The sequence below is a fragment of the Lontra canadensis genome, unplaced genomic scaffold (genome assembly GCF_010015895.1).
Source record: "Lontra canadensis isolate GAN:19392208 unplaced genomic scaffold, GSC_riverotter_1.0 scaffold164, whole genome shotgun sequence".
NCBI lineage: Eukaryota > Metazoa > Chordata > Mammalia > Carnivora > Mustelidae > Lontra > Lontra canadensis.
The window spans coordinates 2,191,736-2,262,093 of record NW_022631158.1 but is presented as its reverse complement, the minus strand read 5'-3'; the positions used below and the strand labels follow the sequence as shown (position 1 = coordinate 2,262,093).

Genomic DNA, 70,358 nt, shown 5'->3' with positions numbered 1-70,358 from the left:
CAGGCTTGCTTTTAAGTAAGTCCCCTGGATGGGGGGGGTGGTGCAGAGTCAGTTTAAGTTTTACTGCATAAACAACAAAATGACTGTTTAACAAGATGGAATCGTTCTGGCTAAATAGGCCCTCATACTTCCCTCCCCATGATCATGGGCTGAACACATGCCAACACCCCCATGATCATGTGCCCTCAGCCTCCTCTCTTGCACATACCACCCCCATTCCAACCTCTCCTTAGAAAACTCTAGGCGTCCATCTTGTGGGCTAAGTGGTCAGTTGTGAAGGCTTGAGCCAGCCACCTCTCCTGGCTTCCAGCCCCCAAAACAAATGTCTCCCTTTCTTTTTTCCAAAATCTCATCTTTTGAGTTATTGACTTCACTTGTGTTGCATTTATTTGACTTTGTTTGTCAATAGTTTTGGCCAACCCAGCCAGGAACTATAATTTTGATCTGTCTAGTGGTGTCAGAATTTCCCATTCAATAAAGAAATGTAGTTATTTCTGTTGCAAAAAATAATTTAGGATAACAGTTAGACAATGAGAGTATTGACAAGTTTCTAGAACCTTTAAACAATTTCTGGAATCCTAAATCAGCAACATATATCCACACACATAAAACCTACGAAGGCTTATCATCACTTCTTTTTTTTTTTAAGATTTTATTTATTTATTTGACACAGCAAGAGAGGGAATACAAGCAGGGAGAGTGGGAGAGGGAGAAGCAGGCTTCCTGCTGAGCAGGGAGCCCCAGGTGGAGCTCAATCCTAAACCGCTGGGATCATGACCCGAGCCAAGGCAGCCACTTTACTGAGCCACCCAGGTGCCCCTCATCACTTTTTATTTTACAGTGTTTCCCATATAATTTAACATACCAAGTACACCCAATCAGTTTAATCTCTCTCCTTCCCAAGGTGATAAATCCTTTGAGGTTTCCAGAGACCCTTTAGGAAATAAAAAGGATTTGATTTAAGAAAGTTGTCCAAATGGCAAAGATTGGAACAGTAGACTAAATAAAACCACAGATCATTATGAAATAATACATAATTATTTAAAGTGACAATAGAAGATCTTAAATCAAATATGGAAAATTACATAGTTATGAGCAAAACTTAAGCTCTTTTAAATTTGAGAAGGCTGGGTTTTCTTAAGTAATCAAAGACCTGATAAAGACAACATGAAGCACAGGAAATTATTTGGTAAGATATCAAATCTTTGCTTTCCAGGTACATTATCCAGAAGGTTAAAAAAGGAGAAACTCACAATCTCTTATCAAGAACAGGCCAATATGGATGGACCTAGAGGATATGCTAAATGAAGTTAATCAAACAAAAATATTATATATTTTCAATTATAAGTAGAATCTAAAAAACAAAATGAACAAAAACAAATGAACAAACAAACAACAAAAACAGATCCATAAATACAGAGAACAAACTGGTGGTTGCCATAGGGGTGGGGGTGGTAGGGTTGGGCAAAATGGGAGAAAGGAAGTGAGAGGTACAGGCTTTCAGCTATGGAATGAATAAATTATGCAGATGAAAGGTACAGCATAGGGAATATAGTCAATGGTGTTGTGATAGTGTTGTATAGTGACTGATGGTATTTAGTTGTGGTGAGCATAGCATAGTATAGAATTGTACAGATCACTCTGTTGTATACCTGAAACTAATACAACATTGTGTGTCAACTATATTTCAATTAAAAAAGAAGACCAATAGTCCAACAAAACTTTGTCCTTCTGAAAGAGGCCTTCAACTACTGCCATTTTGACCTCAAACTTCTTTTTTTTTAATTTAAATTCAATTAATTAACATATAGTGTATGATTAGTTTCAGAAGTAGAGTTCAGTGATTCGTCAGTCTTATATAATACTCAGTACTCACTGAATCATGTGTTTCCTTAATGTCCATCACCCAGTTACCCTATTCCCTTCTCCCCTCCAGCAACTTTCAGTTTGTTTTCCATGATTAGGAGTCTTATGGTTTGTCTCCCTCTCTGATTTTGTCTTGTTTTATTTTTCCCTCCTTTCCCCTGTGATCTTCTGTTTTGTTTGTTAAATTCCACATATTTTAAATGAAATCGTATGATAATTGTCTTTGACTGACTTATTTCACTCAACATAATATCCTCCCAGTTCCATCCATGTCAGTATAAGTGGTAAGTATTCATCCTTTCTGATGGCAGAGTAATTTTCTGTTGTACATATATATACTACATCTTCTTTATCCATTCATCTGTCGATGGACATCTGGGCTCTTTCCATAGTTTGGATATTGTGGACATTGTTGCTGTAAGCATTGGGGTGCATGTGCCACTTCAGATCACTACATTTGTATCTTTGGGGTAGATACCTGGTAGTGCAATTGCGGGTAATAGGGTAACTCTACTATCAACTTTGTGAGGAACCTCCATACTGTTTTCCAGAGTGGCTGCACCAGTTTGCATTCCCACAAACAATATAAGAGAGTTCCCCTTTCTCTGCATCCTCGCCAACATGTAATTTCCTGACTTGTTAATTTTAGCCATCTTACTGTTGTGAGGTGGTATCTCACTGTGGTTTCGATTTGAATTTCCCTGATGCTGAGTTATGTTGAACATTTTCTCATGGGTCTGTTGGCCATTTGTATGTCTTCTTGGGAGAAATGTTTGTTCATGTCTTCTTCCCATTTCTTCATTGGATTATTTGTTCTTTGGGTGTGAGTTTGAGATATTCTTTATAGATTTTGGATACTAGCCCTTTATCTGTTAAGACATTTGCAAATATCTTCTCCCATTCTGTCAGTTGTCTTTTGGTTTTATCCACTGTTTCCTTTGCTGTGCTGAAGTGTTTTATCTTGATGAAATCTCAGTAGCTCATTTTTGCCTTTGTTTCTCTTGCCTTTGGAAATGCGTCTAGAAAGAAGTTGCTGTGGCTGAGGTCGAAGAGGTTGCTGCCTGTGTTCTCCTTAAGGATTTTGATGGATTCTTGTCTCACATTGAGGTCTTTCATCCATTTTGAGTCTATTTTTGTGCGTGGTGTAAGGAAATGGTCCAGTTTCTATCTTCTGTATTTGGCTGTCCAATTTTCCCAACACCATTGGTTGAAGAGACTGTCTTTTTTCCATTGGACATTCTTTTCTGCTTTGTTGAAGATTAGTTGACCATGGGATTGAGGCTCTATTTCTGGGCTCTATTCTGTTCCATTGATCTATGTATCTGTTTTTGTGCTGGTACCACACTGTCTTGATGATTACAGTTTTGTAATACAGCTTGACGTCTGGAATTGTGATGTCACCAGCTTTGGTTTTCTTTTTCAATATTCCTTTGGCTATTTGGGGTCTTTCTGGTTCCATACAAATTTTAGGATTATTTGTTCCAGCTCTGTGAAAAAGATTTATGGTATTTTGATAAGGATTGCATTGAATGTGTAGATTGCAATAGGTAGCATAGACATTTTAACAATGTGTGTTTGTCCAGTCCATGAGCATGGAATGTTTTTTCCATTTCTTTGTGTCTTCCTTTATTTCTTCATGAGTGTTCTATAGTTTTCAGAGTACAGATCCTTTGCTTCTTTGGTTAGGTTTATCCCTAAGTATCTTATGGTTTTGGGTGCAATTGTAAATGGGATTGACTCCTTAATTTCTTTTTCTTCTGTCTTGCTGTTGGTGTATAGAAACACAACTGATTTCTGTGCATTTATTTTATATCCTGCCATTTTGCTGAATTCCTGTAGAGTTCTGGCAATTTTGGGGTAGACCCTTTTGGGTTTCCATGTAGAGTATCATGTCATCTGCATAGAGTAAGAGTTTGACTATTTTTTTTTTTTTTGCCAATTCAGATGCCTGAATTGCCATCTGAATTTATTTCTTTTTGTTGTCTGATTGCTAAGGCTAGGACTTCTAATACTATGTTGAACAACAGTGGTGATAGTGGACATCCCTGCTATGTTCCTGGCCTTAGGGGAAAATCTCTCAGTTTTTCCCCATTGAGAATGATATTCGCTGTGGGTTTTTTGTATATGGCTTTTATGATATTGAGGTATGTTCCCTCCATCCTTACACTGTGAAGAATTTTAATCAAGAAAGGATGCTGTACTTTGTCAAATGTTTTTTCAGCATCTATTGAGAGGATCATATGGTTCTTTTTTCTCTTTTTGATCGTATGGTTCTCATCCTTTCTTTTATTAATGTATGTATTATGTTGATTGATTTGTGAGTGTTGAGCCACCCTTGCATCCCAAGAATAAATCCCACTTGGTAATGGTGAATAATATTTTTTAAAAAAGATTTTATTTATTTGACAGACAGAGATCAGAAGGAAGCAGAGAGGCAGGCAGAGAGAGATAAGAAGGCTCCCTGCTGAGCAGAGAGCCTGATGTGGAGCTCAATCCTAGGACCCTGAGACCAAGACCTGAGCCAAAAGCAGAGGCTTAACCCACTGAGCCACCCAGGCACCACTGAATAATCTTTTTAATGTACTGTTGGATCCTATTGGCAAGTATCCTGGTAAGAATTTTTGTATCCATGTTCATCAGGGATATTGGACTTCAAGCTTTCTAATTGATTAAATTCTTCTTTCAGCATAGCTCAACTTAGGCAAAAGACCCTGTGGGAAAAGCGTGCCTTAATGGGAACCTAAACTACCCTTCAAGCAATAAGGATTGCTTTGAGCCAGCAAGACCCTAGCCATGACTGACCCCAAAATAATGATTTTTTAAAAAAGATTTTATTTATCTATTTGACAGACAGAGATCACAAGTAGGCAGAGAGAGAGAGAGAGAGAGAGAGAGAGAGAGGTGGAAGCAGGCTCCCTTCTGAGCAGGGAGTCTGATGTGGGGCTCAATCCCAAGACCTTGGGATCATGACCTGAGCCAAAGGCAGAGGCTTTAACCCACTGAGCCACCCAGCTGCCCCCCACCCCCCCGCCAAAATAATGATTGACATGACCTTTACTGCCCACTTACATGTATCCACTGACCTTTGTCTCACGTTTTTCTTATATAAACCTGGAAGTATTTTCAGCACTTTGGAGACAGTCTTTGAGGCATTCCTCTAATGTCTTCTCCGTGACAGCCTCTGTGAAATACATTCCTTTCTTGTTTAACCACCGTGACTTATCTCTCTGTCTGGATTTTTTCAGTGGTGAGTGGCCAGACCTGGTCTGTTTGGAACCTCCAGAGCCAGCTACAGAGAAAACCAAATTCTAATTTTGCACCAGTATATTTTTTCAATTAAAATTCTTTAAAATTAAAAAAAAAAACTTAAATAGGTCCATTCCAGTCTTAGCCAGCTTGACATCTAAAATTACTTTCCCAAGATTCCTTTTCCACAAGCATTCTATAACTTTTTGTACCCATTTAAATTTTGTCTGATTTTTTTCTTCTTTCTCATTCTGAGACAATTATTTTACTTTGGGACAAAATTACTCTCTTTTTCCCTTAACAAAAACACATCTCCCTATCTCATACTTATTATCAAAAACATGTCCTATGTTCCTTGCATAGAGATGTTTCCTTTATTATTTCTAGCAGTATTATTTCATATATTAGAATGCATAACCCTCAAAATCATTAATTTTTAGTGAACTAAGAAGTAAATAATTGGGGACTGTTAGATTAGCATTCCTTGAATTAGCAAATTTATAAATATATTTCATAGTTTCTAGCAGTGTATTTTTCTTCATAGTAAATGTTTTCAAAGTGGCACCCAGACACCTTTACTTATTCTGTAAAAGGAAGCCAAAAGTGGATAAACCTATGTTCCATAATTAATATTTCAGTATTTTGTTTTATTTGGAAATGATCTAGATAGTCAACAAATGCCCATTATTTAACATATCTTAGCATAACATTAAAATTGCAAATTACCAAAAAGATTTTGGAAGCTATTTTTTTTTAAGACTCTACACTGAGAACAGAGCCTGATCAGGGGTTTGATGATGGCCTCAATCTCACAGCCCTAAGATCATGACCCTGAGATCATGACCTGAGCTAAAATCAAAGGTCGAAATTTAACTGACTGAGCCACCCAGGCACCCTGGCAACTATTTTTAAGCAGATGTACCATAAAACATCATTATTGTTGAAAAGAAATTTATAAACTTTTATCTTACTTACATCTATTTAATATGCTTGTTCTTAATATTTATGTTCAGATTACTCATGAAAGATTCAAGGGACATTAAACAGCTAACCATCTTTTGAACTTAGCTTTCCTGCTGACAAATTCTATAAGATGATAGATGAGATAAAATGAGCTTATGTGACTTTTAGTAAACCTCAGTAGAATAGAAGTATTATACTTAATGATGCTAAGTCTAAAGACATGCTCATTTTATTAAAGCAATAACATTTTTTAAAAAGATTTTATTTATTTATTTGACAGACAGAGATCACAAGTAGGCAGAGAGGCAGCAGAGAGAGGAGGAAGCAAGCTCCCTGCTGAGCAGAGAGCCCGATGTGGGATTCAATCCCAAGACCCTGAGATCATGACCTGAACCAAAGGCAGAGGCTTTAACCCACTGAGCCACCCAGGTGCCCCTAAAGCAATAAATTTAAACTAGCATTTGCGTACTGGAGATTATCCAAATCATGTGAATTTGTAAAACATTTTTGAAATGTTTTGAAAAACATTATTTTCTAAATTTCTGAGAGTGTACTTGACTTATACAAATGCTTAATTTTCTTTAAACCAATCAGATAGAGCTCTCTTTATAGATTAATTTTGGCAATACCGTCTGGAGATAGGAAAAAAAACACACATTTATAACATGCATACAAATATAGACCTACAGATAGATGCAACCAGAGGTTTCATAACCTTTGTTTTAAAATTTTAGTTATGAGGTTGCTATGATAAAGCTTTGGTAAAACCATGTGACAGCTATGATAAAGCAAAAATTATCATATGATTTCACTCATATGTGGAATTTAAGAGACACTTGGATCCACATTCTTTTTCTGGTAGATTGAATAAGTTAAAGTTAACTGCTCAGATAGTTTAAACTTTTCATTAATATTTGTGAAAACTTTAAAGATTTTTCATTTGCCTAATTTCCAAATAGACTTTCCTTTTTTTTTTTTTTCTGATAAGAATTATATTCTAAATGCAAACTGGTGCAACCACTCTGGAAAAAAGTATGGAGGTTGCTCAAAAACTTAAAAATAGAGCTACCCTATGACTCAGCAAAAGCACTACTAGGTATTTATTCAAAATATACAAACATAGTGATCAGAAGGGGCACCTGCACACCAATGTTTACAGCAGCAATGTCCATAATAGCCAAACTTTAGAAAGAACCCAGATGTCCATTGACAGATGAATAGATAAAGAAGATGTAGGCTATACACAATGAAATACTACTCAGCCATCAACAAGACTGAAATCACACCAGTTGCAATGACGTGGATGGAACCAGAAGGTATTATGCTAAGAGTTATAAGTCAATCAGAGAAAGACAATTATCATATGATTTCACTCATATGTGGAATTTAAGAAATAAAACAGATGAACATAGGGAAAGGGAAGGAAAGATAAAATAGGATGAACATTGAGAGGAAGGGAAACCACAAGAGATGATAAACTCTAGGGAACAAACTGAGGATTGTTGCTGGAGGGGAGGTGGGGGTAGGGAAGGGATAACTGGGTGATGGGCTTTAAGGAGGGCACTTGATATAATGTAATGGTCACTGGGTGTTATATGCAACTGATGAATCACTAAATTCTACCTCTGAAACTAAAAACAAAAACAAAAACAAAACAAAAACAAACAAAAAAGAATTCCCATCTAAAGTTTGCATTTCAAAGAGATAGATGGGATAGGAGTTCATAGAGAAGAGTGGGTAGTATGTTTTTATTTCAAAAGCACAGGGGAAGAGTGCAAGTTCCTCCAAGAAGGACTTCCACTTCCTAAATCCAGAATTTGACAATACCACAAGCCTTCTGAAAAGAATACAGGTGGTTTTGGAAGTGGTAAAAAGGATAGGTGGGCTTTGAATTGCTTGTAGAGTTGCATTTCTGTTCTTGCAAAGAGTCAACTCATAAGACAAAAACAGCTGTTTTTAATTCCTCAAAGAATTGGGTTGCAGCCTGAATGACATTGAAAGGTTGACCCACTCAGCCAACTACATTTTCTTCAGTTGGTTTCTTTATATCAGAGAAAATACCTTCCACTAATTTACAAATCAAAAGAATCCATGTTCTAAATTTATGGTTATTTGTCTTTGGAATGTTTTTCTTCTCTTCTGAGTATATAGTTTCATTTAGCTCAGGAGAGAAGACCTAAAAAAAGTTTCTATTGGGCTCTGAATATCAGCTTCCAATTTGGTCAACTTCTGACCATGGAGCTATTTAAAAAAAAAAAACTTTCAAGGGTGCCCAGGTGGCTCAGTTGGTTAAACAACTGCCTTCAGCTCAGGTCATGATCCTGGAGTTCCAGGATCCAGTCCACATCAGGCTCCCCGCTCAGCAGGGAGTCTGCTTCTCCCTCTGATCCCCCACTTCTCATGTTCTCTCTCTCAAATAAATGAATAAATTTTGGAACCTTGAAGACTTTTGGAAGCTTCTGCATACCAATTGAAATAGCCCATTATGTTTGTTTGAGTTGGAAATCTTACTTTCAAGTGCACTTCTTAAATGAATGATCTTGTCAAACTAGAGTGTTTCCCATTAAAGCCATTGTAATTCTAGCTTGTCTTAGTAAGATTTTGCCATTTTTATAGATACCTACAGCTTCCAGGACTGTGGTTCTTAGACATCAACTAAGCAGGTATACTGGAGAATGACACGCTTGATTCTTTGAAAACAGGATCCCATTTCCTTAGTTAAGCCTTACGTCTCACAGAACCAAATTAGTAACTACAAGGGATGTACCACTGGTTGAGGACTGTGCAGTGCTTTACGTGTACATCACTGTAGCAGCTGAGCTACCCAGGTATCCCAGGAAAAGTGAGTTTTATAGAGCAATAGAAGAGGCAACTAGAAAATAGCTTGATTGGCTAGAAGTTTGGGGATTTTCCTATGAGGTCTGCCGGTCCTATTTTCTAGGATAAGGTAAGCTATCTAAATCTGAGTTGGAAGACTGTGATTGGTGTCTGTAAGGTTTCCTTGACAGGTGTTTCCTGTAAGCGCAAGCTGACTTAGGTTTAGATTTTGTGTCATGGGCCAGGCCACTAGCAGTGGGGTTTCCATTTTGTGGGTCTTAATATACAAGTTAACTTTATCAGTTTCTAATGATATTTTTGAAGTATTGATGTCAGATCATTGGAGTCTTGTCACTGGTCAAGAAATTCACCTAAAAATCAGATAAGAGAACATCTGGGTGGCTCAGTTGGTTGGGCAGCTACCTCAGGTGGTTACAGGTTACAGGTTACAATCCTGGAGTCCTGGGATCCAGTCCCACAAAGGGGTCCCTGCTCGGCAAGGAGTCTGCTTCTCCCTCTGGCCCTCCCCCATCTCGTGTTCTCTCTCTCTCTCTCAAATAAATAAATAGATTTTTTTTAAAAATCAGATAAGAGCTGGAAGTAGATTGGGGTAGGAACACTGAATGGGGCCAGTAGTAAAAGCCTGTAGCTGAGGATTTCTGAAGATTATGGATCTGAGAAGAGATTTTACAGTGTTAGTTCCTTGAGTTTTGCAGCTTGTTTCCTATGAGGGCATTTGGGAAAGAGGCCCCAGGAAGGGGCCCAAAGAAGAGCAATTTATTTTCTAGAGATGTTGAGGGTGAACAAACAATGATGAAGATGATGACAGAAAGCAGGGAAAGGAAATCAGCCTTCCATTGGATACGCATGATGCACCAGGTGTTTTGCTAGTACTTGAATTTTCTTTTCTTTTCCAAAGACCTTGAGTGCATTGATTCTCTACCTGGGGCAATTTTGCCTTTGAGAGGACATTTGTCCATGTCTAGAGACATTTTTATTTTCACAACTAGGGGTGCAACTGGCATCTAGTGGGTGGGGCCAGAGATGTTCCTAATCATTCTACAATGTACAAGATAGTTCCTCACAATGAGAGTTATTTGACCCAAAATGTCAAAAGTACTGAGGCTGAGAAATCCTGCTTGAAGGGTAGGTATGATTACCTTCCTAGACAAGCAATCTGAGCTGGCATTCAAAACTAGACTTATATAGCCTCAAGGCCCATGCTCCTTTACCATGCCATAGTGATAGAAGCAGTGATGGGATTGAAGATGGTAAAGATAAAGAACCAGGGCACAAGTTGGTATTCAGAAGATTGTCTGTTGAAGGAACAAGCAAAAAAATGAATGTGAGAGGTGCTTGGATGGCTCAGTCAGTTGGATGTCCAACTCTTTATTTCGGTTCATGTCATGATCTCAGGGTCTTAACATGAAGCCTCATGTCTGGCTTTGTGCTCAGTGGGGAGTCTTCTTCATCCCCCTCCCTCTGCCCTTCCCCCTCCCCTTGCACACTCACATGCATGAGTGTGCTCTCTCTAATAAATAAATAAATCTTAAAAAAAAAATAAAGGAATGAATGCTGGAATAAGAGGATGAGCATTACCACCCTAGTGCCACCCTGACACACATTCTTGTTCTTGCTCCACAATCCAGGAGTAAGTCAGAGATTATGATAACAAAGAAAATCAATGATGGTGGGTGGCCTCAAGCCTACCATCACCAGTTTCAGGAGCATCTGGGCCTCCAAATGGAGCTAGAAGTCAGAGAAAACTGGCTGCACCTTCTGCTCTGTTGCCTTTTCTAAAGAGATAGGAACAGATAGGAAGTTTCGAGCTGAACTGGATGACTATTCCCCTCCTACTCTCAGAGGTTGAGCCTAGCTGTGTCCCAAAAGAAGAGGAAGTTGTTTCCCAGTTTCTAAAATTTCCGTGAATTTGGAATTGGGCTGAGCCAGACCTGTTCTGGGAAGCTCCGAATCTTCTGGGAGGGAACAGTGAAGAGGAAAAAGGGTGGAAGGGGAGGAGCCTATGATAAAACAACATTTCTTTTCACTTCCTCTTTTGGACTTCAGAGTTTGTCCGTCCTCTTGGGTACAATCTGTCAAGTCTCAAGAGAAGCCTCTGCCTGCCACCCTGGTGCTGCTGGAGCCAACGTGAGCCACAGTTGATGTGGATTCCCTCGTTCCTCCCCATCCCTGCTGCTGCTGGTGACTGGGCTGATTGCATGCCCTGCCATCCTTTGGGGGATATGCTGCTGTGGACAGCTCTGCTATTTCTGGGTGAGTCCGTGTCCTCATGAGGGACAGAGGCAATTGCACTTTCCTAACTCAGCTGCTGCTTCCCTAGGTTGGGCTGAGCTTTGGCGAGGATGAGGGGTAGCATGGGAACCGTTCAGGAAAATGAGGAGGGTGAAGCAGGCTGATGAAGACAAACTCTGACAGACCCACTGGCCTTGGCAAATGATAAAACTGGCAGAGTGTTTGTTGTAGTTTTTAGTGTCTTTTGCCCAGTATCACTGGGCAGCCAGGTCCCTGATGTTCTGCCACCACCTACACCTGAACCTGCTTGGGGAAAGTCTAGTGACGCGGACTTGAGTCACTAATGAGTGGCCAGGGTGTTTTTCTTCCTTAGAAATTTGTGTTTCACAGGGACCAAATCTTAGGTGGAAGGACGAATGCTGTCTTAGATAAAGGGTGGGGAGGAAGCAATAGGACACTTGGGGTGGAGGTAGAAGTAACCATTCTCTGTTAAGCAGCAGCAGCTTATTCTGTTTATGTGTTGGATTTCCCTGGGAAGAGCAAAGAGGGTCCGGGTTATCCAGGGAGCAGGGGTTGAGAGAACACACAACCTGGGAAGTTCTAGAATTGTCAATTGTAGGGCTGGAGAAATCATGCATACTTCCTTGTACACACACATGGGGATAGGTACTGGCTGTGATCAGGGAGAAAGTCAGGGTCCTAGGTCAAGAAGGAGGCCAGGGACTGTTGGTGCCAGTGGGAGGAAGTCTAGGAGGCCAGCTAGGGGAGCCTTATTGCTAGGATTATCTCTCCAAGCTCAATTCCTAGAGTTCCCACCCTTAAATACACCTTACGATGGCCCCAGAGGAAGACATGGAGCCACTCTTGAGTTAGGTGCTATAACTGATAGTAAAATCTGGTCATCTCTGGGAGCCTTCAACCCTCACTGCTAAATGATACTGAGATAAGAAGTGGAGGTGAAGAGGAGAGAGTATTCCTTCATGAGCAGGATGAAATGGACCGAAGTTGATTAACATGTGAAAGGAGCATTGGACTATGTCATTTTTCATGTGAAGAAAAGGAAGCTCAGACCTTGAGAGGTGATAGATATGCTTGTCCATCTCAGCCACCAATGTGCCAGTCGCCTGGGCAAAACTTGATCTTTTCTTCCACTTGCCCTTTCGTTAAGTCACCCAGGACTGGCTCCATTTTCCCCATCCTTATTTGGAGCACTATCTTTAGGTCTTCATACCTCAGTAACCAGGGGGTATAGCTCAGGGGTAGAGCATTCGACTGCATCCCTCAATAACCCAGCTTTGACAACACCTCTGGCCCCATCTCGACTGCTCCTGTCTCCTCTCCTCTGAATCTGTGCCGCACACCAAGGCCATGACGTCTTCAAGTGCAGCTGAGTCACCACACTTAAATGCCTCCAGGGCTGCTCTGTTGCGTACTAACTAAGGCCCCCATTGCCCCCTCTTCACTACGTTCCCATTGCCCCAAGTGGCTCTTCCTCTACAGCCAGGCAATGTGGACACTGCATTTCCTGCTTTCTACAGATTCCACAAACTGCCTTGTTTAAACTTTAAATAAATGCGTGAATACGCCCTGTTCTAGGACTTGGAGATTTACCAATGAACAAGACAGACAGCCTTCCTGACGGTAAAGCACAAGGTCTTTGTCTGCCTTACAATGACTCCATTGAGTGTGTTTTTATGACTGTTGGTTGAGTGTGGAATGAATAAATGGCTGACGACTTTTCTCCACTCTTCTCATCTCTTTCTTGTTGCTCCTCTTCCCCTCCTCTTAGGTTCTACTTCTTTCTACATCATCCGTCTTGCCAATCTGACACACTCTGGTTCTCAGCTATCACTGCTGTGTCAACAACTTCCAGACCTGTATTTCTTGCTTGTGTCAACTACAGTTTTGTGTTTCCACCTGCTGGTTGGACACCCTCACACTGATATACCGGCTCAGAAACAAACTATATTCAAACTCAACTTATATTCCCCTTACAGATGTACTCTTCTTCCTAATATTTCTATTTGTGTGAGCATGAGTAACCTTTTCCCTAGCCATCCACTCACATTACCCTCACTCTCATCAAGGGCCAGCTTCCCCCAATATTGCCTCTTAAATTTCTCATGTGGCACCTGGATGGCTCAGTCGGTAAAGCATCTGCCTTCGGCTCAAGTCATGATCCTGGAGTTCCAGGATCAAGTCAGACTCTCTTCTCAGCAGAGAGTCTGCTTCTGCCTCTCCCTCTGCCCCCCACCCTGCTCAAGTTCTCTCACTCTTTCTCTCTCAAACAAATAAATAAAATCTTAAGAAAAATTTTCCCTCATGTGTATATATTCTTCACGTCCTATTGTCAATACAACTGTGGCCCCTTTTATCTCCCACCTAGACTCATTCAATAAGTGATTTCCCAGAGCACTGGTAAATAAAATTGATATGGCTGCTGCCCCCTTTGACCTTCCATTCTCCTGGGAGATATAAACAACAAATAAATAGATAAATAGGCATAAATAAAATGGATAATAAATTGGAAAGGGCCACAAAGATGTAAACAGTATACTATGATAAGAAGAGTCTTTGTGGGGAAGAAGAGAGGATAATAAACAGGATGATAAGGAAAGCTTTTTCTGAGGAGGTGACACTTGAGCTGGGACTTTGAGCAAGGCAAGGATCTAGCCATTTGAAGAGATAAAGAAAACTGGGTCTAGAGGAGGGATCTGCATACACAAGAGCGGCAAGTGAGAAGAATTTAAAGAGGGCTGGTGTTATGGGAGCTCAATGAGTAGAAAGGAGCGCAGTCCATGTAGAAAACAAAACAAAACAAAACAACCCTGAGAAATCTGGCTATGAAAGGGGGCAGAGAAATAATTTTGGAATTATAAGTAGGATCAAGTGATAAGCTTTTTTTTTTTTTTAATGAAAGATCTGGACTATGCTTATGTTAATGGGAAAAGAACCAGCTGAGGAGAAATTGGTGATGCAGAAGAGCATGGGGATAACAGAGAGAGGGAAATCCTTGTGAGGGTGACAGGGATTGCGAACCAGGGTGGAGATTGATCTTGGAGAGGAGGAGAGAGTCTTTCCTAGGGAACAGCAAGAAAGGAAGTTGGGCAGAGGGGCAGAGAGGTTAGACATTTGAGTTGAGGGAAGGTGTGACATTTCCTGCCCAACTGCTTTTGTTTTCTGTGAAAACATCCACTTTAAGCAAGAAGGGATTGGAGGCAGAAGACAGGAAAGTTCTGGGAGTGAGGAAAAGATGAGTGTCCCTGCTGAGAATAGCAGAGCAAATTTACTAGAAAAACGTGTCAGAATGGCAGTTCAATGTCCTTTTGAAAATGGTGACCCCAAATTTATAGAGATACTGATCAGTCTGCTTGTGTGCTCATTTTAGTGACCCACAGATGAACAAGTAAAGGCATGGACTGTATAGCTGAATTTAACAAGAGACAAGGAAGGGCAAGGGGGTTAAGGGGATTTGCATGGAGGGATTTTTTTTTTTTTTTTGAAGTGATTCTTGTACTGATGAATCATCAAATCTAAACTCTGGACTGATCTTCACTTTCTTACAGCTCCAGTTGCTGGGACACCTGGTAAGTGCTCCACCCACATCCTCTCCCTCCCCCAGCCACACTCTTCCTCTGCTCCCAGCACCCACTTGGAGGTGCCCTGAATGCACCAGTAACCTAGTACTTGAGTGGGGCCAGGAAGCAGATGCCCTGCCCCTCCCTCTCCCTCTCCCCTTTCTCTTTCCCCTCCTCCCAGGGAGCCCAGGATAGGCAGCAGGTGCTTGAATCCTTCTGGTTCTGTTAGGGTGAGACGTCACAGATACTGTCACAGAAAATAGCTCGTCCTCTCTCTCAGTAAAATCAAGACCCCAGACATTTTTAGTCTCAGTTGCACACAAAATCCCATCATCTGCCAAGGTTATCTCCCGTATTGATAAATCCTCCACTTTGCATGTATCCGAGGGCTTCAAGGCCTGGAAAGAAGTAGGAGGAGATACCCCAGATTGCAGCTTGGTGTTGTAAACTCTGCCGGACACTTCTTTCTCTGTGGCAATTAACTCCCTGCCTCCCAGGAATCCCAGGAGGGTGGGGTGCGGTTTTCCCTGAGGCACTGAACCCAGGGCTCCCCAGACTGGCCCTCCAGCCTTTCTCTTTCTTTATCCTTCTGAGGACACAGAGACTCCTCTGTACTTGGGTGTGAGGATAGGTCTATTCTAAGGGGCAAAGACTGACATCAGGCCAGAAGAGAAACCTGATGTCTGACTCATGCTGGATACCTCCACCAGATGCCTTCATCCGGCTCTGGAGAGAGTTTATCTAATGTCCAAAACACCTCTGTTTATAGGGGAAGAAGGTGAGTTCCAGAAAGGTATGTATGTGTAGTATGTGTGTGGGTGCACATGCATGCACGTGCATGCGTGTGTGTGTGTGTGTGTGTGTGAGAGAGAGAGAGAGAGAGAGAGAAACAGAGGAAGGAAGGAAGGGAGGGAGGGAGGAAGGAAGAAAGGAAAGAAGAAATAGGAAGGAAGGAAAGAAAGAAGGAAGAAATGAAGGAACGGATAGGGAGGGAGGGAAAGAGAGAGGGAGGGAGGAGGGAGGGGGGTGGGGAGGGAGGGACGGAGGGAAGGAAGGAAGAAAAAAGAAAAGAAAGAACTGCCTTAGGTGACCCCTGTTGAGGTATACATATATTTCTTGTATTTCTTTTACCCCTTCTTCCTTTCTCTTACCTTGCCCTCTCTTCCTGAGGAAAGGTCAAGCTCCCTGAGTGGACCTGGCTTCCTGTAGGCCCCTGTGGTGGGATGCATGAATAAGAGGAATTACCTATAGTCACACAACAGTATGGGCTTCACTGAAATTTGGGGGCCGCTTCGGCTCTTGGGTCCCCCTTTCCTCCTACTTCTTCCTCTCTCTGCCCTTTAGCAGGTCTCCCAAAGGCTGTGCTGGACCTCGAGCCCCCATGGGTCAATGTGCTCCAGGAGGATCGTGTGACCCTGAAGTGCCAGGGAGCCCACACCGCTGCAGACCACGTCACCCAGTGGTTCCATAATGGGAGCTCCATCCCAACCCTGGTCAACTCCAACTACAGCTTTAAGGCCAAAAAACAGGATAGTGGGGAGTACAGGTGCCAGACCGACCAGACCAGCCTCAGTGACCCTGTGCATCTGGACGTGACTTCCGGTCAGTGGAGGAAGGGCCCAGGGAGGGACTGGGTGAATAAGGAAAGATGAAATCTGCTAACATGGCAGAGGTTTTTAGGGAAGGGGGGTAGCCTGTTTCCTGGGAAGCAGGGCTGTGAGTTGTTGGAAGATGTTTTTGTCCACTCACTTCCCTTTTCATCCGCCCCCTTTGCTTAGTATGTGTGGTGGCAGTGGACAGTCCTAAGAGATTCCTCAGTCCTCAATTTTGCCTCAATCCTGATGGAGCAAGGTTACAAGGCTACAGATAAGCATGTAGGGTATGAGAGAAGCAGAAGGAAATTCTGACTGCCTAAAAACCCATTTTTGTAGCCATCACAAAGCATAGACAGACTACAACTGGGTCTTCAGCCTGGACACCACCAGCCATGGTGATTCATCTGCCCTTGGATTTGATTCCTTGTCTACTCATGGGGGTATTAATGCCTCTCTCCCCAGGTCCTTGTGGGAATCAGCATCTCCCTGCCCTCATGCAACTTTACCTGAAAATTGTGTTGATCTTTTTTTTTTCCTCATTAGAGAGAGGGGGGGAGGGAAGGGCAGAGGGAGAGGGAGAGAATCCCAAGCAGGCTCCACACCCAGCACAGAGCCCGAAACAGGGCTCCATCTCACAACCCTGAGCTCACGGCCTGAGCCGAAACCAAGAGTTGGACACTTAGCCGAATGAGCCACCCAGGTGCCCCCTGGAAGCTGTATTTTAACTATATTTGCATTTCTAGCCCCTGACAAGGGCAGGGTTTAATAAATATTTGTTAAACAAATGAATGATTTTACAAAGCTTCTGGCAAAAAAGTAGAGCCACCATGCGATGACAATGAATATTGTCATCGTCACTCTTCATGGAGGCCCTTTCCCCCCCAGACGCCTACATTTTCCTCAAAAGCACACAGCAGGCCTGTCACCCCCACCCTCTCCAGGCAGGAAGTTACAGGCCCAGAGAGAAGCTCCTGAGGCCCGACATCTGTGTCCCTGCCCCTGCAGGAAGGTAAGGAGGTGAGGGCATCCCACCCCCTGAGACTGAGTGTGTCCCCACGTAGCCAGTGGCATGTGAAGAAGGTGTGGGCATTATTGCTTCTCCGCAAGGCTTCCAGGAGAATTCAGAGGAGTTTTGTTCCCAGATGGGTGGGAAAGCCCTTCGATTACTTGAAGAACCTCTCATGAGTGCCACGGAGAGGAACCTGACCCTGCCTTTAAGATCTGCACCAAGACAAATGTTCTTAAGGAGTGCTAAGTTGCCCCCCCTGCACAGACCAGCCGAAGGCAGATAGTCCCCATTATCCAGGTTATAACCTGGTAGCAGCAGAGACTCCGCAGAAGAAAAACCATTCCCAGCCGTGTAGGTCTTCTGTGATGGGGATTCCCTTGGCGGGGAAGAGAAGTGCCGGAATTGGTTGCTGGTGCTACATGGCAACACTGGTATTTTCGCTGGGTTCTACTTTATTTTTTTCAACGCTTTACACATCTCGGCATCCCCACCTGCCCTAATCCAATCTCGCGAGAGAGGCAGTCTAGGGAACCAGGACGGCTCAGCCTCATCCTGGTGCGTAGTGCCCAGCCAGGGTCTCGGTCCTCCAAGGGGAGGACTGTGCAGTGTGGTAAGGCAGGGATTTGGGTGGAAGGTAGACATGCCTCCCTGACAGGAGGGCTGGGGTTTTCCAGCTCGTGGCACCCAAGGAACAGGGTCTGGTGCCACCCTCCACCCCTCAAATTCCCGCTGTAGCTGCAGCTGACTTCTCTGTGTCGTCACTCACTCCCTTGGTACTGACCATCTCCTCCTGCATCCGTGGCTGTGTCCCCAGCCCGTGCTGAGACTTGGTTGGCCTCGTCACTCTTCTTGCACCCCGCCCCCCTGCCCTCACTCCCTTCTAATTCTTTTTTTTTTCCCCAAGACTTCCTTTATTTATTTGAGAGAGAGGGAGAGCATGAGCTTGGGGGTGGAGGCAGTCACAGGAGGAGAGGGGGAAGCAGGCTCCCCACTGAGCAGGAACCTGACACAGGGTCTCGATTCCAGGACCCCGGGATCATGACCCAAGCCGAAGGCAGACGCTTCACCCAGTGAGCCACCCAGGCGCCCCCCTTCTGATTCTGCTGTTGTCTTCTCCTCTAACTCTCTTTCCAATTCCAGCTCTGCTCCATCCTCCAGCTTTAGGGAAAAGGAACATGTGAGCTGAGGTCAGGAGTACAAATTTCTACCTTAGGCTTTATTCCCTACACAACAAACATACTAAATATTTCGTCTTCCTCAGTCAGAGGATGAACATCGGGAGGGAAAAAAGACAGCAGGCCAATGACCTCAAAGACTCTGCTGAAGTAAAACTCCACATTTACCAAATTACATCAAATAAGCTAATACTTCTTGGAGGTCCATGACCTCTCACTCTCCCGAAAGACTTGTCTCTGCTGTGTCCCTTCACACGTTATCTCCTAGGTCAGACTGCACCCTGGGCTCTCTTCCCGAAAGAGCCTGTTGGGCAGGACAGGGCAGCAGCTGCCTTCTCCCAGGACAGGAAAGAGAAGACAAGCTTATCCTGAACACCTACTGTGTGCCAGAAACTGCTGTAGCTGCGTGGAATTGTTATGTCCATCTTCACAGAGGAGGAACCCAAGACCTAGAAGAGGCCCATGAAGTCAGAGCTCCCCCAAAATGGAGCTACCCTGAGACACCAGGTGTCAAGCTCTTCCCTCCACCCATAGCGTGTCCCACCAGTAAGGATGGCCTCAGAGATCAGTCAAGACCTCCCAGGTCCTAGGGTCCCTTTGTGTCTTTCAGACTGGCTGCTGCTCCAGACCCGACGCCTGGTGTTCCAGATAGGGGACCCCATCGTGCTGAGGTGCCACAGCTGGCAGAACCGGCACCTGTACAAGATCACCTTCTTCCAGGATGGAAAATCCAAGCAGTTCTCCTCCCTGAATTCCACATTCTTCATCCCAGAAGCCAACCTCAGTCACAGCGGTGACTACCACTGCACGGGAATGATAGGCCAGATGCTGCGCCTCTCACAGCTTGTGGCCATCACTGTCCAAGGTGGGAACTCCGTCAGGATGGAGGGAGGAGGACAGTGAGGGGATGGGCAATTGTGGCTAAGGTCGTAGGGGCCTCCTGGGAGATCTGAGAAATGTCAGAGCACACACATGTGGGCACAGAGGCAGAGCGGGGAGGAACGGGGCGCGATGAATATTGGCCCTGGGCAGCAGGAGGGGCTAGAGCTCCGAGTCAGGTCACATGTTATGTCCGTTCACTCCCCAAGACGTGACTTGTCCCCAACAGTTCTAACCCTTGTGGGATTGAGTCTCAGAGCCTCCAACTAGGGGAGGCTTTGGGTCCCCCTCCCTTCTCTCTCTGAACTCAGCCCCCACACACTCAGTAGTCTGCCTTTATTGGATGAACGGAGACACCTGTCGGCAGGGAGGCACAAGTCCAGCTGCCGTGTCGTCCCCACAGATGAGGTTTGGGGAGGACCCAGACAAGGGACAAGGGACAAGGGACCCAGACACAAAGAAGCTCCTGGAGAGAAGCCCTGGAGTACAGGGTGGGATGTGGGAGGCTGCTGCGTGTCCTGAGGTCTGTCTCCCCCAGAGTCCGACCGGAGCGACTCCTCTGTGATGATGATGGTCGTGGCTGCAGTCGCTGGCACAGCTGCAGTGGCCATCCTCGTGGCTGCTGTGGCCTGGTTCCGCCTCAGGCAAAAGCAAACTTCAGGTTCGTGGCTTTTCTGGGTTCCTCTTGCTGTCAGTTCCTACTTGGCCCAGGCTTTAACCCCAACCATAGCCAGGACCCTCCTCTTTGGGCTCAGAGCATCCTTATAGTTCAGACATAGCCCCATATTTTATTCGTCAATTCATTCACTTTTTTTTTTTAAAGTTTTATGTATTTATTCATAAGAGACAGAGAGAGAGAGGCAGAGGCAGGCTCCCTGTGGAACAGGGAGCCTGGGATCACGACCTGAGCCAAAAGCAGGAAGGTAGACGCAGACATAGCAGACTGAGCTAAATAAATTCATGCATTTATTCAACAAGGCTTGAAAAAACTTGCTTATGGGTCCAGCACTGTGTTAGGCAGCCTGGGTGGTAAGAAGTCCAGTCCCTGCTCTCCAGGGGCTCCCAGTGTGGTGGGGAAGACAGGACAAGTAAATCATTAAAGTTAGGTGGGATGAAAGCTGTAGTCAAGTCACCAAGGCTGTGATGGGGCGGGGGCACGAGAGCCCACGTGATGCAGCCCAGGCGAGAGGTTAGAGAAGCTTGCAAGAGGCAGTGGTATATGTAGTGACCAAAACACACGTAGAGGGAGCCGTACTGCCCACCCACCCCCGATTAAATCTCAGCTCCACAGCTCACCAGCTCTGTGACCTTGGATGAGTTCTTCACTATCTCTGTGCCTGTATTGATTCATCTGGAAAATGAAGGCACTAGTAGGACCTACCTCACTGGATGGTATGGGGTTGAGCAGGGCTGAGCACTCAGCCCAGTGTGGGGTACATAACAGCACACGAGAGAGAGCCGCTCTTCTGACAGAGGAGGGAACGTGTTGGAGGGTAGCTGGTAGCCGTCAGCCAGACAGAGAGGCCTGGAAGAGCACTGCTTGGCTGGGGGCCAAGGCACAGAAGGAAGAGCACTGTGGCTGGGACAGGGGCTGGGGGAGGAGTGAGGAGGGGGCGGTAAGGGCTGTGCGGCTGGAAACCAAAACCTGCAAGGCGCAGGGAGGGCAGATGAGGCTGGGCAGACATGTGGTCATGCAGACCACAGAGGCCACATTAGAGAACAGAAACTGTGTCCCAGAGTGGGTGGCAAGACGACGGGAAGGAAGTCCCAGGAAGTCCTCGTTCATGTCTCCTCCTCGCCCCTGCTCCTAGAGCGGTTTGGCGGCAGGGAGACCGGGTCACTGAGCGTCTGTTCACAGACGGGTGCCCTGAAGAACTCCGACTCTTGGAAAGCGGTTCCTTCCCCCTCGTACCACCCTGAAGGAGCTGAGAAGGAGGCGAGGAGCCCTAGAAATGGAATAAGCAAGTTATCACGGTTCATCGCCTGGAAAGCTAGCTTGGCAGGAGAGAAAGTCTAAAGACACCCGGAGATAGAAGAGGAGGAAGAGGAAAAAAGACTCGGAGCCACAGGGGAGGAGAAAAGATGCTCCTTGTACCTCACAAGGCCCTTTGGGTCGGTTCACAGCCGGGCTCCCCACCGAGATGCACAGAGACTCTGAGGGGGAGGGAAAAGAGCTTTTAACAGGGCAGGGCAAGCCTGAGAAAGATACGGCTAAATGGCCTTTCTGACAGTCCCAGGGGTCCCCATGGTTAACTCAATGGCCCTTCTATAGGGTGGGCAGGTCTGGGGCAGGAGAGGAGGAGGAGGAGGAGGAAGAGAAGCATCTCCACGGGGGTGGGGGAGGGGAGGGTCTCTGTTGGTTCTAACCCGTTCCTGGCCCTGGTCCTTGCCTGAGGACTCAGGCCCCACCCTGTACCTCTACTAACCTCCTCTGTGCCCCTCATAGCTCCCCTAGGAAACCCCAAGCACAGGGAAATGGGAAAGTCCCTCCCTGAGGAACCAGGTGAGTGCTATTCCCTGCTTGGGGGCTCAAGGTGCCCTGCCTGGGGCTTCCAGGTGGATTGGAGCCCACAGGAAGTAGCTTGTGTGAGTTCAGCTGGGAGCACAGGAGAGGGAGGGGGCGGTGGAGGAGGGCAGGGGCTCAAATCGCTTGGTCCGTTCTGAGACTAACTCCTGGGCCTGAAGAGGACCTCACTGGGGGTGAAAGGGAGAGGACCACCTGCCGCAGATAGAGAGGGGAGGCTTGTGTCCAAATTTTGGAACCAGGAGTGCTGGGAACGTTTCCAGAACAGGACATCAGAGACGTTTGGGTCCTTCTGTGGGGTTTGGCAGAGCTGGCACAGGCCAGAGGTTAGGAGTGGTGAGACTGAGACACACGGGAGTAAGAGGAAAAGAGAGGGAGACCCAGGGAATGATCCCTGGACAGGTCGAGGAGTCTGTCTCAGGGAGTGATGGGGGAAGAATGAGGCATTACGGGGACATGTGGGCTGGAGAAAGTTCTAGGGGACTGGATGCATTCCCGGGCTTCACTGCTGGGCACAGTTTGGCTCTGGTGCCCACGTGTGTAAGTTTATTAAACATGGGCCTGGCCATTGCTCTGTTACCAGCAGCAGATGGAAACTTGCACGTTCCCCACGATGGCATGCAGTCACCTCCCTGAGGAAATGGGCGGATTGGCCTGATGACCTCAAAGCCCTTCTGGGTCTGACATTCTGAGAGTCCGTGACTCTCCAACCCCTGGCCCAGGTGGGAGCAGGAGTAGCCCAGGTGACCTCCTGCCTGTAGCTAATCGAGAGCGCCAGGGAACCTGGAAATTTCTCGAGGGGCTCCTGGCTAGCAGAAGCAGAGGAAAAAGAGGCCCTCAGGGGCTCTGCGTCAGTGGGCCGGAGTATGACTCAGAGCGGAACCAACAGATTTGAGAGCTTGAGCGCAATGGCACTTGTCCCGCTGTGCTTTGAGCAAGGCCCTTGTGTTCTTAGCCGTGACCAGTGGGATGCAGGCCTGAGCCCGCACCAGGCCAAGCCAGATCTAGAGAAAAGCCCAAACACAGCTGGAACAGCCCCTTGGAGGTTTGGCTCTGTCTCCACCGGCACAAATCCATTTCACCAGCCCTCCCGCCACAGAGAGGCTGGGGGTCTTACGGTTTCCCATCAGTGAGCTAGGTCACTAGGATCGTTGAGAATGCGTTAGAAGGAGAATTCTGGGGGTGCTTTGTCCCAGAATCTGGAGCATGGCAAACAGAGACTGTGTGCAGGGTGGGGGTGAGTGGAGACACTGGAGGCACCGTCTCACACTCCCACCCCCACCCCTGCCTAAGGAATGCTGCTTTGCAGATACTGAGACTACTTTTCACAGTGTGAGTGAGTGAGTGAGTGAGTGAGTGAGTTCATTGGCAAAAAACATGTGGGAATTTGGTGTGTTTTAGCTATTTACCAGGGAAAGTCCTGGTTTGTTGGCTTGCTTCCTTCCCTCCTCCGCTCGCTTTCACTGTTGCGCTTTCTTCCGTTTTAATGTGGCGGAGCCTCACATTCTTCAAAGGCCGCGCCCCCCCAACCCGCTGCATAGGGCCAGTGCTGAACCGCCCTCCAGTCTTCTCTCCCTGAAGACTGTGGCCAGCAAAAAACTGAACTTGACCTCCCGGTGATACTGAACATCCCCCCATCTCTTCCCCAGGATCTCCGGTTCCTAAAGCTGGCGGGTTGGTTTCTAGAAAAAGTCAGCAATTCTCTGAAAAGCATGCAGGGCAGATGAGGGCCTCCCTCTGCCCGTGTGGCCAGGAGCAGAGACTGAGTCTGCGCAGAGAACTCGGTCTGCAGGTCCTTGTTTCTTCGTGTCTGGTTGGGGCCTTCGTTCTGCAGCAGCCACCACCGTGCAGTGGGCTGATCTCTGTTCTAATTTTTTTTTTTTTTAAAGATTGTATTTATTTATTTGAGAGAGAAAGAGAGAGTGAGCATAAGTGGGGGTGGGGGGCAGAGGAAGAGGGAGAAGCAAATTCAGGGCTCCATCCCAGGACCTTGAGATTGTGACCTGAGCAGAAGGTTAACCCTTGACTGACCGAGCTCCCACGCATCCCTGACCTCTGTTCTTTCTGCCCACAGCCTATGTCACTGATACGGAAGAGGCTGCCAAAATTGAGGTGAGCCACCCCAGCCATCTCCTCCTTCCGCCTCCTCCTCTGCTGCCTTCATTCCTGTGAATTACTCCCTTCTGCGTTCCCTAGGCTGAAAATACCATCACCTACTCACTTCTCTTGCACCCGGAGGAAGAAGCAGAGGCAGAGGCAGATTATCAGAACCAAATTTAGCCTCCATTATCTTGCCTGCGGCCCTGGGGGAAAGAGAATCAGAGACACCAGGACGCCTGGCCCAGTTCCCCTGAGGGAGGACAAGAGGACTGCCATGGTTCCAAAGGAAGAGAAGGACCCTTCCAGGGACATCTGTGTGAATCCTGAAGCTTGAAGTCTTAAAAGTTGCAGAGAGTGTGGTCCCAGATGACTGACTGTCCTGGTTCCTTTTGAGTCTCAGCACTTCTTGCCATCAAGACTCTCTTTCTGTACAGACCATGTATTACTTTTACAATAAAATATAGAAAACAACATGCCCTTTACCTTTCAAAGGCTGTACTGGTCGGAGTGTGGACTGATCTGTTTCTTTTCGAGGATAAAAATCTTGGGACGGTCATAGTGGGTAAGGTGGAGGAGAGGGAAGCTTTGGAGTGTACGGTGAGTGTCTTCTTCTTCTTTCTTTCTTTCTTTTTTTTTTTTTTAATAAACATATAATGTATACTTATCCCCAGGGGTACAGGTCTGTGAATCACCAGGTTTACACACTTCACAGCACTCACCATAGCACATACCCTCCCCAATGTCCATAACCCCACCCCCCTCTCCTGACCCTCCTACCCCGAGCAACCCTCAGTTTGTTTTGTGAGATTAAGAGTCACTTATGGTTTGTCTCCCTCCTGATCCCATCTTGTTTCATTTGTTATTTTCCTGCCCCCCCAAGCCCCCCATGTTGCATCTCCACTTCCTCATATCAGGGGGATCATGTGACAGTTGTCTTTCTCAGATTGACTTATTTCGCTAAGCATAATACCCCTTAGTTCCATCCACATCATTGCAAATGGCAAGATTTCATTTCTTTTGATGGCTGCATAATATATATATATATATATATATATATATATATATATATATATATACCACATCTTCTTTATCCATTCATCTGTTGATGGACATCTAGGTTCTTTCCATAGTTTGGCTACTGTAGACATTGCTGCTATAAACATTCGGGTGCACGTGCCCCTTCGGATCACTACATTTGTATCCTTAGGGTAAATACCCAGTAGTCCAATTGCTGGGTCATAGGGTAGCTTTATTTTCAACTTTTTGAGGAACCTCCATGCTGTTTTCCAGAGTGGTCGCACCAGCTTGCATTCCCACCAACAGTGTAGGAGGGTTCCCCTTCCTCCACATCCTCGCCAGCATCTGTCATTTCCTGACTTGTTAATTTTAGCCATTCTGACTGGTGTGAGGTGGTATCTCATTGTGGTTTTGATTTGTATTTCCCTAATGCCGAGAGATGTGGAGCATTTTTTCATGTGTCTGTTGGCCATCTGGATGTCTTCTTTGCAGAAATGTCTGTTCATGTCTTCTGCCCATTTCTTGATTGGATTATTTGTTCTTTGGGCGTTGAGTTTGCTAAGTTCTTTATAGATTTTGGACACTAGCCCTTTATCTGATATGTCGTATGCAAATATCTTCTCCCATTCTGTCAGTTGTCTTTTGGTTTTGTTAACTGTTTCCTTTCCTGTGCAAAAGCTTTTGATCTTGATGAAATCCCAATAGTTCATTTTGCCCTTGCTTCCCTTGCCTTGGTGATCTTCCTAGGAAGAAGTTGCTATGGCTGAGGTCGAAGACGTTGCTGCCTGTGTTCTTCTCAAGGATTTTGATGGATTCCTTTTCACATTGAGGTCCTTCATCCATTTTGAGTCTATTTTCCTGTGTGATGTAAGGAAATTGTCCAATTTGATTTTTCTGCATGTGGCTGTCCAATTTTCCCAACACCATTTGTTGAAGAGGCTGTCTTTTTTCCACTGGAGATTTTTTCCTGCTTTGTTGAAGATTAGTTGACCATAGAGTTGAGGGTCTATTTCTGGGCTATCTGTTCTGTTCCATTGATCTATGTGTCTGTTTTTGTGCCAATACCATACCGTCTTGATGATGACAGCTTTGTAATAGAGCTTGAAGTCCGGAATTGTGATGCCACCAACTTTGGCTTTCTTTTTCAATATTCCTTTGGCTATTCGAGGTCTTTTCTGGTTCCATATAAATTTTAGGATTATTTGTTCCATTTCTTTGAAAAAAATGGGTGGGACTTTGATAGGGATTGCATTAAATGTGTAGATAGCTTTAGGTAGCGTAGACATTTTCACAATATTTGTTCTTTCATTTGAGGAGCATAGAACATTTTTCCATTTCCTTTTGTCTTCCTCAATTTCTTTCATGAGTACTTTATAGTTTTCTGAGTATAGATTCTTAGTCTCTTTGGTTAGGTTTATTCCTTGGTATCTTAAAGTTTTGGGTGCAGTTGTAAATGGGATGGACTCCTTAATTTCTCTTTCTTCTGTCTTGTTGTTGGTGTAGAGAAATGCAACTGATTTCTGTGCATTGATTTTATATCCTGACACTTTACTGAATTCCTGTACAAGTTCTAACAGTTTTGGAGTGGAGTCTTTTGGGTTTTCCACATATAGTATCATATCATCTGCAAAGAGTGATAGTTTGACTTCTTCTTTGCTGATTTAGGTGCCTTTAATTTCTTTTTTGTTGTTGTCTGATTGCTGAGGCTAGGACTTCTAGTAGTATGTTGAATAGCAGTGGTGATTAAGGACATCCCTACCGTGTTCCTGACCTTAGCAGAAAAGCTTTCAGTTTTTCTCCATTGAAATGATATTTGTGGTGGGTTTTTCATAGATGGCTTTGATAATATTGAGGTATGTGCCCTCTATCCCTACACTTTGAAGAGTTTTGATCAGGAAGGGATGCTGTACTTTGTCAAATGCTTTTTCAGCATCTATTGAGAGTATCATATGGTTCTTGTTCTTTCTTTTATTAATGTATTGTATCACATTGATTGTTTTGAGGATATTGAACCAAACTTGCAGCCCTGGAATAAATCCTACTTGGTCGTGGTGAATAATCCTTTTAATGTACTGCTGGATCCTATTGGCTAGTATTTTGGTGAGAATTTTCACATCTGTGTTCATCAAGGATATTGGTCAGTAATTCTCTTTTTTGATGGGATCCTTGTCTGGTTTTGGGATCAAGGTGATGCTGGCCTCATAAAATGAGTTTGGAAGTTTTCCTTCCACTTCTATTTTTTTGGAACAGTTTCAGGAGAATAGGAACTAATTTTTCTTTAAATGTTTGGTAGAATTCCTCTGGGAAGCCGTCTGGCCCTGGGCTTTTGTTTGTTTGGAGATTTTTGATGACTGTTTCAATCTTCTTACTGGTTATGGGTCTGTTCAGGTTTTCTATTTCTTCCTGGTTCAGTTGTAGTAGTTTATATGTCTCTAGGAATGCATCCATTTCTTCCAGATTGTCAAATTTGTTGGCGTAGAGTTGTTCATAGTATGTTCTTATAATTGTTTGTATTTCTTTGGTGTTGGTTGTGATCTCTTTTCTTTCATTCATGATTTTATTTATTTGGGTCCTTTCTCTTTTCTTTTTGATAAGTCTGGCCAGGGGCTTATCAATCTTATTAATTCTTTCAAAGAACCAGCTCCTAGTTTCGTTGATTTGTTCTACTTTTCTTTTGGTTTCTATTTCATTGATTTCTGCTCTGATCTTCATGATTTCTCTTCTCCTGCTGGGTTTAGGGTTTCTTTCTTATTCTTTCTCCAGCTCCTTTAGGTGTAGGGTTAGGTTGTTATTTGAGACTTTTCTTGTTTCTTGAGAAAGGCTTGTACCGCTATATATTTTCCTCTCAGGACTGCCTTTGCTATGTCCCACAGATTTTGAACAATTGTGTTTTCATTATCATTTGTTTCCATGAATTTTTTCAATTCTTCTTTAATTTCCTGGTTGACCCATTCATTCTTTAGAAGGATGTTGTTTAGTCTCCATGTATTTGGGTTCTTTCCAAATTTCCTCTTGTGATTGAGTTCTAGCTTCAGAGCATTGTGGTCTGAAAATATGCAGGGAATGATCCCAATCCTTTGATACCAGTTGAGACCTGATTTATGACCCAGGATGTGATCTATTCTGGAGAATGTTCCATGTGCACTAGAGAAGAATGTGTATTCTGTTGCTTTGGGATGAAATGTTCTGAATATATCTGTGATGTCCATCTGGTCCAGTGTGTCATTTAAGGCCTTTATTTCCTTGTTGATCTTTGCTTGGATGATCTGTCCATTTCAGCGAGGGGAGTGTTAAAGTCCCCTACTATTATTGTATCATTGTTAATGTGTATCTTTGATTTTGTTATTAATTGGTTTATATGGTTGGCTGCTCCCACATTAGGGGCATAGATATTTAAAATTGTTAGATCTTCTTGTTGGACGGACCCTTTGAGTATGATATAGTGTCCTTCCTCATCTCTTATTATAATCTTTGGCTTAAAATCTAATTGATCTGATATAAGGATTGCCACTCTTGCTTTCTTCTGATGTCCATTAGCATGGTAAATTGTTTTCCACCTCCTCACTTTAAATCTAGAGGTGTCTTCAGGTCTAAAATGAGTTTCTTGTAGGCAGCATATTGATGGGTTTTGTTTTTTTATCCATTCTGATACCCTGTGTCTTTTGATTGGGGCATTTAGCCCATTAACATTCAGGGTAACTATTGAGAGAGAGGAATTTAGTGTCATTGTATTGCCTGTAAGGTGACTGTTGCTGAATATTGTCTCTGTTCCTTTCTGATCTACTACTTTTAGGGTCTCTCTTTGCTTAGAGGACCCGTTCAATATTTCCTGTAGAGCTGGTTTGGTGTTTGCAAATTCTTTAAGTTTTTGTTTGTCCTGGGAGCTTTTTATCTCTCCTTCTATTTTCAACGATAGCCTAGCTGGATATAGTATTCTTGGCTGCATGTTTTTCTCGTTTAGTTCTCTGAATATATCATGCCAGTTCTTTCTGGCCTGCCAGGTCTCTGTGGATAAGTCTGCTGCCAATCTAATATTTTTATCATTGTACGTTACAGACTTCTTGTCCCAGGCTGCTTTCAGGATTTTCTCTTTGTCACTAAGACTTGTAAATTTTACTATTGGGTGATGGCGTGTGGACCTATTTTTGTTGATTTTGAGGGGGTTCTCTGCACCTCCTGGATTTTGACGCTTGTTCCCATTGCCTTATTAGGGAAATTCTCTACAATAATTCTCTCCAATATACACCTTCTGCTCCCCGCTTTCTTTCTTCTTCTTCTGGAATCTCAATTATTCTAATGTTGTTTCATCTTATGGTGTCACTTATCTCTCAAATTCTCCCCTCATGGTCCAGTAGCTGTTTTTCTCTCTTTTGCTCAGCTTCTTTATTCTCTGTCATTTGGTCTTCTATATCACTAATTCTTTCTTCTGCTTCATTTATCCTAGCAGTAAGAAGCTCCATTTTTTATTGCACCTCATTAATAGCTTTTTAAATTTCAACTTGGTTAGATTTTAATTCTTTTATTTCTCCAGAAAGGGCTTTTATATCTCCAGAGAGGGTTTCTCTAATATCTTCCATGCCTTTTTTGAGCCTGGCTAGAACCTTGAGAATCATCATTCTGAACTCTAGATCTGACATATTACCAATGTCTGTATTGATTAGGTCCCTAGTCTTCGGTACTACCTCTTGTTTTGGTTTTTTTTTTTATATTTTTTTTTTTTGTGGTGAGTTTCTCTGCCTTGTCATTTTGTCCAGATAAGAATATATGAAGGAGCAAATAAAATAGTAAAGGGGTGGCAAAGATCCCAGGAAAACGTACTTTAACCAAATCAGAAGAGACCCCAAATTGTGGGGGGGAGAAAGGGGATAAAAAGAAGTTCAGAAAAAAAATTTAAAAAGAAAACAAATAAAGAAAAAATATTAAAAAAGAAAAAATATCTATATATTAGACTGGTGACAAGAACAGGGTCACCCACTTAATTTTGAGAGTATTTTGGTCTCTTAGAAGAAACTACCTCCCAAAATTTTAAAGATTTATTTATTTTTTTATTTATTTGACAGACATCACAAGTAGGCAGAGAGGCAGGCAGAGAGAGAGAGGAGGAAGCAGGCTCCCTGCAGAGTAGAGATCCCAATGTGGGGCTCAATCCCAGGACCCAGGGATCATGACCTGAGCTGAAGGCAGAGGCTTTAACCCACTGAGCCACCCAGGCGACCCCCTCCAAAATTTTAAAGAATGAAAAACATATATAAGGGTAAACACAATGAAGTGGAATATGCCTATAAAGATGAAAAAAAATTTTTAATTTTTAAAAAAGGAGTTGATAAAAATATGTTAGTTGGGAGAATAAAGAAAAAGAAAGTGGAGAGAAATTTGCTCGGGCTGGAGACTAGAACAAGCCCCGAGCTAGATTTAGGGTATATTTTGTCCTATTAGAAGAAGTTGTACCCCAAATTCTTCAGAAGAAAAAAACCCTATGTGTATACAAAAAATAAAGTTAGATACAATGAAGGATAAAATATGACTATAATAATGAAGGTTCAAAAAAGATTATTTTTTTTTATGAGAGGTATTGTTAAGATAAACTAGTTAAAAATGTTAAAAAAAGGAAAGGGTAAAAGTTAAAAAAAATTAGCAGAAGAAAAAAAATAAAATTAAAAAAAATTAAATTAACTGCAAGACTAAAGAATCATGGGGAGAAAGCCACGAATTCCATGCTTTGCTTTCTCTTCCTCTGGAATTCCGCTGTTCTCCTTGGTAAGTGAACTTGGTCTTGGCTGGATTTCTTGTTGATCTTCTGGGGAGGGGCCTATTGTAGTGATTCTCAAGTGTCTTTGCCCAAGGCAGAATTGCACCACCCTTACCAGGGGCCAGGCTAAGTAATCCGCTTGGGTTCACTTTCGGGAGCTTTTGTTCCCTGAATGCTTTCTGTAGAATTCTGGAGGATGGGAATGAAAAATGGAGGCTGCCCAATCTCCGGCCCGGAGGAGCTGAGAGCTCGGGGCCCCACTCCTCAGTGCGCCCTCAGAAAAAAGCGCTCAATCACTCCCGCATCCGGCCGCGCTCCGAGCTGACCCAGCCTGCGACCAGTTCAAGGTAACCTCAAGCTGAGAGCTCACTCCTTGGCTCTGTCTCTGTACCCAGCTTCCCCGCTCTAATACCTGTGAGCTCTGCAACACTCAGACACCCCCAATCCTTCTGTGACCCTGCAGGACCTGGGGCCACGCTGCCCCTGCATGGGCTTCACCCCGGTTTAGCCTCTGGAGCGATGTCCCTCCATGGAACAGACTTTTAAAAGTCCTGATTTTGTGCTCCGTTGTTCTGCCGCTTGCCGGGAGTCGGCCCCTCCCCCCGCGGTCTATCTTCCTGTCGCTTTGGATTCACTTCTCCGCCGGTCCTGCCTTTCAGAAAGTGGTGGATTTTCTGTTTCTAGAATTGCTGTTCTTCTTCTCTTCAATCTCCTGTTGGATTTGTAGATGCTTGCAATGGTTTGATAAGCTATCTAGCTGATCTCCTGGCACCTGATGTAGTCTCAGCTGCTACTTCTCCTCCATCTTGACTCCCAAGTGTCCTCTTCTTAAAACTGAATACTCTTCTTTAAAAATGGTCTCCTGACCCAACAGTTTCCACGTCTTCTTCCTCTTCCTCCCACAGCAAAAAAAAACAATCATTTTGTTTGCAACACCAGTTCTCGGAAGCAAAACTTCAGATGAGTTCTCATGGAGACTGCTGACTCTTCCTGACCCTGCTATTCTCCTGTATTTACCAGAAGGATGTGACCTTCTCAGGGAAGCCATCCTGGCAGGTTAAAAACATGACTGACAGCTTCTCTGGGGGTCTGGCTGGCGCCCTTGCAGAGGCCTTGTTTTCCTGGGCCTCTGATTTCATTGTGTAGCATTTTTGCATTCAGGATTTAGCAGCTTCCTTTCCTGTATAGTTCCCATGGCTTTCCATGATACTCACATTTCATTTTATTTTATTTTATTTTATTTTATTTTATTTTATATATATATATATATATATATATATATATATATATATATAAAGAGAGAAAGCAAGAGCTTGTGTGCATGTGAGCAGAGTAGGGGAGGGACAGGGGGAGAGGGAGAGAGAATCTTGGGCAGGCTCCATCCCCCAGTGTGGAGCCTGATGCAGAGATTGATCTCACAACCCTGAGATCATCACCTGAACCAAAATGGTGTCAGATGCTCAACAGACAGTTATCCAGGTGGCTCAGCCACCCCTATGATACTCACATTTTATAGTCCCACAATCAGATTTCACACTCACCTATCATTATAATAAGGAATAGTAGTAATACGATTACTAGGTTATTGAGGGTTTACTTTATGCCAAACTATAGAATTAGAGACTTTCAGAGTATGAGCCATTCATATTTCTTCTTTTGTGATTTTCCTGTTCACATATTCTTGCCCATTTTTATAGTAATAATGTAATTTATAAATTACATGGTAGCAACTTATTTCCAAAAGGAAATAAAGATTTCTAGGTAAGCTATTTTATTACCTAATACTCTTTTTATAAAATTAAAATACAGATAAGCAAAAGAGATAATTAAGAACACCTATAAGCCTATAAGCCACAACCAATGTTAACATTTAAAGGGTGCCAATCTGTGTTCCTCTCAGTAGCGATAGGTGCATGTATTTTAAAAATTGGATCACATTGGGGCACCTGGATGGCTCAGTGGGCTAAGCCCAGGGTCCTTGGATCGAGCCCCATGTGAGGCTCTCTGCTCAGCGGGGAGCCTGCTTCCCCCTCCCCCTCTGCCTGCCTCTCTGCCTACTTGTGATCTCTCTCTCTGTCAAATAAATAAATAAAATCTTTAAAAAATTGTATCATATCATATTTTTACATGTTCATAAACACACATAGGCAGAAACAAATGCTCACTGTAAGCATGTAATTCAAACACTACAGACATATAAAGAAGTAAAAGTGAATGTTCCCTTTCACCACACCTGATCTTGTTCCCTGTTCTACAAGTAACTCCTGTTGAACATTTGGTGTGGATTTGGTTCTGGACTTTTCTGTATGCATCTAACACATATTTATGGTTTTTTATGGTTTTTTAAAGACCATAAGTAGGACCATACTTTACATATGCTTTTGCAGTTGGTTTCTTTTGATTAGCAATATATTATGGAGCTCTTTCCGTGGAACTTTTTTTTCTTTTTAAGGGTTATATAGTACCCCATAGTACAAATGCTAGACCATATTTTATTTATTTATTTGTTTGTTTGTTTGTTTTTAAGATTTTATTTATTTATTTGACACAGACAGAGAGATCACAAGTAGGCAGAGAGGCAGGCAGAGAGAGAGAGGAGGAAGCAGGCTCCCCACTGAGCAGAGAGCCCGATGTGGGGCTCAATCCCAGGACCCTAAGATCATGACATGAGCCAAAGGCCAAGGCTTTAACTCACTGAGCCACCCAGGCACCCCATATTTTATTTAACCAACACTTCAAATGTCTCCAATTGGTCAGTATCATACAAAATGCTGCAGTAAATAACTTCTGTGGATGATATCCTTGACAGCATGTGTGACTATTTCTGAAGGATAAATTCCTAAAGTAGAATCATTGGCTTAAAGGATACTCTCCTGTTGTCTCTAAAAAAACAGCTTACGTATCCTCCCAAAGTATGTTAGAGTGCCCATTTCCTGGGACCCTTGTCAATGTTGGGCACTTAATTTTTGCCTATCTGACTAGAATACACTCTGTTACTGTTCCCTACCCAGCGCAAATTTCCCCTAATTTTAGTAACAAAGACTGCTTTTGCTTTGGCAGAAGAGATCTACTGCCCCTCTCAGTCCATGTGGGTAGGTGGGTGGACTTCAAACCTGATTCTGGAGGATAGCGAGCGCCCAAGCTGGTCAAGTACATGCTGCTTCCCTAGAATTTAAATCTGGAACAGATTAGACTGGAGGCAGGTGAAGTTCCTTCATCCCAGATGCACTGCCTGAATGAGACCAACTTCCCACATCCTTAAATCTGCGCTGTTTCTTGTAGTTTCTAAGGTCTGTCAACTTCCCCTTATATTAGATACTTTAAGTTTATAGACTCCTTCTATAATGTCCTATGGGATTTATGCCTTTTTTGGGATAGATCTTTGACAAACTTTTGTGTCCTGTCATTATCCGCTTCCTCAGGCTTTTCTATCTCTTGTGGAGTCAAGTTTGAAAAATCCATTTTACTGGTATGTAACTGTACACTATATTTTTTCTACTTTTTGATAATAATTTATGTTTCTGTATATACATTCCCCCCTCTCATACCTAGCTTTTGGGCTTTCTTTCTTCTATCAGTTAGATGATTTCAGCTGGAAATAACAGGAAAGCGTGATTCAAATTGGCTTAAACAATAAGGAAATATATTATCTCACATAAAAAAAGTCGAGAGACAGGATGTCTCCAGTACATCAAGACTCTGGGTTCAGTTTTCTGCAACTCCCTAGGCACTGCCCTTGGGCTAGCAGCAAGATGATTATAGCAGCTCTGAGCATCATACCCAAAAATCTAGAGAAAGAAAGGGACTAACTATCCATTCTATGTGTCTCTTTCTTAAGAGTGTTGAACCTTGGGGTACCTGGGTGGTTCAGTTGGTTAAGTGACTGCTTTCAGCTCAGGTCATGATCCTGGAGTCCCAGCATTGAGACCCACATTGGGATCCCTGCTCATGGGGAAGTCTGCTTCTCCCTCTGACCCTTCCCCCTCTCATGCTCTCTCTTTCTCCCTCTCTCATTCTCTCTCAAATACATAAAAGAAAATCTTAAAAAAAAAAAAAAAAGGAGTGTTCAAACTTTCTCCAGAAAGCTTGCCTTGGTCAGGACTAAGTAACATACTTAGTAACATGGGTTCTTAAATCAATCACTAGAACAGGGAATCACCCACCATAATCATTCTGAGAGACAACCACCTTGACCACTTTTTCTGTTTGTCTTAATCAGACTTGCCAAAGGCTTGTCTGTTTTATTAGTCCTGTGACAGATTTTGTCTTATCAATCACATCTTTGCATTTTGTTTCCTAATGCATTATTTCTTCTATGTATTTAGATTTAATAAAGGCCACTGCTTATCTTAATCAGATGAGTCAAAGGCCTATTTTATTGGGCTTAGATTTACTGCATCACTCATTTATTTCTAAACTGTTTATAAACAAATTCACAAAGGTTATAACTTTTCCTCTTTTTGTTATTTTGGCTACATCCATTGGATTTTCATTATGTCTTCCTGTCGTTACTTGTTTACAGATGATCTATAGCTTTAGTTTTACTTTCTTCTTCTTTCATATATTTTATTTATTTATTTATTTGAGAGAGAGAGTGAGCAAGCGTGAGTGTGAGAGCACGAGTTGGGGGAGGGGCATGGGAAGGGAGAAGCAGACTCCCTGTTGAGCCAGGAGCCAATCCCAGGACCCTGAGATCATGACCCTACCTAAAAGCAGATGCTCAACTGACTGAGCCACCCAGGTGCTCCTAGTTCTACTTTCTTCTTAAGTTTGATATAGAAGGCTGTTTTATTTTCTTGGTTTGATTTCCAGGAGGAATAAGCGTTATTGTCTTTGTTGTTATTTTCTGCTTTCATTGCATGGTGATGTGGTCTATGATTTTTCTGCATTAAATGTTTTTAAATGTCTATGTGAAGGTAGTGCTTTCTTTCATTTTAAGATAATTTTTAAAATTTTCTGTTAGAGTAACACACATGCAGTCTGAATTATGTAATAGAACATAAGGCATATAATAAGAAATATCTGTTTTTTGACCTTTTCCTTGTCTCTCCTCTGTCCTGTTCCCCGGAAGCAATGCTTTTCAACAATTTTAACTACGTCTTCTGTTAATTTACCTCCTTATTCCCAATGATATAATCTGTTGCTATTTCTTGATTTTTCAATATTAGATATTATCCATCTGATTTCCTACCATAGAATATGAAGACTAGTCTTATTATACCATAGATATTCACTTTCCATTTTCCTTACCCACTGCTCCAATGCAGCTTTATCACGATTTTATGACTACTGTTCATTACTGAGACACACAGTGTTCTCTGATTACATTTCCTTTTCTGAACAATCTTTTCCTCTCTAGAGATAATAACTGCTTCATTTTTGTCATTTGGTTAGTTGTCTATGCGTCTAGCTTTGCCCAAATTTTTCAAAAACATTCTGAAACAACTTAATACTATTTCCCAAGTGGTTGAATGTATCAGGAAGTTTTTCACCTTTTCTTTTCTTTCCTTTTCCTTTCCCCTTCCATTCCATTCCCTTTCATTTCTTTCTTTTTTAAGATTTTATTTACTTATTTGAGAGAGAGAGAGAATGAGAGAGAGAGAACATGAGAGGAGAGAGGTCAGCGGGAGAAGCAGCCTCCCCCCCGCCAAGCAGGGAGCCCGAAGTGGGACTCGATCCAGGGACTCCAGGATCATGACCTTAGTCAAAGGCAGTCGCTTAACCAACTGAATCACCAAGATAACCCTCTTTCTTTCTTTCTTTCTTTCTTTCTTTCTTTCTTTCTTTCTTTCTTTCTTTCTTTCTTTCTTTCTTTCTCTCCCTTCTTTTCTTCCTTTCTCTCTTCCTTCCTTCCTTCCTTTGCTTTCTTTCTCATTCTCTCTCTCTCCTTCCTTCCTTCATTTTTCCTTCTTTCTTCTCTCTCCCCCCTTTTTTCATCAGCAAAAAGTCTCCTTTGGAATTCTCTGTTCTTTGGCACTAATTTGGATCATTTGAGGTCTAGGCCCCCCCGAATTGCTGTTGTCCTGAGACTTTCCTGGATCTGTCTTTTGTATTAAACCTTTTCCCTGAATCTTAAGTCTTCCTATTTCTTGGTTTACTTCCTTGCTTGGCTGAAACACCTTTGCCAAGGAGTCCTGAAAAAGGGTGCCTGGATGGTATATTGGATGCCACTGATACCCCACCTCATACCTACTCAACTCACCTTAACTCACCTGCACTTGCTAGCTTGTTCAATTTCTCTTGAGAATCTAAGTATGGTGGTGGGGTGGGGCAGGGCTTATACAGGCTTTCCAGATAGCCTTTTATTTTCAAAATTATTCCTGATCTATATCTTGTGTTGTACTTAATTCCTCCCATTCCTGAACCTTTCTTGGGATCTTTCAGGAAAAGGATCTTCCTTCTTATTACCATTTTCCTCTTCAGGGAAATAAATTCAACTCCCTATAACTCAATTTTCTATAACAACAGGACCAAGATTTGTGGTCATCACAGGACTTCATAGATATTAAACAAAATATTGTTGTTTAACGGTTGAATACTAGAGACATTGTTACACCTCTGTTTGTCTTAATCAGACCTGTCAAAGGCCTATTTTATTGGGCTTTTCACAGAATTAACTTTTGATATTTCGATCAAGTCTTCTCTCTTGTTTGTCTTCTATTCTATTTGCAATAACTTTTATTTTTTAATTTTTTAAATGATTTTGTGTATTTATTTGATAGAGAGAGACACAGTGAGAGAGGTAACACCAGCAGGAGGAGTGGGAGAGGGAGAAGCAGGCTCCCTGCCAAGCAGGATGTGGGGCTCCATCTGAGGACCCTGGAATCTGAGGACCCTGGGATCATGACCTGAGCTGAAGGCAGATGCTTAACGACTGAGCCACCCAGGCACCCTGCAATAACTTTTAGTCTTAAATAGTATCCACTTCCCTAATTCTAATACTTTTATATTTTTAAATACCAAGGAATATGTGCATATTTAAAATCATCTAAGATATTTCCCTCATTAGTCTCTTTGTTTACTGTATTCCTGTGTTCACTGGAATTAAATACTCCTTATTTATCTCCTTTTATTTTTATGAAAACCACAATTTCATCAGAGTGTTTAAATTATACAGTTTCTATCAACAAGATTACTTAAGACTTTTCATCAAACACCTTGTAACATAGATTTCTATAACTACTCTTAGTCAGATAAATTAAATCCATCAATTTATGATTTCTACCTACCCAGTGAAACCTTCTGTCTTTTTATAGATCATGCTTCTGCTATCATGTCTAAGAACTCTTAGGACTAGATCTCAAAGAAATTTCTTCTGTATTTTTTTCTTTTTTTTTCTCCTGTATTTTTTTAAAAAGATTTGAAGTTTTAACATTTTGTGTTTAAGTCCACAATCCATTTGGAGTCCGTTCTTTCTTTCTTTCTTTCTTTCTTTTTTTTTTTTTTTTCCCCAATGAGATGTGAGACTTGGGTTGGGTTTTTGTCTTGTTTTGTTTTTTTGTCTATGGAAAAACAATTGCTTTAGCAACTATTTGTTGAAAAGACTGGGACAACCTAGGACAACCCTCTCAGGTCCACTATCTGATTACTAGAACAACGCTCAGACTGGCTATACCACCCATGTGAAGAAATGACCAAGCAGGGCAAAATAACTAAGATTTAAAAGATTTCCTAACTTTTCAGTTCAATCAGGGCTTAACCCAGGTGCGCTTCCCCTCCTTGGGTGCCCCATCTTGTCCCTTCATGTGGCTATGCTGGACAGAACAATTCTATTAAAAGAAGTCTAGCATATCTATCAACTTCTAAGGGATATTTAAGGGTGGGGAAACCAGAGTCACTCTCTGGAAGGAAGTAGGGCCAAGCCTGGGTAAGTGCTACTACTCCCAGAAAGTCTCAGAGAGGGCACAGGGGCTCTGGCTGTCAGTGACATGAGTTGCTAGGGCCACACACCAGGAAAAAGATGAGAAACTGAGGTGGGGGACATCTTTTCCTTTCTTCCCAAGTCTCCCTGATCAACTATAAGAGACTGAGGTAAGGGACAACTTTTCCTCTTTCCTTGTAGACCTGACCTGGATCTTTACTCCTTTACAATCCCTTCCTGGCATTATAGGCTATAGGAAGAGAATCAGACCAGTAAATCACTCAATGTATCATTTACTTAGATGCCTTCCTGGTTTTAATTGGACTAAGGCAACTTATTTTCTTTTGTTCTGGGGCATGGCCATAGTACAACAAGTTGGAGGAGGGGCATGGCCACCTGAGGGACTTTGTCTTCCAGGTTTCAACAGGGAAAAATGCAGCTCATTTTCTTTTGTTCTGATCTCAGCAAGGTAGAATGGATTCCAGACTTGGGCTGCTGTCTTCTGGGCCCCACCCCTCCTGGGTGGGGCAAAGAAACAAAGAAACACCACTTACACATCAAAAGTAGATAGGTAAGTGGAGTCCGCAGTGGAATTTCCACCACCGGCTCCAACTTTCCCCCGGTAAGATCAAATCCCCGTACATGTCCCACCTGATGTTGGAACCTTTGCCGGTGCTCAAGGGCTTTCCCTCTGCACGAACAGGTAGTGCTCCAAGAGGGACCAAGTGGAGGTGCCACTACAAGACCTGAGATGAAGGGGTACCTCAAAGTTTTCCAAAGTTGGGTATGTTAAATCAGACCTTCTCCAAAGCAGAAAAATGTGGGGTTCTGGCCACTGCCGAAAGATACCAGGATCAAGGGATGAATGAGTCCATGGGTGGCTTCAGTTTCTGACTAGAGACCATGCTGTACTACCTCAAGACCCCAGTTGGGACCCTAATGATTTCTTTGGAAACTGGTATCGCTATCACTTCCAAGCCTGCATCATACAGGGACTGAGTGGTACATGGGGTCTTCTCCCTCATTCATTTCCCAGGTCAATGGCTATAATTGGAGCCAACTATGCTTAGTTCTGCCTCAGGTCGGAGACGTTAAGGAATATTCCTAAGCAGCTGCTGAAACTCTGTTTCAGGAAATTCCCTATCTCCTCTGGGCTTCCATGAACTGTGTATTTCCAATTTGGTGGAAAAAACACGGCATCTCCTCCTCCTCTGAGCTGATGTGGTTTAGAACCGGGGATGAGTCTATCTAGGTTGCTGAAGGTCAAGTAAGTTCCCATTAAAATGGCAGCGAATCTTGTCTGTTTCAAAATCTTCCTGGGTAATTGGCAAGTAAGTTTTCTTGGATGATAAATGGGATTACATCTGTGTCTTTTCCAAATATGATAAAGTGCTAAAGCATTGATTATCAGACATAGGTTTGTGCTTTTAAAGGATATTTGGGTCTGTTGGAAAAAAATGGTGTCTAATCTCGTCCCTCTCAAAGTTTTCATGTGTAGTTGTTAAGATAGCCTTCAGAGTCTCTGGTATTTGGCTATTTGGGTCTCTTGGTAAACATGATGCTGTCAACCCAAACTCAGGGAGAAAACACCAACAGTTTTCTTATTGTAATCTTTTTTAAATATTGTGCTTTTTTTTAAGATTTTATTTATTTGTTAATAAATAAATAAAATCTGACAAAATGTATTTGTCAGAGAGAGAGAGCGAAAGACCACAAGAGCACAAGCAGGGGGAATGGCAGGCAGAGGCAGGGGGAGAGACAGGCTTCCTGCTGAGGAAGGAGCCAGATGTGGGACTGGATCCCAGGACCCTGGACTTATGCATGACCTGAGCTGAAGGCAGATGCTTAACCAACTGAGCCACCCACGTGTCCCTCTTATTGTATTCTTATGAGAGGCTCTCATTAAATACATAGCTACCTCCCCCAGTTCGATCTGAGGCCAAGATCATTCTTAAAGACCCAGTTGCTCCCAGATATATGGAAAAAATGCAGAAGTTGGCTGTTGGCCCTGAGGGGATCTAGAAGAGTTCTAACAAGCTGCCAGTGGGTCGCTTAGCCTCCCTAAGCTCTGCCCACTGTGGCCACCCAGGATATAGGAAGTGAGAATGTCCCCAGTGGCAAAAACCAAGGCCCTGTAACCCTTGTCTCATTTGTGGAGGAGGACACTGGAAATCTGCCCTCAGGGACCTCAGTTGATGAGGACTCAGGTGGCCGGTGCCCCTGATCGGGACTGATGGGACCCAGGTGTCTCCGTGGTGGCTCCTCCAAAACAGCTCACCATAAGGAACCCAGTACCTCAGGAAGTTTTGGAAATAGAAGGAAAACCAGTCAGTTCCCTTTGTGATACTGGAGCCACCTTTTCTCTTCTGGTCTAGTTGATAAATGTCCCACTTTCTGGTGACCTGGCCCCCGGCCCTGGGTTAGGACACCCAAGGCCATTCCCTTTAAAGCTGGAGTGCTGAGAAAGGCCCTCTTGAGATTTTTAAAAACTTTTTCTGACTCTGGATCCCACATTAATAGATGGGTACCAGATGTCTCGGTATCCTTGATCAATCGATAGAGGGGGTGTGCTATTTCTACATATCCCGGTATCCACGAGCAACAGTGTCCTGTTATGCCCAAAAAACCTTTCCTATGAGGGAAAGCTGCAGGGTCCTTAAGGTGTATGGAACAGGCCCTGGTGTTAAGGACCAAACCCCTTGAGCCTGAGTTGCCCAGATCTGGAAATGGATATCAACATCTATGAAGGGGGAGCCAATTGCTTGTCTGCCCAGGGGGATCAGTATGAGTGTTAATACCTCTACTGAAAAGAGGTGTGGGGCTCTCAGGCATTAGGAAAGAGTGAGAGAAAATTAGATCTCTCCAGGGGCATTCCAGAGGCGAGGAAAAAAAATTGACTGTTAGGTCACCCAGTGGCGTCCCTAACAACAACACTGGGGCTAGACAGTTGGCCCAAGGTAGAGAGTTATTTTGAAAGCAGTCAATTTGCCTGGCTTCCCATCTCCGGGGAGAGCATGCAGTCTCTCATTGTTAAGTATGATGTTAACTGTAGGTCTTGTAGCTGCTCTTTATCAAGTTGAGGAAATTCCTTTCTATTCCACCCCCCTTTTTTAGAGTTTTTAAAATCATGAATGGGTGTTGATTTTATCAAGTGCTTTTTTGAGTTGAATACCATTATCATGTGACTTTTCTCAGTTAGGCTGTTAATACAGTGGCTTAAATGGAATACTTTAAAAATATTGAACCATCCTTGTATTCCAGGGAAAAACCCTACATTGGCATGGTATATAATTCCTTTTATATGTTACTGAACTCTATTTGCTAATATTTTGTTAAGGATTGTTGCATTTATATTCATGGCAGATACGAGTCTGTGATGTGTGTGTGTGTTAAGCTCGTATTTGTTTTGCCCCAGTATATAGTCTATCTCAAATATGTTCCATGGGCACTTGAAAATAACATGTATTCTTTGTTTGACTTCAGTATCAGGGTAACATTAACTTCCTAAAATGACCTGGGATGTGTCCCCTCTTCTATATTCCAAAAAACTGTGTAGAATTGAAGTTAATTCTTTAAATTTTTGGCAGAATTCCCCAGAAAAACCATCTGGGCCTTGAGATTTCTTTTGGGGGAGTTTTAAAATTATGAAATCAATTTCCTTTATAATTATAGGGTTATTTGGGGTGCCTGGGTGTCTCAGTCAGTTAAGTGTCTGCCTTTGGTTCAGATCATGATCTCAGGGTCCTAGGATTGAGCCCCATGTCAGGCTCTCTGCTCAGCAGGGAGTATGCTTCTCTCTCTCCTTCTGTGCTCTCTCTTTCGGTCTCTCTCACTTTCCATCAAGAAAATAAAATCTTTTAAAAATTATAGGTTTATTCACTTATATATTTAATTTTGGATAAATTGTGGTAGTTTGGGCTTTCAAGGAATTGGCCCATTTGATCTAAGTCAGATTTATGTGTATAAAATTATTTATAGTATTTCCTTACTCTCCTTTTGATATCTGCAGTTTCTGTAGTGATATCCTCTGTTTTGTCCAGATATTGCTGATTTATGTCTTCTTCCTCTCTTTTTACTTTGTCAGCCTTGCTAGAGGTTTGTCAGTCTTATTAGTCTTTCCAGGAAAAATTAATTTTCTCTTTTTTAACTTCACTGATTTTTTTCTATTGTTTTTCCATTTTTAATTTTATTGTTTTTCTACTCTTTATTATTTCCTTCTTTTTTCTTGTTTGGATTTATTTTGCCCTTCTTTTTCTAGGAAGCTTAGATAATTGATTTAAGATTTTTCTCTTTTCTAGTGTATGCAACTGGTGCTATACATTTCCTTCTCAACACTGCTTTAACCATGTCCTACAAATTTTGATATGTTGTATCTTCATTTTCATTCAGTCCAGTGTATCTTTTTTTTAATTCCCCCTTTTAAAAAAGATTTTATTTATTTATTTGACAGAGAGAGAGCACACAAGTAGGCAGAGTGGCAGAGGGAGAAGCAGACTCCCCACTAAGCAGAGAGCCCAATGTCAGGCTCCATCCCAGGATGCTGGGATCATGACCTGAGCTGAAGGCAGATGCTTAACTGACAGAGCCACACAGGTGCCCCTAATTTCCCTTGACTCATGGATTATTTGGGAGTATGATGCTTGGTTTCCAACTGTTTAGAGATTTTTCTGCTCTCTTTCTATTATTGATTTCTAGTTTGATTCCATTGTGGCTGGAAAACACACTCTGCATGATTTTAATTTTTGAAAATTTGTTGAGCAGTTTTTCTGGCCCAGGATATGGTCTATTTTAGTATACAGACACATAAAAAGAATGTCCGTTCTCCTCTTATTGGGTGCAGTGTTCTATAAATATGGATTAGATCTTGTTGGTTGATGGTGTTGTAGGTTCTTCTATATCTTTGTTGATTTTCTATCTAGTTGTTTCAACAGTTGTTGAGAGGAGTGTTGAAGCTTCCAACTATAATTGTAAATTTGTCCACTTTTCTATCATTTTTGCTTCACATGTTTTGCAGCTCTGTTGTTTAGTATATATACATATGGGATGTCTTTTTCCTCTGATGTTGCTGAAGTAGAACATTTACTGTCTAAATGTTTTCAGTCATGCTAAACTGTCCCTTTCCCAGTCCTTTGACTAAAGAGAGCAGACTTCTGCTGGGGATTTTTTTTTTTTTTTCTGTGCCACTGCATTTCTGGGTTGCTGGCTCTTTCAACTCCAAGTCTGAGATATAAAAAGCAAAAGGAAAACCCAGGGAACTTACCATCATTTGTTCCCTGGGTTCCAAGAGCCCTAACTGGTTTGCTTTCTTCTTTACATTTTTAAAGGTTTTATTTTTATATGTAATGTCCAAAATTTTTAGTTTCATTTAGTAGGGAAATAAGGAAGAGTACCTCTACTCCACATTTCCTATTCCAGATTTCTAGAGTTTTAGAAATTTTTTTTTAGAGTTTTGTATTTTTGTTTGTTTGTTTGTGGGGGTTTGTTTTGTTTTGTTTATTTTTAAGTAGGTTCCATTCTTGGTGTGAAGCCCAACACAGGGCCTGAACTCATGACCATGAGATCAAGACCCAAGCTTAGATCAAGAGTCAGACACTCAGGGGTGCCTTGGTGGCTCACTGGGTTAAGCCTCTGCCTTCAGCTCAGGTCACGGTCTCAGGGTCCTGGGATTGAGCCCCACATCAGGCTCTCTGCTCAGCAGGGCATCTGCTTCCCCCTGTCTCTCTGCCTACTTGTGATCTTTCTCTCTGTCAAAGATATAAATAAAATCTTTAAAAAAAAAAGTCAGACACCCAACCAACTGAGCCACCCGGGCGCCCCAAGAGATTTATGTATTTAATATACATATTTAAATTTTTATTTTCTATCAGTACATAAAATTAATCACAGTCTATGTTTCCCCTGAGCTTGTTGGGTGGGGGGAATACCCAAGAAGAAAATAAACCAAAATATCAATAAGAAAAGTCTCGAGGTAGAAGAATTATAGATGATTTTTATTTCTTTATTTCCTTTTTCTGTATTCTCTACACTTTCTCCAATGAGCAAGTATTGTTGCAAAAAATATTTGGAAGCTTAATAGGCACAGAACTGTGTATCTTATGTTGTTATATTAACTAAAATCTTACTTATTTCTAACAGTAAAATAGAGTTTTATAGACTTCTTTTTGCTTGCAGTGATAAACCAATAAAATTGCAGGCCCTAAACTTAAAAATGAAAGTCTTTGTAACTAATAAAAGGAGTCTAGAAAGATATGAAAGAAGCGTGCCTTCTCTTCTGAATCAACAGAGGGAGCATTGTCCTTCTACATCATAAAAGCTGGCCTAAAGAATCCAGTTTGATAAGGTGTTAAACTAACCACTTTCACAGGAACGTCAGTCTTGTTTTCTTGAGCAGTTAGAGACTTGTGTGAATATTCATAATTACCAACTTGCTGTGTTAATATCAATCTGTTTTGGAAGTAAAACTTGACTAAGGGGGACTCATAGAAAAACTTCTTTAAAAAAGTGCCATGTTCAATGAAAATCACTTTCAGAAGGAAATCCATGATTCTTTTTGGTTATCTTATTTTAATGTGTTGTCTGGGCAGTAACGTTGTAATTGACATCTCTGTATTTCTGCACAGAATACACAGTTGTAAGATTGCTTGTCAAATAGGAAGTAGTTACTTGACACACTCATTTTTCATTCATGTATGTTGGAGGTATGGGAAAGACTTTAGTTCTGCTAGATAGTCTACTTCAACAAAGACACTGAGAGATGTATTTCAGTTAATTAACAAATGCCATGAAGCAATACACGGGGCAGCTGAGAACTGAAGGCTGTGTTCTGTGTTGACGGGACCAAATAAAGCAGCAAAGACAAGGGAGAGAGACCATCACCTTGGGCTCCAGCAGGAACCTGGCCCTCTCTGTACTGTATCTTGCCAGCTCAGAATTACTCTGTTTTGCTGGAAGACTCTGCAGACCCATCACAGAAACATAAGAAAAAGATACACGCACATATTTTTTTAAATTCTTTGTGGCCCAAGAGCCTCAACCAGTATTAATTTCTCCAGGAGAAAAAGCTCAGGGCACTATCCTCTGTGAAATATCCTTAATTCTTTTATTTGATGCCAGGTGTCAAGTTAAAGGAAAAGCTCAGGGCACTATCTTCCTGGAAAATGTTCATTTTCCTTATGAAATGAGACCCACCTGGCAGCAGAGGGAGTTTCTCATACTTCTAGTGTCCTGGGGGTAAGGGATTAGTTTTCTCAAGGAATTGGAGCCACTTCCTGAAAGAGAAATAGTTGAGTGAGAGAGGTTTGGTGCCTGGCAGACTCAGGGCATCCTTGTGCATGCTTTCTGAATGTATGTTCTAAAATCTGTGCACGGAAAGCATGCGTCTAGCATATGTCAATTCCTGTCTGGCTTATCTGGACACTTTCAGCTTCTACTTGAGCAACCTGAAGCTAGCCCTGAGTGTATTCTTTATTTTTTTCCTCCCCTTGCCTCTCTCCTTTCTTCCCTTCCTGCTTTTTCCCCTCCTTCCTTCCCTTTTTCCATCCTTCTCTCCCTCTCTCCCTTCCTCGCTCCCTCCCTTCATTCCTTTTGTCTTTCTTTTGCAAGAAATGAATAAGCAACTGAAACTCTCCTACACTGTGAGTGGGTTTGTAAAATGGTTCAACAACTTTAAAAAAACAGCATGACAGTTTCTTAAAGAGTTAAACATACCAGACTTAAAACTAAAAAACCCTTAGGAAAAAAACATATGGCAGAAGTTTCATGGCATTGAATTTAGCATTGATTTGGATACAACATCAAAGGTACAGGCAACAAAAGAAAAATAGACAAATTGGACTTTATAAAAACTTAAAAATTTTGTGCGTCAAAAGACAATGTTCAGGGTGCCTGGGTGGCTCAGTGGGTTGGAACCTCTGCCCTCAGCTCAGGTCATGATCTCAGGGTCCTGGGATGGAGCCCTGCATCCGGTTCTCTGCTCAGCGGGGAGCCTGCTTCCCCCCACCTCTCTCTGTCTACTTGTGATCTCTGTCTGTTAAATAAATACATAAAAATCTTAAAAAAGACAATGTCCACATCACGAAAAGACAATCCACAGAATGAGTGAGAACATTTGCAGATCATAAATCTGCTAAGGAGTTCATGTCCGGAACATATAGAGAACTCCTAAAACTCAACAACAACAAAAAAATCAAGTTTTAAAATGGGCAAAGAATTTGAATAGACATTTTTCTAAAGAAGATAAACAAATGGCCAATAAGCACATAAAAAGATGCTCAAGATCACTAATCATTAGGGAAATGCAAATCAGAACTATAAGGAAATACTGCCTTATACCCATTAGGATGGCTACTAGCAGAAAAAAAAACCCAGAAAAAAACAGAAAATGCCAAGTATTTCTGAGCACTTGATTGGAACACTTGTGCACTGCTGGCGGGAATATACAGCTGCTGTGGAAGGTGAATGGTGGTTCCTCAGAAAATTAAAAATAGTATTATATGATCCAGAAATTCCACTTGTGAGGATATACCTCAAAGAATTGGAAGAGGGGTCTCAATGAGATATTGTGCACCCATGTACTTATTAGCAGCATTATTCACAATAGCTGAATTGTGGAAGCCACCCAACTGTCCATCAATGGATAAGCAAAATGTGGTATGTGTGTGTATGTATATACATATATATATATGTATATATATATATACATGTCACATATATATGTGTATATACATATATATAGTAGAATATTTATTATTTACACTTAAAAAGGAAGAAAATTCTTTTAAAAAATTTTTAAAGAGTTTATTTATTTGTCAGAGAGGCAGAGAGAGAGAACGAGAGCACAAGCAGGCAGAGAGGCAGGCAGAGGTAGAAGAAGTCTCCCCGCTGAGCAAGGAGCTCGATGCAAGGCTTGATGTGGGGCTCAGTCCCAGGTCACCGGGTTTATGACCTGAGCTGAAGGCAGATGCTTAACTGACTGACATACCCAGGCACCCCCAAAAAGAAAGGAAATTCTGACATAGGCTTCAACATGGATGCATCTTAAAGATGTTATAATAAGTGAACTAAGCCAGTGACAAAAAAGCCAAATACTTTGATTCAGTTATCTTAGGTACTTAGTCAAAATTATAGAGATATAAGGTAGAACAGTGGATGAACTTCTGCTGGGAAAGATGAGGAGTTATTGTTCAACAGGGACAGAGCTTCAGTTTCACAGATGAAGGAATGATGGGGATGGGTGGTGGCCATGGTGGCACAGTATTACGAATGTATTTAATACCTCTGAGCTGGACACTTAAAAATGGTTAATGTGTCAATTGTTACGTGTATTTTATGACAATAAAAATTATAGCAATCCACACATAATACATACTTACAGAAATAACTTAAAAATAAAAATAAAAAAGTGAAGCGTACACCTACACTTCTGGAGGCAGCCAGTCTACTGTTGTTTGCTCAGTAAAAATGAAAGCTAGTAACTCCTGGGGCAATAACTACAGCGTGGTGACTCAAGATAATATTGATGGATTGTATATTTGAAAACTGATAAGAGAGTAGATCTTAAAAGTCCTCAAAACAAGAAAAAAATGTGTAACTATGTGTGGTGAGGGATGTTAATTAGAGTTGTGGTAGTCATTCTGCGACATATAAATACTGAATAATGATGTTGTACACCTGAAACTAATATAATGTTATATGTCAATTATATCTCCCTATAAATAAATAAATAAATAAGCCACTGTGTATGCAACAGCTGGTATATAATATCCATAGTAATTTTATTTATTTTATTTAGGGCTAAAAAATATATACATATGAGCCATCAAGCCAGAAAAGGACATGGAGGAAACCCAAACACACATTGCCAAGTGAAGCTAGTGAATCTGAAAAAGTTACACACTGTATAATTCCAACTCTGTGACATTCTGGAAAAGGCAAAATTATAGAGACAGTAAAAAGACTGGTGGTTACTAGGATTTAGGATGAATATCAGAGCACAGAGTGGTTAAGGCAGTGAAAATACCCCCACATGATACTATAATAATGGGTATTTGTCACTATGCATTTGTCTAGAGTGTAACCACCAAGAATAAAGCCAAATGTAAGCTATGGATTTTGAGTGATGATAATGTGTCTGTGTAGGTTCACCAACTGTAACAAATGTACCACTCTTGGGAGAATGTTGGCAATGACAGAGGTTGTGGGTGTGTAGGGGCAAGGGGTACATGGGCACTGTCTACAACTTCCCCTCAATTTAAATTGAATCTAAAACTACTCTTAACTGTGAATCTAAAATCTAAAACCGTGAATCTAAAATTATTCTTAAAAGAAAAAACTACTCTTAAAAAATTGTGTTTAAATGCCCTACACACACACACACACACACACACACACACACCCCTAACCTGAAGGATGGCAGATAAGGAATTAAGGACGAAGCAAAAGGCTAATAAAAGAAATTCACAAGAAAAAAGAAGAAAGCAAGTCTCAGAACAATAAATATAATATGATTCTATTTATTAAAAGTTCAAAAGTACTAAATTTTGCAACTATAAAATAATGGGGGCAATAAACACAAGACCAGGGTTGTGAATGATTATCACAAGGAAGGAGAATGTCATCAGAAGGGACCCACACTGTATATCCAGGATAATGGTATCACTCTATTTCTTCAACTGGGTGAGGGTACAAAACTGCCTATTGCACCATTATTCTTTAAACCTTCACATCTTTTATGAATATCTTTACTCAATTAAAAACAAAGGAAAAATAAGCATCAGCCCACTAGTGACAAGCCAGATGCAGCTAGGAATGGTAACAGCCATTAACCCATGGTGTTGGGATGGGGTGAAATCAAGGATTTGTCCCATCTCCTCATGAGAATTCTGGGATGATCTTGATGGCAGAGCTGACTCAGTGAACTGGATTTCAGTCTTCATAAGCACATAGCAAGACCCAAGGTTGCCTTTTTCTCCTACTCTAGTTCATTGATCAGGCTTCAAGTGAGTAAAATTTCCCAGAGCCTTAGTAGGAATTTAAGTAAAGAATATGTAAAGAATATGTAGCTTCACCCCATGTCTTCAGAGGCTTTTTTGCTTCTCATATTGAGACCTTGTGAGCTGATGCAGGTGGCATGGAAGAGGGTTTCAATGCAGGTATGATAGTGTGGGTGGCGTGAGAAGGGAAAGATCTTTTGTGGTTGGTTTAGAAGCCCCTCAAAGACCTATCTAACCTTGAGACTCTGTTCTAGGGAGTGTTAGGAGTGGAGGTCCATATAAACACATTTCGTTTTCTTAATTTTGGTCAGGTCTGGCCAAGAATTTTCTTCCTCTTCTGAGGCTGCTGGGTCTTTCACATCACGTCAGCTGCAAGGTTTACTGCCTCACTGACTCTCCCCACGCCCATATTCAACCCCCGATGGATTCCCTGGGGCCACCTGCATATGCCTCTCTGATAATGGAAAATTTATTCTAAGACTTATTTTAGATAGAGAAATATCCGTTCTCTCATGCTCATTTTGCTAATATGTCTGCTCTGATCTGTGGTTTTTGCACAGTTGAAGGGTCATGCTGGCCCTCCCTCTGCCTTCAAGCAGGACTGCATTTCTCCCATTTCTGATGACTTGTTTCATCTCATGGTGAATACTGTGATGGGGAGGGTTAAGGAGTGTCGTCCCTGGGACAAGAGGTATAAGCCTTGCCATTAAGGAGGACTCAATCCAACAGCAAACATTCAGAGGCAAGGACAACAGTCCCCATAAGGCCACCTGGAGCCACAGAGAGATGCTATAGCCTCCATATCACCCATATTCCTGAGTCTCCTTAGGTTTCTCCAGCTATCAGATGCCTCCTGTCTCTAATTTCCCCAGGATCAGCTACTCAAGCTTTGGCCCTGAGCCTGAGCCCTGGGCTTACTGCTGTGTCCACTGGAAGTCATTTTTCTTCTTACCTCTCCTCTTTCCCAGGGGACTCTCCCTGCCTCATACTCAGATTTCCTCTGAGGCTGAATAGCCTTAATCTTGCTGCAGAAACAGAGAGCTGAGACATGAGAATAGAGAAATTTGCGTACAAATTTGTGTGGGGTTTGGATGGTTGGAGCGCCCAAGGGACTAATCTGATATCTGGTCGGGTGCCATTACCAACCTACTTCCCCCTCTGACGGTCTGGTCACTAGAAACATGGACGCCTTGGAGCAATATAGGGCAGGACGTGAATTCTCATCGTTGCTCTCCCAGTGAATTTCCATGTTGCCTTCAAGCAGTTTCCTCCTTCTTGTCCCCAGCTGGTTCACCAGTGAAATGAAGGGTTGTTGTACTGGCCCTTCCCAGGGTGTCATGAAGTCCAGAAGGATATCAGACAATTTTGTGCTTGGGAAGTTCTCTGAGCTCTGTGGGGGAGTTCTCGAACAACTGAGAGTGCTGACACTTCATCCACAACCCTAAGGGTGTAGATGATGCTGGGGCCAACCTAGCCAAATCTGACTGGTGAAAGCCAATCACGAAGTTGAAAATAGGCCCCAGATGCAAGGAGATGAGACAGTTAGATTACTTCCTCTTTTCTAATTTGAGAGGTTTCATGTTGATGAAAATCAGTGTGTTAGAAGCTGCAGAAGACCTAAACAGAGTCACCATGAAGCTGGGCTGTGTCCTCACAGCTGGGGTCCTTTACTTTTCTCCTACCGTGCTCTGGGCAATACAGATGCTACTGGGTAAGTGATATGTTTGAACATTGGTGTGGGACTGGAGATATGCCTGACTTTGATCAATGGAAAGATATGTGGACTGACTTTGGCCCAGAGAAGCAATGTGCAGGTGGGAAATGAAGGATAGGTATTAGAAAGTCTGGTGTGCTGGATTGAATGGCTCTTTCTGAATATAAAAATCTTCAAGCCTTTTCCATTCTTAAAGTGTCCTTGACTGTGATACCCTATTGAGCTACCATCTCAACCTTTTTCCTTCCTTTTCTCAAATTTCTTGAAAGAGTAGTTTGCACTTGCTTTCTGCACTTCCTCACTTCTCACTCATACCTCAGTGCTCCCAGTCTGGCTTCCACTGGAAACAGTTTTTCCTCGGGTGCAATGACTTCCATATTGACTGCGCCACTGCCCACCCTTTAGCTCTTCTGCTGCTGGACTTCTCTGCTGCATTGGGCATTGTTGGTCACTTATTCTTTCTCGGCATTCTCTGCTTGCCTGACTTCCACATGCCATTTTTTCCTTGCATTCCATGTACGAGTCTTTGTCCACATGCCATTTTCTCCTTGCACTCCATGTACCTGTCTTTGTCTCTTTGGTGGCATCTATTCTCTTCCCCTTATAGGCTGGTGTTTTCTACTGCTGCATTTCTTCCTCACTACCCTACACTCTTTACACAATCTCCTTAGTGAGTTCATTTATCTGTATCATTTTTACCACTTCAGCTATCTACTTAAGAGTCCAAAGTCATATCACCAGCCCTAATCGTGCTTTTGAGTTTCACAAAGATCCAACTTTGTACAAGACATATCTATCTGCATGTTTCACAGGTATCTCAGTCCAATATTACCAGAGCTGTCCTCTTGGCCCCTACCTCTCCCTAATTTCATCTTTCACTGTGTCTGTCTCAGTTCATAACACCCACCCAGGCATGGAGGCTAAAAACTTGGGAGAACACCTAGACTCCTCCCTCTTCATCCTCTGCATATGATCAATCAGCAAGTTTGGCAAAGTGTATCTTCTAAACTGTTCTCAGAGACAGAACTAATAGGATGCTAGGAAAAGCCCTCATCATTGTGGACTTTGGATAGTCCAGTAACTTCCTGACTAACCTCCATGTCTCAGCCTTGTGCCCTTGAAATGGATTCTGCACTCTGCAGCCAATGCACACGAAGCCCACCATCGCCTGGTTCCTATTTAACCCTGCAGCCTCTGCTGTTATCCTGGAGGCCTGCATATTATGCTGTAATAAACCCCAATCAGCTCGTATTTATCCACTCACACACCACGTTCTTCCCTATCTCCAAGCTGCGCTCAAAATCCTACCTCTGCTTGAAATGAACTCTTTCCATGGCCCCATTCCCTCTCACTCACAAACTTTTAGGCATCCCCTGAAGATTCTGCATGGGTGCCATCTTCCAGTGGAGCTTCTTTGAACCCTTCTTTCTGTCCCAGTGGTTGCCTGTTGCATGTCTTTGTTATTACCTTCCTCCTCATGAAATCATCTCCTCATATGACCTTGCTGTCCACTAAACTGAGTTATTTGTAGACAGGGACAGCGCTTTTTGTTTTTGCTTTTGTTTTTTAACCTTGTCAAATTTATGTTTGAATTTTTAACATCTGCTTTGTCCCTGACCAAAAAAAAAATTGTTGAATCCTTTTACTGAAGTAGAAACAGGACTGGGTGACTGTATGAAGACACAGCACTGATATCGTGGCAAGAACTCCAGATGTTCTGGTTTCATGGTGTTCTTCTATTAACTAGCTCTATGTCACCTTGGAAAATTCACTTTTTGTATCTCTAATTCCATTTTCTTTTTTAAAAAAGATTTTATTTATTTGAGAGAGAGAGTGAGTGAGCACAAGCTGGGGTTGGGGAGGGGTAGCAGGAGAGGGAGAAGCAGACTCCCCACTGAGCAGAGACCCTGATGCAGGTCTCACTCCCAGAGCCCTGGGATCATGACCTGAGCTGAAGGCAGATGCTTCACCAACTGAGCCACCCAGGTGCCCCTCTAATTCCATTTTCTTATTCATAAAATGAGCCTAATACCTACCACATAATTTACTGAGTGAAAGTACCTGGCAACCCACAAGTTCATTTTCAAAACGGAGTGGAGGCTAGTTGAATGATAGCAGAGGAACTGAAAAAGGTAGCAGCGGGGTGGCGAGGGGAGTTGAAGCAGGATCTAAAGAAAACACCTCGTACTGATGCAGTGAGAATTAGGAAGTGGAAAAGGACCTTGCTAGGGGAAATTACAGGGTTGAAGAAGAGTTTTGGGCTTTCAGGAGTGGAATAAAGGCAAGTGGGTCAGGAAAGAATGGAGTGAAGGATTGAGTGTATGGGAATGGTTATGGGGCCGGAAGAAGGGGAGAGGGATTAAGGGACAAGAAGCAGGAATGAAAATGGGAAGAATGGAAATTACCTTGCTTGAGTCAAACATGGAGCGAAGAGATAGATGGAGGAGAAGCAGAGAGGAATAAACTCTGAGTTTCAACCTGGAAGCAAAGAAAGAATTGTTCCACAGTTACCAGTACAGACTGGGAACAGAGGTTTGGAGCAGAGAGAGGGACACTGGAAGGGCTCTACAGCTGCCATGGAAAGTTTAGGGGACAGTGGGTATCAAGGTAGAGATAGCTGAAAAATGAACACCTGAAAGGAGGGAGCAAGGGAGGAGGAGACACCACTAGGTCCTGAAAACTCATTGGTAGATAATATATTCATGGATGGAGAGCCAAGGGAATTTTGAGAGAATGAAAATCTGGAAGGAAATCCCCAAGGAAGGTCTGAGACCTACAGCTGATCAAGTCTAAACAGTGAAGTGAAGAGAACACTGATTTTGGACTCAGACAACCTTTCTTTCTTGCTCCATTCCCTACTCCTTTTGACATTTTGGGTAAGTTATTGAACTATTCTAAGCCTGTTTCTCTTAACTTTATAAAATGGGGCATGAAATCACACACCTAGAAAACTTGTCAAGACTAAGTAAAATCATGTGTTCAAGTGTCTCATGGTGTGTGGCGTACATTAAACACTTCCCAATAAGTGTTAAAATCTGATCATCTGCCTTTCCTTTGTGTCCTGTGTCTGCCTGCTCTGGGGTCATCGTTGCCTTTGGCCTCTGTTTTCCTGTGCCAGCAGCTGGATGTCATGCTGGTGAGTTCACGTTCTGCCATTCTCTCCCTGCCCTCTTCCTCATACCACAGTCCATTCACTGAAAACCCTGGAAAGCCAGTGAATCAAGTTAAAAGTACTGGGTCAAGAGACCTGTATGGGTTTTGGCATCTTCTCCTTTTCATTCTAAAAAGGATGATTCCCCTGGAGATTCCCTTGTGGAGGGAAGTCTTCTTCCTCCAAGTCACAACATTGTTTTCTGGTTCTCAAACCATGCCCTCCTCAGCTGCCGGCTTTGAGATGCTGCAATGTGAAGGACCAGTCAGGACCCAGGACAGCAGCTGCGATTCCCAGGAGGACTTCACAGCTCCAAGGGAAGTTGACTTCCAGGTCAAGGGCTACACTTTCAGTAAACCCTTCCATCTGATTGTGTCTTACGGTGAGGTCTCGGGAAGTACAGACCTTCTCTTTCTCCCATTTCCCAAGCCTGCCTGTTTAGCCCGCCAACCCACTCAGGAAGTTGCCCCTCAGAAACTGGCCATGGGATGAGATACAGTAGCTCCTCCTGCCCCTTATCCATGGAGAATATGTTCCGAAACCCCCAGTGGATGCCTGAAACTGCAGAGAGTACCAAAGCCTAAATATACTGTTCTTTCTATACGTACATACCTGTGATAAAATATAAATTAGGCACAGTAAGAGATTAGAAACAATACCTAATAATAGAATAGTTATAACAATATACTATGGTAAAAGTTATAAGAATGGCCTCTCCCTCTCTCAAAATACCTTACTGTACTAATACTTACCTATCTTGTGATGATGTGAGATGATAAAATGCCTACTTGATAAGGCAAGGGAGGGGAATGACTAGGCCTTGTGATGTAGTGTTAGGCTACTGTTGATCTTCTGATGATATATCAGAAGGAGGATCATTTGCTTCTGGACTGCAGTTGACCATGAAAAACAAAACTGTGGATGAGGGGGACTACTGTGCCTTCTTCGCCATATTCAGCCCACAAAAGCCAGGGTTCCCTCAGTCTTAGTCCTTAAAGAAGTTGTTCTGCTTTCCCAGCTAGGGGCAAGAATTACCTGGACTCTCAGAGAAAGCTTAGGGAGAAGTCTATGTGGGTACCACGGGGAAGTCCTAAGGAAGGCAGTGGGTCACACTCAACTCTTGCTTTGGGTCACAGACTGGCTGATCCTCCAAGGTCCAGTCAGCCCTATATTTGAAGGAGACCCACTGATTCTACGCTGCCAGGCCTGGCAAGACTGGCCATTGACCCAAGTGACCTTCTACCGAGATGGCTCAGCAATGGGTCCTCCTGGACCCAAGAGGGAACTCTCCATTGCCGTGGTACGAGAGGCTGACAGTGGGCACTATCACTGCAGTGGCATCTTCAGAAGCCCTGGTCCTGGGAGCCCAGAAACAGCATCTCCTGTGGCCATCAAAGTCCAAGGTGAGAGCTGAAGGGAATGCCATTATGGCAAGGGCAAGTGGAGAGACACAGAGGGACCAAGACTGTCTGTCACTGGAGATGGCAAGATCACTGAAGGCTAAGGAACAGGTTGTTGGCAAATGCCCAAGTTGGGTTTCAGGAGGGACAGCATCTCAGTATTACGTTCTCAAGTCATTCAGCCCTCTCCAAGCCCAGTGTGCTTCCCACAGCTCTATCCTACAGATCCATGCTTCCCAGTGTTCACTGATGGGGCACCTGAACTATTGTCAGATTTGTCCATCTCTGGGTCTTTCCTAATCTTGTTTAGTTGAAGAGAGAGAAGATTTGAAAGGCTCAGATCCTGCTTTGCTAAGAGTGTTTATTACTGATGGAAATAGTGGGAAGAAACTGTGGCTGGGTTCTTTGCCTGGCATGGGTCCACCTGAATGTATGATGGCTGAACTCTTTTTTCTCACCTCTCTCTCCCTCAGAACTATTTCCAGTCCCACTTCTCAGAGCCACCCCCTCAGCTGAGCCTCAAGAGGGAGACCCGGTGACCCTGAGCTGTCAGACAAAACTGCCCCTGCAGAGGTCAACCGCCCGCCTCTTCTACTCCTTCTATAAGGACAGCAGGATAGTGCGTGACAGAGGCCTCTCCCCAGAACTACAGATCCCCACAGCTTCAGAGGCACACTCTGGGTCCTACTGGTGTGAGGCAGCCACTGAGGACAACCAGGTTTGGAAACAGAGCTCCAAGCTGGAGATCCGGGTGCAGGGTAAGTTAGTGCGTGTTTGTCAGATGTGTATGAAAAGTGTTGGAAAAGATTGAACCCATGACCCGGGGTTTGGTATAAGTAGGTTAAGAAGGACACAGAGGAACCAGGAACAATAAGCCAGAGTCCCTGTGGATGGAAGAGAACACAGATAGGGAACTTCTTTCTCAGACCACGGTGCACAACTCACCAAACCAAGACCTGAGCCAGCTCCACAGCTGCTGCCCCATAGACCTTCTGCTTCCTGCATGAACTCTGGGAATCCACAGGAATATAATATCTAGAATGAATATGAGGTAGTCTGGAGTTTATGTTCAGTTCAGGGACCCCCAATTAAAAAGGCTGCACTTGACCTGAAATAATATATCCAGAGGAGGTGGTAACTAGGGCAATGAGGGGCTTGAAGCCATCATAAGAAAAATAATGGAGGGAACAGAAGATACTCATCTTGAAGAAGAGGTGACCCAAGGAGCCAGTGAAGGTGTCCTCAAAACACTGAAGGCTGGCACAAAGATGAGGAATTATACTAATGTCATATACAGTGAAGATGTTGACCTAGAACTAATTACCACATCCACACTGTCCAGAATTAGGTTCTGCCTTGATAGAAAGAATTGGCTAATATCTATAGCCCTATAATGATGAAGCCTCATCACTAAAGATTTTCAAACTGAGGTAGCCAAGCTTCAGATTCAAATTTTGACCACGAGGGAGTCTTCAGCCACTTTCAGAAAACAAGAAAGATTGACCACGAATATGAGGTTAGGGCCAGAGTCAGACTTCACTCTGATAATATGTGCCTCTTACCCCAAAATGCAGGTCCCTCCAGCTTGACTGCACCCCCCACCTTGAATCCAGCTCCTCAGAAATCAGCTGTTCCAGAACCTACTGCAGCAGACTCCCCTGGACCTCAGCCTCCACTGTCCACCCCTTCGAAGGATCCAGGCTTCTCTGCTCCTGTGCAGGTGCCAGATCCCCATCTGCATCACCAGATGGGCATTCTTCTCAAACAAATGCAGGATATGAGAGCTCTCCTTGGTCACCTGGTCACAGAACTGAGGAACTTATCTGCCCTCCTGAAGCTTGAGACCACAAAGAGTTCTGCCAAATATGAGTAAATAATTCACTTGCAGTGTTGCTCAACTACTCCCAATAAATTCGACTTTTTCTACTTTTCCTCTTTCTGTCCTTTACACACACATAAATAGTCTTACAAATTGCCTAGTATTTTGTTAGAGTAACAGAGATAGGTGAGTATAAATAAATGTGCACAGAGTGATCCTCAGAATTTAGCCATAATTGTATATTCGCTCATAACATAAGTTCTGATCTCTGTAGACCAGGAGTTACCTTCCTTTGCCCAGACCAGAATCTGGTGACTGAAAGAAAATCAGTGAGATGGATTTAATGCAGCAATTTCAATTGGAGGCAATCCCCCACCCCCATCAAAGGGGACATTTGGCAATGTCTAGAGACATGTTTGGTCTTCACGTTGTGGGGGTAGTGCAATTGGCATCCAGTGAGTAGAAGCCAAAGGTGCTGCTAACCGTCAAATAACACTATGGACAGCCCCCACAGCAGAAGATTATCTTGCCCAAAGTGGTCAGTAGTGCTGAGATTAAGAAACTTCAGCCTTGTGGAAGCTAGGTGTTAGACTCAGGGGTGGTTCCTTGCTGCTTCTACTTGCCGACCTCTCCAGCATCATTCAGCAAATATTAATTACATGCTGGTATTTTGTTGGCCTCTATTACCTATCAAAATGTGTGCTATGTTAAGTATACTGATTAGATTGTGTCTCTGTCTACAGAGGGTTTAGACTTTGGGATAGAGGAGCAGTAATATGCTTTTCCATAAAGCAATAAAAGGAGGGCATGTAAAAATTTCCCACAGGATCCTACTAAACTCAGAAATACATGATCAAGCATAACATTGCCAAAACAGCAATTATTGGTTTTAATATGCTTGTCTCTGAAATATTTTTTAAAGACATATTTGAGTTTATTTTGGTACCATAATGATGCTTTTTTCTACATTTGGACTCTATTGTACGGTCACAGCCAATGAAAGATAGGTTGACAGACTCTACAGTAACCTTTGGTCAATGGGTTTGCACACCATTTTAGAATGACCTCAGTCAATGAGCATTCTACCATGTTATCCTAAATCATGTGGTACGATGTTATCCACCTTATTCTTTCTTTGTGCCATTTATTCTGTGCAATACTGACCCACAATGACTTACAAAAATGTGCATGTGATCACTCCAGACATGCCACAAGGAAACAAAGGAATAGAATCATGCTGGATATTAAAATATGTGTTTTATGGTGGTTCCTAGCACTCTCCAAAATGCAAGTTTTATGGTGGTTCCTAACACCTTCAGGGGGAAGGATCAGGAGGCATTTGGGAACTGGAAAAGGCTGATAAACGTCTTTGCAGCCTGAGAGGATCAACTCACAGTTGTGTGAATGGGAGTTGCAAGAAATGATGTCCAAAGGTATTTCATGACTTTGGTGGATTTGAAAACACGGAAGCTCAATTGCCGGAGGACCACGCTGAATATACTATGTTAGAACGATTTCACGTGGGGTTGATTTTAGCAAACGGTACCATTGTCATGATTGCAAACTCTCATGCTGAACAAAGAATTTGTGTACAGATAAGAAAAGCTATCAGAGATCCAGGAAGGAAGTCATGGATATAGCTGACTGAGATAAATGTCAGCTCTGCACTCCTCATCCGTGTGTCTATGTGCACCTCTATCATCGCACTGCATCTGATTTTTTTTTTTAATCTTACTTCTTTTGGAGAGTGAGCTCTTTGAGAGCTCCTTGACCTCTTTGTGACACATTGATTCTTTGGTGTCTAGCTTAATGAGATACAGTTAAGCGCTAAAATTCTGTTAGTTGAATTGAATTGGGCCAGGATAAGGGACGATACCTAGAAGGAGATCGAAATTAAGCTGGACCTTACAGGATGAGTGTCATGTCTGACATCAGCAAAATCTCCAGACTCTGCCCTGGGGGACCCAGCCTAGTCAACTACTTGGAAGCCTCAAGAAAAGGATCTCCCATCATCGGGGGTAAGGCAAGAACAGAGCTGAAAGAATGGGGGGGGGCTTTTACTTGTCTCCTTCTGCCCCTCTAGCCTGGGGAGTTTGGGTGGGGGGAGATGAATTGTTTCACTGGGTTGGGTTTATGGCCTGTGCAGTCTAGGATTCTGTAACCCACAGAAGTCCCAGTGCAGCCATGTTAGATTTTTGTCTCTGAAGTCAACGTTAGAAGGCAAGCACATCCACTATGTTGTGAAGTTGAATCCAATGCCTGGGTGTATATGCCCAAAATAAATTTTAGTGTATGTGTATCAGAAGACAAGTATAATAATGTTCATAATAGCACTATCTGTAAAAGCAAAACTTTGGAATCCATTCAGTTGTCCACCAACAGAAAAATGGAAAAACTGTGCTATTTTCAGAGTAGAATACTATACAACAGTAAAAAATTAAACCATAGCTAAAATGAAGCAACATAAAAAATATCAGGAATATAACATTGAGGGGAAAGGCAAGTACCAGAAGATACCACATGGTAAGACACCCTTTATAGAAATTTAAAAACTAGTACAAGAATATATTGTTTAGGCATTTATACTAGCATAGGATAAACTTTTTAAAAGACATGAACGTGGAAACACCAAGGTCAGGGTATTAATTACCTTGACGGGCTGACTGGGGAGACCACGAGGGAGAAACACATAGGTACATATAAATTATTAGTAATTTTAAAAATCTTCTCTGAGTAAGAATTTAGGTTTCCTTTAAACATATATATTCTCTAAATTATTTTCAAATTCCTATGTGTTTGCTCCCTTTATTTTTTCTCAGAGGTAACAAAAGCCAAGTTCATTACCTACTATGTGGAGTAGTTCTTTCCTCTATTGATCCTCCTCATGTAATCATTCCAACCTGTTAAAGACTGCCCCAGTGTACCCTCAGTATTACTGAATTTGGTGAACCTTTGTTTGTTGACCTGAAAGTCGTGACTGTGTGTGTTTCACACATTTTCCCCAGTCTTAATCAGGTCAGACAAAATAGCTAATTTTTTTTCAATACTGAAGAATTTTCATTTAATTTGACATTTGTATATGGAGTATTGTGTTGTTAGAAAAAAAAAGTGCTATAGAAAAAAAATAAATTTAACATGACCTTGGTTTTCAAAGAAGAGTTCAACTGAAGTTTATAAAGTCTTAAGTTGATTGTGCTACATGTTCCTTTATTCCGTTATACATCTGTGAGGGAAAAAAAAATCTACAACAACAGCACAGCAATTGAAACAGTAAGCAGAGTGAAAGGGAAATCTATGAAATGGGAGAAAATATCTGCAAACCATTTATCTGATAAGGCATTAACATCCAAAATATATAAGGAACTCTTACAATTAAATAGCAAAAAGAACAAATAACTTGAATTAAAAATGGGCAAGGACCTGCATAGACGTTTCTCAAAATAAAACCAAAAAATGGCCATCAGGTATGTGAAAAGGCGCTCGACATCACCAGTCATCAGGAAAATGCAAATCAAAACCACTAGGAGATACACTGCACACCTGTGAGACTGGCTAGTATCAAAAAGACAAGAAGTCAGAAGTAGTGATGAGAATTTGGAGGAGAGAGAGCTCTGTGCACTGCTGGTGGGAATGCAAACTGGTGCAGCCACTGTGTAAAACAGTATGGGGGGTTCCTTAAAAAGTTGTGGTGCACCACAGTTGTGGTGCAGTGGGTTAGGCGGCCAACTCTTGGTTTTGGCTCAGGTCATGATCTCAGGGTTGTGAGATTGAACCCCTTGTAGGGCTCTGTGGTCAGAGTAGAGTCTGCTTGAGATTCTCTCTCTCCCTCTCCCTCTGTCACTTCCCCTGCTCGCTCACTCTTTCTCTCTCTCCCTCTCAAATAAATGAATAAACCTTAAAAAAACAAAAACAAAAACAAAAACAGGTCTCCTGGGCAGGTCAGATGGTTAAGCATCTGCCTTTGGCTCAGATCATGATGTCCAGGTCCTAGGATGGAGTCCCGAGTCCAGCTCCTTGCTCAGGAGGAGTCTGACTCTTTCTCCCTCTCTCCCTCCCTCCCCCTACCTCATGCATGCTCTCTCTCTCTCTCTCTCTCTCTCAAATGAATAAATAAAATCTTTTTAAAAAAATAAAGAACAATCTTATGAGCAGGAATCCCACTTCTGGAGTCATATTCAAAGGAAGCGAAATCATTATCTCAAGGAGGTATCTGCACTCTCAAGTTCGATGCAGTATTGTTCACAGTAGCCAAAGTGTGGGAAAGACCTAAATGCTAAACGTCTATCGAAGATGAAGGGATGAAGGAAACGTGAGACTTGTGCGTGCATGTGTGAAAGTCCTGCCATTCACAACAACATGGATGAACTTGGAAGACATTCCCTAAGCAAAATAAGCCAGACGCAGAAAGGCAAATATTATTTATGTGTGGAATCTAAAATAGACTCAAGCAGATGGTAGAATGGTGGTTGTCAGAGGCTGAGAGAGAAAGAGAGAGAGGGAGAGAGAGAATGAGGAATTGCTTCATGAGATTATGGAGCCTGAGAAGTCCCACGATTGGGCGTCTGCCGCTGGAGACACAGGAAGATATAATTCAGTCTGAGTCCAAAGGCCTAAGAAGCAGGAAAGCTGATGGTATAAATCCCAGCCCGAGGGCCAGAGAAGATGAGATGAGATATCCCAGTTCAGTTATAGAAGCGGCGGGGGGTGGGGGGGCGGGGAAGGGGACTAGGCAAACTCCTCTTACCTCTGGCTTTTGCTCTAAAAGAGAAAATAATGCCTAGAACACGATATCATTTATGTATATCAATAACACGAGACATTCCTCAGGGACGAACATGTGTGTGTATCGGGTACATCTGAAAAGCATCACGCCATGGGTACTCGTGGGGGGCAGAGGAGAAGGGTAGTGTGCATAGAGGTAAAAAATAAATAATAGACCTGGAGAGGGGACCTGAAAAGTCTGGGGTGACAAACTTCTGTGAGCAGGAGAGACAGCGTATGTTTTGGAGTGAGATGGACTTCTACTCAAATCCCAGCTCTATCACCTCAGTTACTAATCATCATCCTCAACGGCCCCTTGTCGGGATTAAATGCAGGAATGGGGTGTCCGCGGGCTCAGGTGCTCCCTGCTCCAGCACTCACGGAGAGAAAGGAGGCACTGTCGCCGTCATGGTCGTCAGCAGCACTGTCATCGTCACTGAGAACATTTTGGTCATCCGAATTCTTAGCGGAAGATGGCGTATCTTGTCCACAAATTATGTCATGGTGGGCTTCCAAGAATTGCTCAGGTAACAAGTGATAACTGCTACATCTCTGCACAGCAAAGAGGTGAAGAATTAGAAATTCTGCTGGGAAAAGACTTGGATGGAGAAAAAGATCCAACATGGGGGAAAATGCAGAAGGAAGCCCAGAATAAAGATACATTGGGTGGGAGATGTTTCAAGCCAGATTCTGAGCACAGTACGACAGGAAGTCTATCAATGAGTCTAGAGATTCTCAGGAAGACTATATACCTCATGAATATTTGGTGTAATCAGGTCCCTGCTTTTCAGATCCATATGACTATCTGTCTTTTATTAAAATCTGTTCACAAACAGGATCTGAAATGGCCAGCCTACCTTAAATGACCAACCACATTTCCCTAAGAGCCATTTGCATTTTTAAAATATTTTATTTTATTATTTATTTGTTTGACACAGAGAGAGAGACAGTGAGAGAGGGAATACAGGAAGTTGAAGCGGGAGTGGGAGAAGCAGACTTCCCACAGAGCAGGGAGCTCGATGTGGGGCTTAATCCCTGGATGCTTAACAACTGAGCCACCAGGGCATTTGCATTTTTAGCAAAAGCTGCCATATAAAGAACAACCATGAGGGAATTCTCAGAGTGGAGTTTTGGCTATCAGCAAGCAAGAGGGAGAAGACTGTTTAAGGGTGTTGACAGTGTTTAATAGTCCTTTTCCTCCCTGCCACAGTCCCAGAGGAAAGAGGTGCTTGGTACTCTAAGACCACAGGTGAGGATAGGAGACTGTCCAAGGAGACATACAATCAGGTTGGAAAATTCATTAAGTATTTACATGAGAATTCAGGTTCCCCATTGCTTAGGGTATGATCACATGGCTCTCGAAGCACAAGAATTAGAGCTGGGAGGTCAGATCTGAGAAGTTTCTGAGGGGCTGATGCAGTGACCTCTCTCCACCAGGTAAGCTGGGTGGGGGGAGCTTGCAGGGATGGTTAGAGGGAGGAAGGCACAAGGGAGTGGAGATGCTGTAGGGTGAGAGATGCTGTAGTGGAGATGCTGTAGGGTGGGTCAAAAACAACCTTTCTGAGGGTTTAAATTTTCAGGAAGGGAGAAAGAAGGGGGAACGCATTGCAGTTCCCTTCTTAACTGGAACTTCAGAAAACAGTGACAGGGAAGGTGGTTGGCGAGTCCTACCCTTCTGTCCACTCAGGAGGCTGCGAGCTCTGGGGACAGGGACCCCAGGGCCAGCCTCCCAAGGCCTCGCACCAGCAGGGAATGAGCAGAATAAAGGCCCCAGGTAGACCTTGAGGACATGGGGAGGTATTTCTGTCAGTTGAGGTTTACAGGGCCAGCTGGAAAGTGGGGGGAGATGGGATGGGAGAGGGATGTCAGTGGGAGTCTGAAGGAGACAGGATCACCTGTCACCATCTGGGGTTGGATGTGACTTTCTTAGGCTGCAGAGGGCGTAAACTCTGCTCCGAATGACTTCTCTGTAGGGGTTGGGGCTGAACTGAGATGTGAGGTGGCTTCAGTGGTGCTGGGAAGATGGTGCCTGGTGCCTGGGACACCCAAGGGCTGACACTTATCCAGCCCGCATGCTGCTGTCTCCAGTCACCATTTTCAGGAATTGAGAATGGGTAGAAGAGTAATGCCCACCCCCCCAGGGGCTCAGTGGTCGGCACTGGTCAGCCTTTCCAGTAGTAAAATGGAGACATTAATCGTCTCTGCCTCTTTGGTTGCTGTGAGGATGAAAAATGAAATTATGACATGGTGTTAAGGAAAAAAGAGAACAGTGGTGGAACAAAGCACTTAAAAACTTATTGCAGACGTCATCCTGCAGCCGCTGAGGGCAGGTCCGTCATGTGGGCACTGACAGCCCTTCTGCTCCTAGGTGAGTCCTCCGTGCACCACCAACAGCATAGGGACTGGCTGTAGGGGAGAGGGGACCAGAGTGTGTGTGTGTGTGCGTGTGTGTGTGTGTGTGTGTGTGTGTGTGTGTGTGTGTTGGGTGATAGTCCCCAATTCCAAACAGTAGTTCACTATTTTTCGAGGATAAAGAGAAGGGGGTTTTCTCAGAGCCAGGGAAACTAAAAGCCGAAGAAAACCAGGTCTTGAGACCCATGGAGTTTTTCCTCTAGGTGAAGAGGAACCTCACTTTCCTCTCATCCCTGACATTCTTTTTTACTCTCATTTTGCAGTCCCACGCGGCGGGCGAGCTGGTGAGTCTTTACATCCCTCAGCCCAACTTTTGACAACTTCCACACACACACCCCCCCCAAGTGATCTGCTTGGGCACTCCCCACTTCCTGGCCATTGTGGGACAGTGTCTCTTCCCACGTCTCCTCAATCCCTGTGACTCAGTTTACTTCTAAGCACTTCAAAATGGGTCCTGGGAGCTTGTAGTCTGGTGTGGTGTGTCCTGCCACGGGGATGGTGTGGTCATGTGGGCTGGGTCCTGGAAGCTGGAGTTTGCTCAGATTTGCCAACCTCAGACCACACTCTGGGCACCTCACCTTGATTCTCTGGCCCACACTGGCCCCTCTCCCACATACCCCCAGCTACTCTGGAGAAGCCCACCTTGTCTCTACACCCACCCTGGACCACCATCTTCAAGGGGGAGTGGGTAACCTTGCGCTGTGACGGGTACCACCCTCCACTTCTGGAGCTCCGGCCCATCAGCACTCTCTGGTACTCGGGCCACCTCCTTCTGCCCTTCCACAAGAAGAGCATCGAGGTCCAGACACCAGGGGTGTATCGATGCCAGACTCGGGGAGCACCTGTCAGTGACCCCATCCACCTCTCTGTTTCCAACGGTGAGTGTTTGAGCCTGGGGGCGGGGCTCCGCTCATCTCCCCTGGACTTACTGGCCCTCCAGTGGGAGAGAACATCGGGCCACTCCGTCTGGGGCAGGGGAGTAGGGACTATCTGGGTTCTCTGCAGCTGTGGAGGCCTGCATGACACTATGTGAGAGAGACGGTAAGTCTTGTCTGACCCCAAAGGTCCCTTCACCCCTCTGCCTGAGTGGGAAGCAATAAACATTTGTGCTTATGTATGAGACTAGCTCAGAAGGGCAGAGGCTCTGAGGGCCTGGGGTACTGGACAGGGAACTTTGGAGGAGGGGTCAGTGAAGGACGGGGGAGAGCAAGGGGGGTAGGGAGGGAGGGTCCCTGGGCAGGCTGTGTGTAGCTGGGAGAATTACTCTTGATTGAACAGCACGATGCTTCTCTGTGCTTCCCAGCAGCAAAACAGGGACAATAATTGTATCTGTGTCTTTGGTGGTTGTGAGGATGAAAAATGAATTACGACTCGTTGTCAGGGAAAAAAGAGGGCAGCCGAGGAACAAAGCACTCAGAAGTTTATTGCAGACATACACGTGTACACAGGGCTCAATTCAGAAACTGACTTCTCGGAGTCACGTAAAGGGTTTCAAAGCAGGATAAGAAAATAGCAATAGTTCATTCTTTAGAGTACAGGATTAGCTACTTGATAGGGAATATCACATCATCTTAGCCTGATGGGCCACGATTTGTATTCAGGATTCAAAGGTCATCCCTCCCATAGCATCTACATCTACCTCCTGCCTGTACTCTCTGGTTTGTTGTTTGGAAGTTGATAGTTCAGATAAGACACTGGCCATGAGAGCAGGTGGCTACCGACTGTGAGTAGCAGACTATAGAGTACTATATAGAGTACTGACTCTATAGTAGCAGACAGATTGGGACTGTTGTTCTCAGAGTTCTTTCTCAGATGGCGTCCTGAACAGATCAGGTATGATGATGATGGTGATCCGTAAATGTGAGGTGCTGTGGGAGATGCCCTGCCCTGTCCTGAGGTTGGGGAAGTTTCCTGGAGGAGAAAAGGTCTAAGGCTAGACCTACAGAACAAGTAGGTCTCAACTAAAACAGATGTGTGTGTGTAAGGGGTGGTCTTCTTGGTAGGTACAAAGGCCCCGGGCACAGAGCAGGTACAGTGCTCCCAACATGTATGCTGGGCGTGGTTGCACTTAGCCTGCATTAGGAGTGGCAGGTGGGGACAGTGAGGGAGACACTGGGCAAGCGACAATACTGAGATGGTCCTGGAAAGGTAAGCAGGGCCCAGGTGAAGAAGGCCCCTAGGGCATCCTGGGGAGTGTAAACCTGATCCTGATGGCCGTTACTCTTTGATGGGGTTGGAACCCAGAACCAGGCATCTTTGCCTTCCTAATCCCTAAGGGCAGACGGGGCCATTGGCTTTCCTCTCCCCTGGCCTCCCAGTGCATCCAGCTCTGAGGCTCCTGGGGCGCCCGCCTGCAGTGTATTAAGTGGGGAGGAGGCGAGCCACGGTGCAGGGACGGGGAGCAGGGAGGCCGAGGAGAACGGGAGACTCCCAGGGCTGGACTTCTCTGGGGATCAGGCCGGTCTGTGGTGACTGTCGTAGACTGGCTGATCCTGCAAGTGCCCTACGCGGCGGTGTTCGAGGGCGAGCCGCTGGTCATGCGCTGCCGCGGCTGGTACGACAAGATGGTCTACAAGCTTCACTACTACCACGACGGCAAGGCGGTGCGCTACTTCCACTCCAGCGCCAACTACACGGTGCCGCAGGCGCGCGCCAGCGACAGCGGCCGCTACCAGTGCTCCGGCACCATGCGCATCCCGGTGGAGAGCGCGCCCATGTTCTCCGCCAAGGCGGCCGTGACCGTGCAAGGTGGGAACCCTAGGGGCCCGGGAGGGAGGCAATCGAGCGCTGGGAAATTCTGGGACGGGAACCAAGGGGGTCAGGGAGGAAGGAGGTTCAAGTAGCCGCCGCGAGGCAGATTTCTCCCCGAGCCCACGGAAGCTTTCGCCTCTCCTCCGCTGTGAAGGCGCCCTTGCTGCTCAGCCTGCGCGGGGACGAGTGTCCCTTCCCTCCCGCACACCTCCGGCTTCTTACTCCGGGTGGAACTCCACGTAGGGGACAGCTCTATCCAAGTCCCAGGCAGAAGGGGCGGCAGGGGTCGGGGTCGCTGTACTAGTGGGGCGAGGGAATGGCTCGGAGCATCCTGCCAGGCGGACGCGCCCCCTCCCCACCCCCCCCCACCCCCAGTCCGGGGATCAAACTGGGTGTCAGTCCGGATGTGACAGGAAGGGTCTTGCCGGCTCTCCCCCGACTCCCCTGCGAGCTTTCCTCGTCCTTCGAGGCCTCGGCCCCTTGCCCCACACTTCAGAAGTCTTCCCCCCTCCCTCTGCACGCACACACAGCTCCTCCCACCCCTTCTCGGTCCCCTGGTCCGCGGGGAGCCCTCGCGGGAAACCCGAAGGACAGAGGGGTCGCGGGGCCGTGGACGCGCGAGACCTCGTCCCCTGGGACCCCTGCGCTGGCGCACCGTGTACCCTCAGCCTCCGGAACCCCTCTCCGCAGAGCTGTTCCCGGCGCCGGTGCTGAGGGTGACAGGCCGAGCGGAGGCCCGCGGCGGGGTGGCCGTGCGCTGCGACACCCGCCTGCACCCGCAGAAGCGCGACACGCCGCTGCAGTTCGCCTTCTACAAGTACAGTCGCCCCGTGCGCCGCTTCGACTGGGGCGCGGAGTACACGGTCCCCGAGTCCGAAGTCGAGGAGCTCGAGTCGTACTGGTGCGAGGCCGCTACCGCCACGCGGAGCGTCCGGAAACGCAGCCCTTGGCTGCAGCTTGCCGGGCGCGGTGAGTGACCGCACCCTCCCCGCACGTTTCCCCCCAATCCATCCCACCCCCGCCCCGCCTCCGCCTCCGCACCCCGAGTCTCCCTCGCGTCACACGGCCCTTCCAGCTCCATCTCCCCATCTACGCCCTCCTCACTCCTCCCCCTCCCTTCTCTCCTCTCCACGCCTCCCCCTCCGCCCTCCTCACTTCTCCCCTCCCTCCCTTCTCTCCTCTCTACCCCATCTCCTCCGCCCTCTTCACCCCCTATCTCTTCCTCTTCTCAATCTCCTCCTCTCAGACCTCTCACCCCTCCCCTTCCTCTCTCCTTTCGATCCTTTAACCCCCTTCACAACCCTCCCATCCCTTGCTCTTCTTCACCCCATCCCCTCTGCCCTCCTCACCCACCGCTTTGCTCTCTCCTCTCCATCCCATCCCCTCTTCTTCACTCCTCCCTCTCCCCTTCGCTCCATCCCGGCCCTCCTTACTCCCCTCCGGCCGTGGGCCGCGCTTCCCCCGCAGGCTGTGCGAGAGCCGTGTGTTGCGTTCGCAGGTTCTCCGCTGGACTTGGCGTCCACCACCGCCGCAGTCCCCCAGCCTGCCACGTTGGCGCCGGGTAACCAGCCGCTTTCCTTCAGAAGGTCCCCGGTGTCCAGATCGGGCCCGTCGGCCACCTCGGTCCAGAACACCACCTCATCCGGGCCGCAGTTCCCTGCGGGCAGGGCCCCCACAGCTGGGCCGCCGGCCTGTGCCCCGCCGACGCCCTTGGAACCTTCCGCTGGAGCCCTGAAACCCGACGTGGACCTTCTGCTCCAAGAAATGCAGCTGCTCAAGGGCCTTCTGAACCGGGTGGTCCTGGAATTAAAAGAGCCCCAGGCCTTCCCAGAGCACAGGGGGACGCTGGAGACCCCCACTTCCTACTTTGCTGTGAGCCGGAGACCACCGGAGACCACTATTGTGGAGCGCTGAGGGGGCGGGGACGCTCCTGGCCCCTCCTCCAGGGTCCTGCCTCTCCTCCCCCCTGCTTCCCACCTGCAGAGACCCCGAGAAGCCATCTCTGCTCGAGCTTTGTTTGGCGGTGATGGTAAAGGAGCATTATAAAGTGTGGTGGCTGACGATCTGGGGTCGCATCTTCTTGAGCATCTGCAAGCACGACGCCGGTCCTCAGGTCTCTTCCTCCACCCGCAGGACTCCCTTTCTGTTACTGGCCTTCTATTGGCAAGTTTATTTAATCACCCTTAGCTTTTCATAAACGCCCACCCAGTACACATGGCAGCACAGGAAACAGTTGGGTGTTTCGGGCCATTGAGACAATGAGCCCTTTGGCTCCTCCTGCCCCCGTGGATCTGGACAGTGGGGTGGGCTCTGGCCAGGCTCACTTCAGCCAGAACTTAAACTAAGCGGTATTATTTGGATTCAGAAAATTCTTTCAAGGAAGTTTTAAGACAGATCCTGAAAATGGCAGAATTCTAGATTTTAGCAGGTTTTTTTTTTTTTTTTTTACTTCCCTAAGAGTCACTTCAACCCTAACACACCTAGACACGCATGACCTGGTCCATATACCATCCTGCATGGCGACTTCACAGTTACTTGAAGGAAAAAAGCAAGACACTGTGTCAGTTGCGATCTCAAGAATGTGTTCATTACAAGCCCTGTTTTCCTGAGTCCCCATCTGCCTGCTAGAGCCATTTGTTCTCCGCAGGGTCAACCCTCCCATCTTTCACTTCTACTTGAACTTGTCAAAACCCAATTTCCCCTTTCTTTTTGAGTGATCAACCAGAA

General features: G+C 44.1%; 3 protein-coding genes across 10 annotated transcripts; all 3 read left to right on the top strand.

Moving 5' to 3' along the window:
* Window positions 1-10,967: 10,967 nt before the first annotated feature.
* Window positions 10,968-24,478, top strand: FCGR2B (Fc fragment of IgG receptor IIb). 5 transcript variants are annotated; one of them, XM_032845465.1, is made up of 9 exons: window positions 10,968-11,166; window positions 14,712-14,732; window positions 16,068-16,325; window positions 19,113-19,367; window positions 19,920-20,042; window positions 21,828-21,884; window positions 23,555-23,697; window positions 23,980-24,017; window positions 24,102-24,478. In XM_032845465.1, exons 1-9 carry the CDS (start codon window positions 11,055-11,057, stop codon window positions 24,337-24,339), a joined length of 1,245 nt encoding a protein of 414 aa, XP_032701356.1. In that variant the 5' UTR covers window positions 10,968-11,054; the 3' UTR covers window positions 24,340-24,478. The 5 variants fall into 5 exon arrangements, with proteins under 5 accessions (XP_032701356.1, XP_032701360.1, XP_032701359.1 ...); XM_032845469.1 differs by lacking the exon at window positions 23,555-23,697 and having other exon boundaries at window positions 16,071-16,325; window positions 24,102-24,289; XM_032845466.1 differs by lacking the exon at window positions 23,555-23,697 and having other exon boundaries at window positions 11,055-11,166; window positions 24,102-24,289.
* Window positions 24,479-51,185: 26,707 nt separating this feature from the next.
* FCRLA (Fc receptor like A) lies at window positions 51,186-57,819 on the top strand. 4 transcript variants are annotated; one of them, XM_032845484.1, is made up of 6 exons: window positions 51,186-51,334; window positions 54,459-54,473; window positions 54,718-54,870; window positions 55,625-55,891; window positions 56,362-56,646; window positions 57,463-57,819. In XM_032845484.1, exons 1-6 carry the CDS (start codon window positions 51,202-51,204, stop codon window positions 57,759-57,761), a joined length of 1,152 nt encoding a protein of 383 aa, XP_032701375.1. In that variant the 5' UTR covers window positions 51,186-51,201; the 3' UTR covers window positions 57,762-57,819. The 4 variants fall into 4 exon arrangements, with proteins under 4 accessions (XP_032701375.1, XP_032701374.1, XP_032701376.1 ...); XM_032845483.1 differs by having other exon boundaries at window positions 54,456-54,473; XM_032845485.1 differs by lacking the exon at window positions 54,459-54,473.
* A 6,986-nt stretch (window positions 57,820-64,805) lies between these two features.
* FCRLB (Fc receptor like B) lies at window positions 64,806-69,545 on the top strand. The gene is made up of 6 exons (XM_032845499.1): window positions 64,806-64,836; window positions 65,144-65,164; window positions 65,504-65,758; window positions 67,362-67,628; window positions 68,322-68,600; window positions 69,130-69,545. The coding sequence occupies exons 1-6, from the start codon at window positions 64,806-64,808 to the stop codon at window positions 69,543-69,545; spliced, it is 1,269 nt and encodes a 422-aa protein (XP_032701390.1).
* The last annotated feature ends 813 nt before the right edge of the window (window positions 69,546-70,358 follow it).

Coding starts and splice junctions, on each gene's coding strand:
- FCRLA (XM_032845483.1), top strand. CDS start 51,202: ATGTTGATGAAAATCAGTGTGTTAGAAGCTGCAGAAGACCTAAACAGA. Junction 55,892..56,361: donor TGTGGCCATCAAAGTCCAAG/GTGAGAGCTGAA, acceptor TCTCTCCCTCAG/AACTATTTCCAGTCCCACTT. Junction 56,647..57,462: donor GCTGGAGATCCGGGTGCAGG/GTAAGTTAGTGC, acceptor CCCAAAATGCAG/GTCCCTCCAGCTTGACTGCA.
- FCGR2B (XM_032845465.1), top strand. CDS start 11,055: ATGTGGATTCCCTCGTTCCTCCCCATCCCTGCTGCTGCTGGTGACTGG. Junction 16,326..19,112: donor GCATCTGGACGTGACTTCCG/GTCAGTGGAGGA, acceptor TGTGTCTTTCAG/ACTGGCTGCTGCTCCAGACC. Junction 21,885..23,554: donor GTCCCTCCCTGAGGAACCAG/GTGAGTGCTATT, acceptor TCTCTTCCCCAG/GATCTCCGGTTCCTAAAGCT.
- FCRLB (XM_032845499.1), top strand. CDS start 64,806: ATGTGGGCACTGACAGCCCTTCTGCTCCTAG. Junction 65,165..65,503: donor CCCACGCGGCGGGCGAGCTG/GTGAGTCTTTAC, acceptor ACATACCCCCAG/CTACTCTGGAGAAGCCCACC. Junction 68,601..69,129: donor GCTGCAGCTTGCCGGGCGCG/GTGAGTGACCGC, acceptor TTGCGTTCGCAG/GTTCTCCGCTGGACTTGGCG.